General features: G+C 37.4%; 6 protein-coding genes and 3 pseudogenes across 11 annotated transcripts in view; 3 read left to right on the top strand and 6 right to left on the bottom strand.

Annotated features, from left to right (window-relative positions):
- Window positions 1–1,925: 1,925 nt before the first annotated feature.
- On the bottom strand, window positions 1,926–16,943 carry LOC126632905 (helicase and polymerase-containing protein TEBICHI). Of its 2 annotated transcripts, none has more exons than XM_050303436.1 (28): window positions 16,736–16,943; window positions 15,806–16,257; window positions 15,445–15,652; window positions 14,400–15,263; window positions 13,296–13,360; window positions 12,837–12,942; window positions 12,545–12,745; window positions 12,181–12,381; window positions 11,111–11,272; window positions 10,778–11,017; window positions 10,402–10,614; window positions 9,871–10,221; window positions 9,519–9,671; window positions 8,841–9,062; window positions 8,276–8,494; window positions 8,054–8,171; window positions 6,223–7,367; window positions 5,890–6,087; window positions 5,437–5,696; window positions 4,927–5,116; window positions 4,735–4,842; window positions 4,173–4,525; window positions 3,554–3,662; window positions 3,314–3,454; window positions 3,045–3,141; window positions 2,843–2,953; window positions 2,548–2,668; window positions 1,926–2,447 (listed from the first exon to the last, which is right to left on the bottom strand). In XM_050303436.1, exons 1-26 carry the CDS (start codon window positions 16,766–16,768, stop codon window positions 2,853–2,855), a joined length of 6,510 nt encoding a protein of 2,169 aa, XP_050159393.1. In that variant the 5' UTR covers window positions 16,769–16,943; the 3' UTR covers window positions 1,926–2,447; window positions 2,548–2,668; window positions 2,843–2,852. The 2 variants fall into 2 exon arrangements, with proteins under 2 accessions (XP_050159393.1, XP_050159394.1); XM_050303437.1 differs by having other exon boundaries at window positions 2,548–2,708.
- A 7,251-nt stretch (window positions 16,944–24,194) lies between these two features.
- LOC126633243 (protein ANTI-SILENCING 1-like) lies at window positions 24,195–26,332 on the top strand. Of its 4 annotated transcripts, none has more exons than XR_007627005.1 (6): window positions 24,195–24,279; window positions 24,445–24,523; window positions 24,694–24,778; window positions 25,109–25,230; window positions 25,366–25,465; window positions 25,954–26,332. XR_007627005.1 is itself a non-coding variant. In XM_050303814.1 (5 exons), exons 1-4 carry the CDS (start codon window positions 24,202–24,204, stop codon window positions 25,432–25,434), a joined length of 348 nt encoding a protein of 115 aa, XP_050159771.1. In that variant the 5' UTR covers window position 24,201; the 3' UTR covers window positions 25,435–25,465; window positions 25,954–26,332. The 4 variants fall into 4 exon arrangements, 1 of the variants encoding a protein (XP_050159771.1); XR_007627006.1 differs by having other exon boundaries at window positions 25,114–25,230; XR_007627004.1 differs by having other exon boundaries at window positions 24,694–25,230.
- A 1,899-nt stretch (window positions 26,333–28,231) lies between these two features.
- On the top strand, window positions 28,232–32,081 carry LOC126631230 (protein ALTERED PHOSPHATE STARVATION RESPONSE 1-like). The gene is made up of 4 exons (XM_050301401.1): window positions 28,232–29,620; window positions 30,096–30,265; window positions 30,431–30,654; window positions 31,050–32,081. Exons 1-4 carry the CDS (start codon window positions 28,657–28,659, stop codon window positions 31,825–31,827), a joined length of 2,136 nt encoding a protein of 711 aa, XP_050157358.1. The 5' UTR covers window positions 28,232–28,656; the 3' UTR covers window positions 31,828–32,081.
- A 3,602-nt stretch (window positions 32,082–35,683) lies between these two features.
- Window positions 35,684–39,910, bottom strand: LOC126631159 (putative pentatricopeptide repeat-containing protein At3g15130; annotated as a pseudogene).
- A 4,767-nt stretch (window positions 39,911–44,677) lies between these two features.
- On the bottom strand, window positions 44,678–47,607 carry LOC126631158 (putative pentatricopeptide repeat-containing protein At3g15130; annotated as a pseudogene).
- Window positions 47,608–48,607: 1,000 nt separating this feature from the next.
- LOC126633165 (uncharacterized) lies at window positions 48,608–52,728 on the bottom strand (annotated as a pseudogene).
- Window positions 52,729–55,549: 2,821 nt separating this feature from the next.
- LOC126633491 (tRNA (guanine-N(7)-)-methyltransferase-like) lies at window positions 55,550–57,345 on the bottom strand. The gene is made up of 2 exons (XM_050304105.1): window positions 57,186–57,345; window positions 55,550–56,541 (listed from the first exon to the last, which is right to left on the bottom strand). The coding sequence occupies exon 2, from the start codon at window positions 56,523–56,525 to the stop codon at window positions 55,767–55,769; it is 759 nt and encodes a 252-aa protein (XP_050160062.1). The 5' UTR covers window positions 56,526–56,541; window positions 57,186–57,345; the 3' UTR covers window positions 55,550–55,766.
- Window positions 57,346–63,758: 6,413 nt separating this feature from the next.
- Window positions 63,759–67,403, top strand: LOC126631171 (NAC domain-containing protein 100-like). 2 transcript variants are annotated; one of them, XM_050301326.1, is made up of 4 exons: window positions 63,759–63,992; window positions 64,258–64,485; window positions 65,071–65,342; window positions 66,324–67,403. In XM_050301326.1, the coding sequence occupies exons 2-4, from the start codon at window positions 64,320–64,322 to the stop codon at window positions 66,942–66,944; spliced, it is 1,059 nt and encodes a 352-aa protein (XP_050157283.1). In that variant the 5' UTR covers window positions 63,759–63,992; window positions 64,258–64,319; the 3' UTR covers window positions 66,945–67,403. The 2 variants fall into 2 exon arrangements, with proteins under 2 accessions (XP_050157283.1, XP_050157284.1); XM_050301327.1 differs by having other exon boundaries at window positions 63,762–63,992; window positions 66,327–67,403.
- A 1,088-nt stretch (window positions 67,404–68,491) lies between these two features.
- LOC126633339 (uncharacterized) overlaps window positions 68,492–70,263 on the bottom strand; it is a 4,811-nt gene continuing 3,039 nt past the window's right edge. The window contains exons 10-14 of the mRNA XM_050303923.1: window positions 69,973–70,137; window positions 69,722–69,877; window positions 69,234–69,314; window positions 69,066–69,127; window positions 68,492–68,960 (exon numbers count right to left, since the gene is read on the bottom strand). Of these exons, the coding sequence (XP_050159880.1) occupies window positions 68,885–68,960; window positions 69,066–69,127; window positions 69,234–69,314; window positions 69,722–69,877; window positions 69,973–70,137 (540 nt within the window). The 3' untranslated portion in view covers window positions 68,492–68,884. The remainder of the gene's footprint in view (window positions 68,961–69,065; window positions 69,128–69,233; window positions 69,315–69,721; window positions 69,878–69,972; window positions 70,138–70,263) is intronic.

Raw genomic sequence — 70,263 nt, forward strand, 5'->3', positions numbered from 1 at the left:
AGGGCCAAAATATGTTAAAAGAATAGCCTACTTTGATATTGTAATTAATTTTTTCAGTCCAACAAGACTCATATCACCGATATTATTATCCTCAATTAACTACATATTAAACCTTAAAGTATGGGTTTTCATCACGAAAAACAAAAAATCAGTGACTATTAGTGAACATCCCATATGTATAAATTATTTATTGCTTTGTTTTATACATCTCCAATGCAGAACTCCTGTATCTAACAGAAGGTTTTATACATCCCATATATATATATAAGCATGGGTACATTCATCAAATTAATCAAAAAAACTATTGCACCGGTACATTCTTCAAAACCAAAATAATAGACATTGGGTAGCTAGGCTTGTAAGAATCTCACATCACATGTTTATTCACCGTTAGATTTACGTTAGATCATTTCCATCTACTTTGTTAGGAAAAAGGATCCGGCGCGGATCCTTTTCCTAGGGATCTTAGGAATTCTGCAATTATGTCCGTTCATCATATATCATGCGGTCAGAAATCATATAAAATTTAAAATTTAAAATTTAAAATTCAATTATAAATAGTATTTAACGAAAATTGACCGCATGATGTACCACAAACAAACAATCTATAGCATCCCTAGGAAAAAGATCTGGCAAGGACCCTTTTCCCTCTGTTAGATTCTTAATTTTTTCAGTTGCTTTTTAGATTCTTATCTTCCTGCTAGTTGTCTTTTTATGCTTGGTTCGTAAATGTTTAATTTTTTCACTTTATTAAATGTACCTCACTTAATGACACATAACAAAAAATTGTGTCCATATGGTCATTTGTCTAATCAACCATACAAGGGTGTGATGTGAAATCAGATAGGCAAATGACACAATTTGGAAAGAACTGCTCATTGAATATTAGTACATTATAAAATTCATAGGGCACAAATAGCACGCCTATATAGATTGCATGTGCAATTATAGTTGCTACATTATTGCTATTGTTACATAGGCACATTGGTGCCCTTTGGCCTTGTAGGGCACAAATATCTTATTGTGCACAGTGGCCATATTTTTTTGTAGTGTATTGAAAAACAAGAGTTGGTAGTCACCGTTTTCTTGATTGCATGACAATAAAGACTACATACGCATGGGTCAATTTGTGACAGACAATCAGTTTGTTAGCCGGAAAGCTTCTTCACTACATTACAAAAAATATGATCACTGCGCATAATAAGTTATTTGTGCCTTATGAGGCCAAAGGGTACCAACATTTGTGCCAATGTAACAATAGCAACAATTGAGCTATTTGATCCTGGCTTAGCTTGTATACGAAAAATTGAGGAATATATAGCTGCTCAATCTTACAACACTTTGGTGATGAGGCTAGCTGTATGCAGGTTCAAGTGAGAATTAATCGATTTATATATGGAATCGAAAACGTAACAACGGTTTGAAACAGAACTAAGGTTAAAAAGAATTCGTAAACCACACAGATCCATCGATATGCTGACTTCACTCAGAGTGTATTGGTGTGTAAGTTGAGAATGCAAACCGTACGTGCTATAACTGAGACAACTAAAAATCGAATGAAACAAAAGTGATTTGCATGTCAAGAAATATTTAAGCAGCGTCGACAGAGGTGGAAAAAGGAGCGTGGAGTGAAGATGAGCATAATTTCCAGTCATCTTTGAGAAATATTCAGGTGGGCAGGGAAGAGATTCGTCAACACAAGCCAACAAACTGCGGCTCTTCAAAACTGGAACGATCTGAGGAAGCCGTAGGTTGTAGTTATAGGTCAAGATTTGATAGTTATGGCTTGACTTGAGACAGAAGGGAAGACAGTCAGCGGCAGGAGGATTGGTAGAAATGGTTGACAGGGTGAGAGAGAAGCAAGATCGGGAAAGAAAAAAAAACAGACGGTGTGAAAGAGGCGGAGGCAGAGAAGAAGACTGAAGTGAATGGCCTCGACAACTCATCAGAGGCATAAGGTATGTATTAAATAATCATTAATCATGCTGTCCAATGAATACATTTTGAGTTAATGAGACACATCTGTACAATCGAAGACTAAAAACATCTGAATGAATGATGATTCTATCGTTATCAGCTGGCAGGCAACGAAAGCTCGATTACAAGTACGCTGTCTTATCCAGTCATGCACCAGAAAAAATAAGTGCTTATATGGTGTCTTTGTAAAGTGATGACAACATGAACGATAAAGCAGTAGCAGTCTGCCATGTGCAGACACATTGAAATGGAACCCAAAGCACGTTGCCTTCCAATTTCTCAAATTTCAGCCACGAACCTTTGCCATCTTCCATTTTCTTTTCGAGGACACTATTGTCTGGTTTAAGAAATCAGGAGCTTACGATCCTTGAACCCGTCAGTTCTACATGGTCAGTTAGCAGTGCGTTTCTATTCTAGGTGGTTCTTCTGTGATCTCCAACAGTTGCACCCGCTCCCATAAAAAGAATTCCCTGAGAATGCATACTAATGTCTGAGAAGTCCTAATTGAAAAATAGAAAGTAAATAAAAAGAAAACTAACAATTAGAATAGTGACAGAAAGAGGATCTCACAAGTTCATAAACCCCAAAGACAGCTCTGCAAATTTTCTTCAAGAATTTTGAATCACATGCAGTCCAGTCCAGCATCTTTCCAAGGAAAGCATTGCTTAGCCAGAATATATAGTGAATTTCCCTGTGTATTATGTATATCATCGGAACATATTTAAAAACAACTGCAACACAATTAGAAAACATGCCATAGAACATTTCTTTTGACAGCAAGTACATAGATTCGTTGTAAAGCCATCACTCACCACCATCCAATGCATGAATGTTCTACTTTTTCAGATCAACAGCAAGAACATACCTTGGTCAATCTATTGTTCAGGCACAACAGCTTTATCTTTATATTGGTCGGCCTGAAAAGGTTGCAAGGAACCCCACGATCTTCCGACTTTCACTTTGACATCCAATGGAACTGAACAACGAATAATTAAATTAGGTGCAGCAAACAAATGTCCTCAAATTATCCACTATTGAGCAATGTTCCAGAAACTTTAGAAATATACCACGAAGCGAAACAGCATTTTCCATCCTCGTCTGAAGCAGCAAAGCAGCTTCCTTTATCACAACAGGATCAACTTCTAGTACTAATTCATCATGTACCTGGTTAGAAACCACCAACAAGCATTGTTACATGAGTTGCCTTGTAAATGAAGCAAAATTATATTTAAATAGAAAAGCTAAAAAGATGCTAAATATCTTAGCTTATTAATATCTTCCTCTACACTTCAAATTGACCAAAGAACTTAACACAAACAGAATTTCCAAAACCGACCTGTAATAAAATTCGGCAGCGGCCCTTCAGTATGTGTAAGTTTGTTGCAGGATGAGAAGAAGAATCAGGCCTTTCAACACCTTCAACTATCACGGAATATATATTTATCATTGCAATCTTAATTATGTCAGCAGCAGATCCCTGTAAAAGGAAGACATCAAAGAAAAATACTACAATTTAGTGATTAACGTTAAACCCCCACACTCCTTGTCCCCACAGAAGGGAGGGAAAAAGCCGTACCTGACATATAGAATTCACAGCTTGTCTCTGAGCCTTCGACTTTTCTTCACTGTTTCCTAGTTTTATTTTTGACAAAAAGCGCTTTCTTCCCTTAAGGGTTTCGATGTATCTGGGCACAATAATGCAGATAATCAACAGTTGGATATCTTCAAAATTTATGTATACCAGAGTGTATTACATTTTCTTTTTCTGGGAAAGAAAAAGAAGAAGAAAAGAATGCTAAACTTATATCAACATTGACCCCTATTCTTTACGAAGAGATGCTTCTTCCAAAAACTTTATAACCAGCACTAGGAGAAGAACCAGTGAATTTTGAAAACAAGTCAAAACACAAGAAAAAAAATGCATAAACCTTCCCTCTCAGGCCAAAAAATAAATAAAAATAGACTTAATAAATAAGAAACCTCAAACTGATCATATGATAACACAACTATTTAGAAGGAAAAGGCAACGTGATGAAAGAGTTGAGTAATTGGAGGAAGAAAAAAACAGAAAAAAGCCTATTCAATTGTAAGAAATATTAACCAAAATACTACATGGTTTTCAGATATGATAGCAACCTATTCCCAAGTGAGTTCAAAGACTTCTAGCAACCAGGAAAATAGTAAGATGTCCTCACCCTTTCGTGCGGCAATATGCAACTGCTTCATTAAGCCAAGAAGCAACTCCAGGAAAAGAACTTCTAAAGTTCTTTATTTTTTCGGAAGCTTCTTCTGGACTGCAGTCCAGTTGTTCTGCAAGGCTATTAGCACCCATTCCATAAAGAATGCCATACACCAACCTTTTGGTCTGATCTCGTACATGGGAACTAACAGACTCTTCTGAAATCCCAGTCCATCTAGCTGCTATCATGGTGAAGACATCACCATGGGGATTACTAAGGAGTTCAGTGAGTGCAGAGTCTTTAGAGAAATGTGCCATCAGACGCAATTCAATCTGAGAATAATCTGCAGTTAACAGTAACCAGTTGTCCTGCGAAAGAATAGCAACAATAAATCAACTAATGTAAACCATGAAATCATAAACCCCATCCCCTTCTCCTGTCCTCTATCTAAATATATGACATTACTGTATCAACCCTCCCCCGCATCCTCATTTACTCAAGAATTTTGACTTTTATGGTATAAATGTAACAATAACACACAAACGGCCTTCAAGGACATGAACAAGTTGATCATTACCTGAGTAGGAATGAAGTAGTCACGAGCATTGATGTTGAATTGATCAACATCAGTTTTGTTTCCATTTCCATCCTCATTCATTTTAAAGTCAACCATATGTTCAACACACTGCATAAATAAATCACGGTTAAACCTTGTTAACGACTGAAGGAGAGGGAGGAGAGAAAAAATCAACTCATGGGAAACCCAAACCTGGAGATTTGGTTCCTCCATTGAAAGCCGACCAGTTGCTGTTGATGTTTGGAGCCAATGACCATGTAATGTGTACTTTTGTGTCCTCACGGATAGCCTACCCAGTGAACAAATTGATCCCAATGTACAGTTTAAGAGTTTTGCCAATGTACGATGCTCTTTAATGACGGGAATTATAGGATGCTCATCCCTGAAATGAAATCGATTATAGGTTGCTCATCCATTAAATTTAAAACAATGAGAGGCTGATGCCACAAATGACAAAACCAAAAGATTCAAGTGTGCATGCAAGAATACTCAAAAACCATCTCCAAGTGTTCACTATTCCAACAAAACAATCTAAACGGGATGGAAACCTCTATGGAATCAAATAATTAAATAGCAATCCTATTCCCTTGAGTATTAATATTTCAACAGCTAATTCACACATCAGATGGGTGAGGTTACGTAGTACGATAGAAGAAAATAAGTCACAAAGTACAATAGAAGAAAATAAGTCTCTCTTAATACCTTAATAAATCCAAGCAATGCTTGTCCGTACTTGGATGTTGCTTCCCCTTATTGCGCCCCTCTGGTATGGGCAGCTTTAAGTGTCCATACAATACATTAGCAATTTCTGCTGCTGTAGATAACGAAAATTTCATGCCAGCTAGCTTGTAAGCTTCCTTCTCAAGCTGTCCTAGCTTTTTTCCTAACACCTTGCGTGCTTGTAAGCATCCCTCCATGTTAAGACCCACTCCCCATAGCTCCATGTCAGCAAGAATATTAACCTAGCATACAAATAAGCAATAAGCTAGCGTCAAAAGTGGTAGGGTTGGGTACTGGTTCTCAAGCACCTAACTAAACAGTGGTGATGCATTTATACATGCATTTAAATCCAAAACAAACAATAGCAATAATGTAAACCTCAAATAAAATGAAGTTCCTCAGAAAATTAAGTCAGATGCTATGAAAGTAACTTACCAATGGGATTTCAATATTTAGGAGGGCTTCAGTAAGGCCTTCAGCAACAAGTAACTTCCAAAGAACAGAACATAAGGCCCGTATTTGTGCAGCCCGACGGCAGCAACCGTTGTGTGCAGCTCTTCGCATCTGATTCTTCCACCTTCCATTCCGATTAGCAGCTGCCGCAGCTTCACTGGATAACCTTTTCTTAACTTCCTATAAATCATTCTAAAATCTTCAATGCAAATTCAATAACGATGAACATGTAAACAGTGAATGAAACAATTATAGTTAAATACTTTTTCCTTTAACAAATGCTTTGATTGAAATGATGTTCTTTTTTTATTTTACCTTTTCCAGGTTAGGATTAGAGCTTCTCTCCTCATCAGGCCAAAGAACCCAGGCCACGATGCACATGTCAATTCCATCTTTTATATGAACTGGAGGCAACAATAAAAATGAGCTGTCTATGATTTCAAAACAAGCACTTTTCCCTCCGAGATTCTGACAACCAAATCTCTGAGTATGAACTGCAGGACTTTTAAGTGCCTGAATCTGAACTTTCAACTTCCAAGTAATTTTTCTAACACCTCTTTTTCCCATTATTTTACCAATCCTGTTCCATCTACATTCAGCCATCTCCAACAAATCATCAAGAGGTAAGCCATTACTTCTATTGCCGGATCCATTCAAATTCAAGCATTCATTTTTACCGCTGTCTGAGCACAGTAGATCCCTAGGAATATTGACATAGTACACAGGAGAGTTTTCCCAACAGATGGCTATGCCATGTATTTCAAAGGGCGCAACAGAATTGAATTCTGATCTTTTGTTGTAGTGAATATCAAAATAGAACTCTGAGGTGGATTGCCAGAGATCCAAGAAGGAATCAAAACCACCAAGAGTATTAACTGCATGAATTGGGCCTTTCTCACAAGCATTGCCCTTATAGCCAGAGGACAAATTATCCCTTCTGCAGCGTTCCTGTTTTTCAAGATCGTGAGACTCATCAGATGCCCTAGTTCTATCAACTAAGCTTTGTAACTGAACCCGGTCAGGCAAATCAGTATTTTTGTTTTGATCAACCACAACAGTAAGCTCATCTACGGGGGTAGCAGACCCTCGAATATGTACTTTAGAATTTTCAGGACCAGACTTAATTTGCATGACACCAGTTGACCTTACTTCTGCAACCTTTTCAGAATGGACCCTACCTTCCAAAGATGGCTTAGCAGCATACTCTGTGCTGTGCTCTACATTAGGAAAGCTACTAGTGGAGTTATCACCAGAGGAATTTCCTGCTCCTTGCATACTGGGACTTCCACCGCCAGTTAAAAATACCGGTCGAGAAAATTGTGGGACATCTAATCCAAGAGCTTTGAAAGCTGAGAAGGCAGCAACTCTTGCCTCTTCAGCTTTTTCAAGAACTATTTTGTGTGCACCATTCTTGATCTTCTTTGCTACGCCTACTTGGATGCGCCTTTGAGCTGAACCTTCTGCAGTCATATTATCAACTTACCAATATTAGGAAAGAATACAGGAAAAATACACATTAAAATAAAAACAAAACTTTAAGAAATATTAAAATAAGTTAGAAAAGATAAAGGGACAAAAACTCTATCTTCGTAAAATAAAGTACATAAACAATAGAGGTAGAACCATTTACATGAACAAATATTATCACAACCCCGCTGGCACACAAGCACATGAAACAAATGCATCTGAGCAAACTTACATGCATGTAGAAAACTAATTGTTGTACAATACTTGACTGGAAAGAGTACCATTTGTGCAGTTCATTGAAAGACCAGAAAGAGTGTCGCATTCAGAAAAAGGTCTTGACATGAGTTATCACTTATCACATAGTAAAATTTGCCTTCTTAGAAAGAAGTCTTTTCTGTAGTTACTGGTTCGTAATATTACTCAAACTCATTTCCTTTTTTAACGGTCAACGAGAATGCATTCACCTGATAAATGAATGTCTCCAAAGCAAAGAAATGCTAAGAACTAAGCTAAGATTAATTATTTCTTAATAGTCCTGGTAACCATCACAAATCAAACATAGTTTAGAAGAATGTGATCTTATCAGGACATTTAGTTGATATTAAGATATCATTTCCAAGAAACTTATCATAGGAACCAGAGAAGCCATGTACTAAAATTAAAATCTTATATGCATCACCTTGTTCATTCCATGATGAAGATTCAAAAAGAGCTTTGACAATTTCAGGGATGGACGCTTCAGCAATTGCTAAAGAAGTACGCAAGCCAGCTTTATAGAGTGCCCTTGCTCGAGAACCCTACAGATCAACACATACCATTTACATATAATTATATAAAAACCACTGTTGAACATACTTAAGGTATGAAAAGGAGATTACAAATATAATTGTAGTTCACATACCTTGACATATGGAATTGTAGTAAGCTCTACAATCTCGGCTCTCACTCCAAATGAAACACGATTTTGGAACTTGCAAACCAAGCCCTCGAAATCATGCCATCCAAGCCTCTCACAAAACATGGTTACCATAGATGCAAACCTTCCAGCATTCTCTTGTAAGGCCTGCACCATACCTCTGGCCACTTTGAAAGCTTCACAAACCTCAATGATAGCAGCTTCCTTCACCACAGATGGAAGAGTACACATTTAGCAAGACAGAAATCAACAAATATCACAAATTATATACAAGCAATTGCAATTAATATCCCATAAATAAATAAATTTAAACTGATTGGTGCTCGAAAAAAGAAAAAGAACAAAAATTTGAATGACAAGACTAAAGGAACAAAATGCATGTCACCTCCCATGTTCGTGTGTAAAACCAGAGCAAGGGAAGCCATTTAAATAAACGTGAATGCATGCCAGAAACTCAGACAATGCCTCTGAGTATGTGTGCCTATCAATAAATGAGAATCACATGAAGGAAATCCTCAGCTGTCAGGCTGAGAAAGAAGAAAGACGATACCTGAACTAGTCTTGACAGGATGAGAGCAACATAGAACCGTTTACACACTCGAAGTATTTGATCATCCTGAAGTACAGTATCGTTGTTCATTCCAGGTCCACTTTCATATTTTCCATGCAGCGGTTTCAGATTTTCTCTGAACCTGTTTGATGAACGCACAGGTGCACCATGTGCCATGCGCATCAAAAATGGTTCTGTCACTCCAACACGACTGCCAACAGACTGCATTCCATGAAAAGAGAATGAAAAAGAAAAATATAAGAACCATAAATTTTGAAATCCATGAAATCAGTTGGCATGGAGTCATAAAGTCATACAATTTTGACTTAATGCTCACTGCTCAATTCACAGGCAAATATCAATTATTGAAAATATTTCAGTTTTATGTTTGAACATGGATGATGGACTGATATAGATAGGTTTGAAATAGTACAGGAGTTCAAAACCACTCAAAGTGTTTATAAATCCAATCAGGGTGGTGACCTCTCAGCAGATGGGGTCAGCTCTAGATAATCCCATAAATTGCTAGCATAAGACAAATTCATACTTTAAACATGATGTTTTCCATAACGTCTCCAATGAACTTATTTGTTCTCCAATAACATATAAAAAATATATTACATGCACAGGCACAAAATCATTAGCAATTAATTGCTTATTTGCTAAGAGGTAAATTACCTGGTCAAGAGCAGACAATTCCATGAACCGTTCATAATACAGTTCCCAATCAGGCTGAACATCAACATTTATTGGTGTTACTAGGTAAACTAAATGCAAATCAGATGCAAGCACAAACCCTTCTCTTGCTCTTGAAAGATCATCCAGCACAATCTAGAACATCAATAGAGAAAGCATGATCAATGTCGAATGCATTACCTAAATTCAAGTAGTAGGGGTCAGCTAACAGAAAAATATAATCCATCTCACAAGTGAGTTATTGTGCTGACAAGTTTAGGCTCAATGATGTGCAGATAACAAAGATATTTGGGCAATTAATTGGACAATAACAAGAATAAGTTAGAATCTTTACAAGTGATTCTTCAGGGCAGAGGGAACTGCCAAATGCTGCACGTCCAAGAGGTGTGATACTGTATAACTTAGTATCCTCATTCCATTCTAGAAATTTCCTGTGGCACAACCACCTCAAAGATTCCTGTGCTGATTTCACCACATCTTGAAATGGTTTAGTGGAGTTTAGAAGTGTGCACCTAACATATCGATGAATGTCATTAGCAGTTTGAACCATTCCCCCAGCTACAACTTCTAAGATAGCATGGGTCATTCCATTCATATCTTCAGATAGACAAGAACGCAATGGCAGACAGCTTTCAGTAAGAACTCCCATAATTCTTTTGATCTCTTCTGGCTTGCAAATAAGTACCTGGTCAAGTAAAAATATACATATTAATATAAATGAAATCGTTATACCAACTGACAAAGCAAATAAAAAAGAATGAACTAAAAATAAAAAGGAAATTACACAAAGATCACAGCATACACATATAACAAACTGATTATTTAAGAGAATCCTTGAAGAAGAAGAATAGACACTAAAACATACACTTTCTCCTTTTGTATCTATTCCAGTTCGACCAGCCCGACCAGCCATCTGTCTGTACCTTGTCCCATCAATAAAATCACGACCAATCTTGGGCTGACGAAAAATGACCCGCCTAGCTGGTAGATTAACCCCAGCTGCTAAGGTAGATGTAGCAGTTAAGACACGTACCAGGCCTCTACGGTAGCAATTTTCGACAATCTCTCTCTCCTCAACCTAAGAATAGACAAAAGCAGACAGATTCATTCAGGAGAAAAGCTCATCTACTATCTATTTGTGGAAACTAACCATCAAAATAAATAACAAATGGAAAACAGAAAAAATTATAGGGAAAGAATAGTAAAAACTTAGAAGAAGACAACCCAAAGCAAAAGAATACCGTGAGGCCAGCATGGTGATAGGCAACACCAGCAGGAAGAGTTTCTTCTAATACTGGATCCAAACCAGCAGGGCACCTTCGTAAGGCATCAATAGCCAAAGCAACATCATGAAATTCACTGTCATCACTGCGAATGTTAGGTGAAAATTTCTTGAGGAATCTTGAAACATGCCTTGCTGTTGATTCACATCCTTTTCTACTAGAGCAAAATATTAGCACGGAAAGACCCTCTTGAACAACCTGAGATACATTCCCTCAATTCATCATTGATCAACTTTCAAATTAGTGCCTCAAAACAACTTCAGTAAAAGATGGGATGTAAAAAGTCCCTACCTCATTGCACAGCTCCACAACATGATCAGGATCTTTACCACCAAGGTCAGCTGCTTTAGGAAATGTTCTAACAATATCCATTTTCTTGTTATAAAGGGTGTTACCAACTTTAATATATTCTTCTAATGGTACTGGTCGAAATTCTGTCTGGTATAGTGCAGCCTGCATGTATATTTGTGGAAAGTTAGGTATAGAATATGGCCAGCCACACCATGAAGCTGGAAAATTATGGAAAGATGTGTGTGCTAGCTAGTAGGGTACTTTGTACTCCCTCAACACAATATGTGAACAAATTCAAAATAAATTAGTAAAATTTTCAACAGAAAATACTCTTATTCAATTCATATAATATCAAAGGCACCCTTAAGCAATCTTAATCATAGATCAACAAATTAAATTAAGATGGTACTACATGCAACTCACTTCCAACCAATCCACTCTCAACTCGCATACCCCACTTCCTGTTGTAACATCCATCATACATCTTGTGTGTGTGATGCGTTTAGTTCGTAATTTGGGGTAACATAACCAAAAATTCTAACATGAAAGACATGAATAATGAAATGCTTTCTAAAAAGCCAACATTTAACCTGTCGACTGTATAATGCTTCAGGAATAACCAGTTCGTCCAATATCAAGTTGGCCCATAAGAATCTAAAATACGAAATTTTAAAAACATGGTAGTTCTCTTCAGTCACTAAAAAGGTTAAAATTTGTAATCAAGCTAGTTGATTGCCTAATTGGGTGATTGGTCAAAAAACATTCCGCTGGAAGATTCAGAACAAGACTAAACTATTTGATTTTCTTTCCCTCAGAAGATAGAGCTTATGAGAAGGTTTACTTATCATATATAGCAAAGTACTTCAAGAATGGAATTCAATCCCTCTTAGATAAAAATCCTTTAATCCAAGTAAAGATTATATATATCTATAATCTTAAATCAATGTTGAAAGACCCACAGCTACACGTATTATGAGACCTGCAGGTGTTAATGACAACTGCCTACAATGAAACATTTGTTCAAAAAGGATATAGTGGAGGATAATAGTTTGTTTTATAGTTCCACTTACCTGAAGCCAATCAGCAACGGCTGCCACATTTGGCATAGTTGCACTCATCCCAACAATTTGCAGACCATGAGCAGTGTCAGCCTTGCCACTACTCATACCTGAACTTTCTCCACTACTTGATCCAGAATTGCCTTCACCAGCTGCATAACGAAGTTTGGTCAACAGAAGTTCCAGAAGATAACCCCTACTTGGATCTCCAACCTGTTAATGATTTATAAGCATGACAGGCATTTAAATAAGTCCACCCAATAGGCATACACCAAAAGAGATAACCAAATTGAGAAACGAAGGAAGAATAAATATGCATAGAAGAACAGGATGTTGATACATAAGTTAATAACCACAAAGATATGGCTTAAAGTACCATGTGCAATTCATCAATCACAATAATCCCAATTTCTGAAAGACGACCCTCTTCCAGCAGCCTGTTTATCAAAAAGTTTGCCTTTTCTATTGTGCAAACAGCTACAGAAGTATCTTTGGGAAGTGTTCCACCACCTTGGTTTCCGTAATAACTACGAACATGCTTACCAAGTGGTTCAAGAAGTACGTCCAAATGTTCTGCCTGCACCAGAAAGGAATTTGTAATTGATATTACATTTCAAAAGAAACAATAACCCAAACTTGCAAATCTTTGAGGGAAACAACAATATCACCTTTTCTGCACAAATTGATACATAAGGCAGTACAAGTAAAGCCATTGCTCCAGTTGATAAGACCCGCCGCAACATTAGAATTTCTGCAACAAAACTTTTGCCAGCACTGTGGCAGAGGAAGCAAGACTAAGAAACATATAGATGCCTTCCAGTGAAAGGAAAAGAAAAAAAGCATAAACTTTTTCTACAAAACAACTCCATCTTTTCATTGTGATAAAGAACATAAAAGTTAAAAGAGTTAAAATAATAAAATCTTCTGATACATAAGCTGGAAGCACAAATAGAATGATAAAGTAGAGAATTAATAAATGAAAAAAACAACAGTGGCTTAAAACTCTGAAATGTTAAAGGGTTAGTAGATGTTACATACACTGTACAACCCTATCAAATCACTAAGGAAGACTCAAAAGCACAAAAATGACAGAAAAAAACTAAGATAAAAATAAATGGCATAAATACCTTGTTGATGCACAATATACGAGATTCCTTCTCTGCAATACACCATCCACCTGAAGGCAATCAACCTGAAAGATGGAGAATGCATATACATTATGCTTGAAAATTAGTTTTAATACAGATTCACAACAACCCAAGGTCCCAATCATAAATACGTTGAAAGGTACTTTTACCTAAAGCCCTTAAAACAATGAAATCCTAGTCTAACAGTAAAGAGAAGCATATTGTTGGTTCAAGGCCAAACCACGACACTGGATCATTTGTTATAATGAATATATATAATTTCAAAAATAATAATAGACAAAAGCTCAACCTGATAAAAAGTAATAAAGAGAAAGTGGAAGACCAGAGCGAGTGGTTCATGCATATACGTAAAAAAATAAAACTTCGGACACCATAATAAAGTCCTTTCTTAAACAAATTGAAAACCTTAATAAAGATTAGACATTGGGAAATCACAATTTTAACCATTTACTTGTGACAACACCATCAACCATGAGCACCAATTTTCTTGTTGTCCTTTCGTAGGAAGATTATGGGTTTGTCATTGACAATGCTTCCTCAAGGCAAACTTATCCCAATTCTATTTCCAAGTTTTCATCCCCAAATCACACAACAAACCTAACTGCATAGACAGTAGTTCATTTTAAGTGCAATGTAGATTATCATTGTCATTGAAAAAGTATCCTAAATGGAAAATGCTTAAGAACTGAACATCTCCCAACCTTTTTCCCAACTTGTGTGGCACGTGATATAAGCACTACATCATTGCATTCAAGAACACAGCCACATTGTGTAACTCAATGTGATGATGTCATGTAGGTCGGATAAAAATTTGGAAGAAAGTTCAGGTAGTAGCACTGTCCATCATAGTTAAACCAAATAGAAGCATCAAACCCCAACCCAGACCTAGTTCCATTTGACAAACAAGAAAAACCAAAACACACAATAACCTAATCACGTGTCAAAACAAACTAAGTAGATGGAAGATCCACCCAAATATCAAGAGAGCAGACCACCCAATTAACCTGCCCTCCGTCTGTTATCCTCCAGAACTAATGAATTGAGGCTATTGAGCACTGGCTTAACTCAGAATTTGAAAGATACCTGCCAAGGATACAGTTTTGAAATTCCTTTCTTTCTGTATATGCTGCATATTTCTGGTGGAAGCCAACTGTTCAGATCGAGGCGATCTTTGAGAGGCATAGAGCTTGAAGGAGTACTTGCTTCGCTAGATTCATGGTTACCAGTCAACTTCACAACTTCATCAACTGGTGAATAAGATGTCATGCTATCATTATCTTTGCCTGTCAAATCCACTTTCATGTTGGTCACTGCATTAACAGTATCTGTATCTGGTTCTCGAAATATGACTTGATTTTCCTGAGATTTGCTGCAACGGGTCATGATAGTATTTCTCAGACCTCTATGGTCTGCAAGGCTGGATTCAGATTGCTCACCACCTATAAGAGCTGCGCTTTTTAAATTGTATGCATCACAATGATGTGGTACAACTTCACCCAAATTTTTGTCTTCGCAAGAAAAATCAAAATGTTTAACCGGCAGTGGGGACACTTCTTTATCTAAATCCTTTCTATACTTCCCCTTTGGCCCTGAATTAGCACTGTTATCCATGCGCTCACCTTCATTCAGCATTTCCTTTGACTTGCCATCACAGGGTGCATTTCTCAAATTGCATGAACTTTTACTATGATATTGGATGTCTGCAGCACTAATTACTTCTGCTGCTTGTGCACACAGGCCATCAGCAAGTTGAATGGCATCATTCCAAAAAGCTTCTCCAGGTGAAAATGATGAGCTTCCACGTGACTTGGGGGTTTCACTAACAATAGATTTTCTAGTCATCGAACCTGGTGTATAGCATTTAAACATGTCTAAAAATTGTTTTGGTGTATTACTGCATGTTTTCAAGGTTGACTGGAGCTCGAGCAGTTCATTAACGATGGTAACCTGGCCATAGCATTAAAACAATATCATATCAAGTGTGATCCTACAACAACAACAACAACAACAACAAAGCCTTTTCTCACTAAGTGGGGTCGGCATATCAAGTGTGATCCTAATATAAGAAAATTTCTGGGTATAAATTTAACCAAGGTAACACATTTTCAGAAGTCTTGAAATCATATACCCTATTTTCATCAGGACGACCAGACTGCATGGCTTCAGAACTCTTCTCACTGCAGCAACTTGATTCATGTTCCATGTGTGACTGATTGGTAATGAGATGCCTCTTTTTAAATATCTTGTCCTCCCGGTCAAGCTGAGATGGGCTAGCTTGTCTCTTATGGTCATTTACTTTCATCTCTGGCAGAGTACTTTCATTTGGTTGAACATCACTAACACAAAACGAAATAGATTTAGGAGGAAACGAAAAGTATGTTGAATGCAGAATTTGAAATATGAGAGGTTAGGGAAAACAACAGGAGCAAGCTCAGAAATAAAAAAAGTATATATCATGGTGCCCAAATGTTTACAGTCCAGTACAATACCTGCAATACAAAGACAAAAAGTCTGCTGCAAACTCTTTAAGTTCTGCACTTTCCCCACCTTCTGTGAAAGCTAAGTAATCCTTCACCGTATCTCCAACTGCACCATCACCCACCTTGGTTAATCCCTCGAATGTTTCCTTCTGATTTTCTTTGGAGGCATTATTAGCTTGAGAGTGCAGTTGATAAGACAAGGGGAGCTGTTTAAATTCATCTTTCAAGGAACTATCCATCACTGATGTCAAATTCCTTTGAACTTGATCTTGCTGGGCTAATGAATCACAAACTCTGTGCGAAGGCTTTGGGGAGATACTATTGTCCTGTGAACCCAACAAATAATTCTCCAAAGTGCCTTTGGCATCGGGCGAACCCTCTACCATAGTTTTTACATCTTTTTCATTTCTCCCAGACTTCGATGCGGGTGATGAAGGCTTCCTTTTCTTTGAAGAAAAATACTGTACATCCACACAAATGAAAAACTGAGTTATGTAGAACTGTTTATACAAATTACTTCATTTTCATGACTCAAGATATATAGATTCAACTGAGGTTTTTCAGAGAAACCCAGTAAAAGCCAACACTTTTCACCAAGAATCACACCTGATTTCTAGTTCAGTTACTGTAAGAATGTAATACAAAATCTGTCCCTGAACCCCACAAAGAATACGCCTTTCATGCACAATTGGCAACAATAACGAAAACAATGTGTTTCTAAATCCATCAATTTCTACCCAATTATACTCCAATAACATAAACCCCGAAGAAAAAAATGAAATTACAAAACAAAACGTGCGTCAATGCAAAATTCAAACAAACTAATCACCAATTCTTCAAATAAACGCGTCAAGATTCAGAAAGATTTCAAATTTGAATGTGAAATGGCTCCTGTGAGTTCCTAGGGTTTTATTATAAGAATTTATTTGGAAACCAAACCTGATTGACGCGCGACCGAGGAGGCGACGCCATGGCTGAAAGCGGAGAGTTCCACTGCAATCGGAGAAACCCTAGAAACCAGTGGCTTTGCGCTCTGATCGAAATCTTAATTCCGACGCCGGAAAACGGCCGTTTAGCTCTCAGGTGGGTGCCCAGTAGGCATGGTTCAAACTTCCAAATCCGCAGGAAGACTACAGTACAGTGGTGCTCTTAAAATAAGCGGCCTCACCCGGGAATTGAAAATATTGGCTCTTTTTGCAGCTGTGCCCCTTTACTTTGTTCCATTTTTATAAATACCACTTAACCATTCGAAAATACGATCACTCGATAGAAAAAACAAATAAATGTAAAAGGATAAGTCAATAAATTTATACGATAATGGCGTATTTTTTTAGAGTGTTGTTATTCTCATCCAGTGTCTTATCTGTCTACCCATTTTTTAATAAAAATTTAAATTACTGTTTTGCTCTTTTGTAAAATTACTAATAAAAACCTTAAAAGATAGGTTCACAAACAATTTATCTTTCCTTAGACCCTAACTCACCCGATAAAATCCCAATACGACTCAGCTTGAAATCGTTCCAGTTCCACATTATTTTCTATATTTGCTACAAATGAATTCTCATAAAAATCTTGAAAACAAAGACAAACCCAAAAACCAGGCAACCAAAGTTTGTTTCTTCTTTGCTTTCTCCGGCCACTCTCTTGTTCAAATTTAATGTTTTTGTTTTGTTTGGATGCTTCAACAATGGATATCATGAATTGATATGCAATGTGGACTTGCTGCATATGTATAGTGCTGATATTTATATACACAAGTGTGGAAGAAGAACCGGGGAAGAGTAGTCTTTTATAAAGGGTATCGTGTTTGATCAATAGAAAACAAGGTTGCAAGTTTTGTCAGTGAGCGCTATAAAAATATTTCTCCACTGGTGCAATAATTTTAGAGACAAGCTCGGAGTTAAGCGAGAATGCTAATTGGGATATTTTAGGAATAAAAGTGGGTGGAAAAATAACATTTTAATTTTTTTTTTTTTATGGTGGTTGGGATTATAATGTAGATGGAGAAATAGGACAATGTGGTAGGTTTAGTAGCTTTGTTTTTTTAATACAATTCCTCATTTCAATGAAATTGGAATTTTTTTAAAGGTGTGCGAAAGAATAAAAGTTTTATTACTTTACCCATTATATAATTTCTAAAATTTCAAAACAATATACCATTAAAAATTATCAAAAACAAATATATGGTAATAAATAAAACTATTTTTATTGGGGTTTTTTTAAAATTTATTACTTTACCCATTATACCTTCATATAGTTTCTAAAATTTAAAACAATATATCACCAAAAAATTTATCAAACGATCAAAATACTAAGAATCCCATTTCTCAGTTTGATCGTTCAACTGGAAGATGATGTACTATGTTGAGGATGACAATAACCTAGTAAGTGCCTACCTCTAACATTTTCATACTAAGAATCCCCTTTCTTTGTACTCATCATCTTCTATTCTTTCCAGCCTTCTCCAGCATAGAAACTCCATCAAACACCAATTTCCACTTTCAGGGAGCCCATAGTCCCTGAGATTCCTGTGGTTTCAGAGGTGACTAACCCGCAAGCCTCTCGGGCAGCTCCTACTGATGCACCTAAAGCCTCTAAAGTGTCTGCTCCTCAACCTCAGGTTCCCCCTCAGGTACATCATAACTTAGACCTTCTGCTTTTCTTCTTCATAAGTTAATTTTTGACTTTGGTCCCCACTTCTGCTATTTGTAGGCCTCTGTTGAAGGTTTGAGCACTGTCTCTCCTCCCTTAGTAAGCTATGACAATCACCCTCAGCAATCAAAGGAAGTAACTCCCCCTCCACCTGCTTCCAAGGCTCCGAGCTTAAATCAGGTAGATTTACCTTGTCTTCTTTTGACTTGTAAATTTTCCTTTTAACACGTCTGTCTTGGTTGCAACAAGGTTTTGGAGAAGGTTCGGGCAAATCTCCACCGCGCGTAGTGCACAAGAGAGATATTCCTTGTCCCTCTCCTGATTCTGGTATCATAGGAATCTATGTCCCTGAGCTTGTGAGTAAGCAAGCCAAGACTTCTACCACAACTACTTTCATTCCTACCCCTGCAATCCTTCCTACTCCTCTAGCTGAGGCTGCCCCTACTGTTACCGTTGAAGGTGCGAGAGGTGCACTTTTCCACTTCTTTAGCATCATCCTTGCCCGACGTAGTAAAGAAATTTGGGCAAATCAAAACTAAACTGCAGTCACCTCAAGCATCTCTAAATCTTCTTCTTTTCAAAATGCTCGTTAAACTTTCAAGGATTGGATGAAATGGGGCTTCACAACTTCTTTTAGTCTTAAAATTCTCCATGACGTAGAGAATGCCCTTATTGAGCTTTACCAAGCTCAGTTGTTGTCCCAGGCTCAATATAAGTATTTTCTAAATTTTTTCAAGAATTTGCAGGCATTAAGGGATCAGCATTAGAAGGCGGAGCAGGCGTCCAATAGAGTGAAGTGTTTTCAAGAAGAGTACAGCTACGCTCCGGCAATTGGTGGAAGAAGGGTCAGTGGTGGAAGAAAAAATTGCAGTGGTTGATTCTAAAATCCAGTGCTTAGAGGAACATTTGTCTTTACTCAAGGCCAAGAAAGTGACCCTCACCAACCACCTCTCCCAAAAAGTAGAAGAGATGGATAAGATTTCGCAAGAGGTTGAGGATTCCAAAACCCAACTTGTGAATAGCAACATGTATTTAGGAGAACCAGGCCCAATTTTTACCATCATGTAAACTTACTTTTCTAGAATAGTTGCTCTGGCCGAAGATGTAAAGTTGTTAGACTAAGATTTTTGTAATCCCTTCATGAAATGAAATCTTCTTCTATTTCACCTTCTGGATTTTTAATAGTAGAAATCTCTCTCCACACTTATCAACTTGCTTAGACCCCTTTGATAACAATTCTTTATATTTTATGAACTTGGAAAAACTTATCATTTAACTGAACATTTTTTACGGATCTTTCATTCTACTTTTACCTGATCTTGTTAAGAAAAACTTCTAAACATCTTGGACACACCCTTTAGTTGAAAATCCCCTCCCAACCTCTAGAGGACCTTCCCTGAGGTTTCTTTTTCCAGCTGTCCACAAAACACTTATGTAGGCTTCTAGTTCTTCCTTCTTTCTTCTCTTCATCATTTTCTGATTAAAGATGACTCTTGATGTTGGTACTTCTAGCTCATACTTATATTGGCATTAACTGTATAAAACTACCCCTCTATTATGGCTGCTTTGGATTTTTCGAGCCTCTTGAGAGTTTCCTATGTGTATCTTTCATTCTGCTTTTACCTCCCAAATGGCTCTCCCTTTCTCTTTCTTGGCCCATGTTAAGTTGATCATGTTTATTGGGGCTTCTGGGAAGGGATCTGTGTCAATCATCATGTTGGCTTGAGGTTTCTCTAATAGAAACTTCCCTTTAATGATGAGATCTTGCACCCAATCTCTAAACTGGACATAGTTGGTGATAGAGTGGTTAAATGTGTAGTGCAGCTTACAATACTTTTTCCCTCTTAATTCCTCGGGCTTAGGCAACTTTTTGGTGTTATCGGGCACAATTACTCTTGCCCATACCAATTCCTCATAGATTTATGTGGCCTTGGTTAAGTCAAAGGAATAGTTCTGGTATTTTGAGGGTTTTATGGGAACAAATCCTCCATCGTTCATCACCACCTTTTGATCTTGGACTGGTTAGACTAATCCCTTCACTATCAAGGGTTTAAAGGGAGTGGTCATCTTTGTTGCACACATGTCTATCGCTTCTCTCCCATGACCATCTCGTCTTGTCCTTCTAAACCTCATAATGAAGTCTTCGGTAGATTCATGCTCGTATTGTTTTACCTCGACTAGATCATTGATGGTCATTTCTAGCTTCATCTTGTAAAACTGCTCGTGGAAAGCCATCTCCATTTGCCCCCAGTTAGCGATGAAATTTGGGGACAACAGAGAGTACCATTGAGATGTTAAGCCCACCAACGAGTTCCCAAATAACCTCAACTTATAGTTGGGATTGTCTTCAAATGCCACACAATGGTTGGAGAACTTGAAGATGTGATCTTTGGAGGACACATTGTTATCTTATCCGCTGAATGTTGGGAATGCGGGCATCTTGAAGTTAAAAGGAAAGAGATTATACTCATCAATGAACTCTGGGTAAGGCTTTTGATAGGCGATTCTAAACAGCAGGTGAGCTTGTGGCTGGGCATTCCTCACCACCATCCTTCTTAACTCAGCCAACTCATCTCTAAGTTGTTGGTTGGCTGTATTATTAGGCGGGGTATGATGAAGTGGTTCCCACTTCAGGCTACGATTGTTGCCCAAGTTAATCTCATTTTTTGCCTCGGGCTTCCTCCACTTGACCTCTCCTCCTTTAATGGTCATTGGTGGTGGCCTATAAGAAGAATGTTTATCTACTTTGGTAGGCTCTCATTTCCCACTGGTTTCCCCGATCAACTGAGGCATCCCATATTTTGTTCTTTCTTTTCCACTCTGCCCCCTACTGTTTAATGAAACTAGGGGGTCAAGCAACTCTTCTTCCAGGATTTCTTCCAACACTGGCTAACTGGTTCCGGATTCTTCTTTGTTCTTTCCTTTATTCCTCTTTTCTTCAAGCAAATGAAACAAAAGAATAACTAGCTCCTCCACAGGGCTGTCTTCTCTCATCATTTCTCTAACACGGTCATTTCAGGGGTAGAATATTCCAGATCTAGCCTTCTTTGCATATTTCCTGTCAAGGTACATAGTTTGCTTATTTCTTCTTTCGTTTCTAGAGAGTTTTTCTCCATGCTTTTTAAGACAGCTATCATGGTAGCCTGCAAGTCTTTTTTTGTGACTCTCCCTCTTGATTTCTTAGAAGTAGTCGGGCTTTCCATTAAGACAGGCCCTTGCAAGTCTTCGGGGAGATTTGCCAAGCTAGATCTTGGTGTATACTAGGTGGTTTCTACTCTGTTTTCCTCCTAAAAGTTTGTTATTTCCTTCGTCTTCTTGACATACAAGACTTGTGGTCCTACTAGGCATGCCAAAACTATGTTCGAGTAAGAAACTCACGGGGAGGGGTCCCTAGATATAGCACATAGCTCCCTGAGGAGTTGGCACTTTGGTTGATTGTCGAGCTTCGGCTTGCCGATATACTGCAAGAGGAAGACAAAGTTAGTTCTGAAAGGTGCCTTTGTGGGGCCTTAGGTGTAGGTCTTGAGGCTTACAATCAAAACTAACTAAGTGCGAAAGCGTGTCATTGCCATCTCTGTATGGCAGATGTAGAACAAGTGTATTTAAGTCGATTACTTACGCCCCAAGTTATTCTGACTTCTTGTTATCAAATGATTGTCGTAGATGGATTAAGTCTACATTAAATTCTTTTTTATGCCTTGAGATCAATGACTTTTAGTTCATTATCTTGCATGCTTAAAGGGTGGAGGTCCAGATATGATCAAGTCATCAGCTTTAATTCACTTTTAATCTTTTTATGACAATAAAACAACTAAGCGAACCAGATTTGAGAACTAATGGAACTATGGATAATTGAAAGACTGGAAATGACTTGAATATATATTGGGGAATACATTATAACACCAGATCTATTAATTGAAAGACAAAACGAAGAGAGGCAGGCAAGATTTCACTTGTCAGGCAAGGTTAAATGTCTTGTGATCTCTTATATGTTGTAGTTACAAAGGGTTGGGTACTAAAAGAGGGATGAGTGGTAAATGAGTTTACACAAGAGAATCAATACCACAACATTTAGATAAGGTAGCAGAGCTTTTACATAGACAAAAGATGTCTTTCTAAAGGAAGTCTAAGGCTAAAAGGTTGCAAAATATGGACAAAGCATAACTTTCTGGATATTTGCTTGACTAAGAGGCAAGTTGTATGTTTGTTTGTTTGATTGGTTGAGTGTCCTTGTCTCTGAGCCCTTTTCCTCCTTTTATAGGCGAATTAACCTGATTGTACTGTTTCTGCTCTTGCCCGAAAGCAACTAAAGGGTAGTGAGACATCAATCTTTTTACATGTTCTACGATTTAGAAAGTGCTTTTGGGCCAAGAGTAGGTGGATTTCCATCGGTTGTCACTTCTCTTGTAAGCACCTAGCCTTTGGATTAAATGGGAAGCCGTCATATTGTCTCGAGATGGGTATCTGGGCTTGAATATGGTCGTTAGGCAAAATCTCTTTTATTGAGCTCTTTTGGGCTTTCTTCTCTTGAAATCCAAAGTTAAATATTAACCCAAACACATACAACATGAGAGAGAATCTGTTTTGTTAAATTATAACCAAGTTGTGCTCAACCTAGTTTAACAAGATGATGAGTGGAGTTTTACACGAAGAGACACAACAGCTTGTTGCAACACTATACACACCATTCTCACATATATAGATACATATAGATATGCAGTAGCACACCGTCAGTTAATTAATCAATCCCCAATACAACTGTAGAAGGCATTTTATTCTCTTTTTCCTCAAATGAACTGTGTAATCTCTTTTGTTTCACATTATAACACATCTCAATAGAAGTTGGTTTTACCTAACATTTGTAGTGTTTTGGGTGAGGGATTTGGTAGTGAGGTTTAGTGTTAGTTCTTTTGTGTTACTAATGCCTAGTTCTTCCAAAATGATAACATAAAGATCCCAAAAAGGTTAACCTTGGATTTAGTTCTTACAGTTTCTTGTCTTCTTTCTTGCAGGATAGAGGAACATGGTTCAAGAGATTTGTGAGTTGTTCATTTTCACTTCTATTCTTGGGTGCAATTGTTAAATTTGCTTGTGAATCTCAAATTTTTGTTTTATTGTTGAATTTTCTACTGGCTTGCACCTGTAAGACCATCTCCAAATGAGATGTCAAATATGCCAAATATGATTAAAAGACATTTAGGTGTTTTCCAATGGATATGCCATATATGATGTGGCATGTGAGTCATTTGACTCTTTACTTTCTAGCTGCCTTTTTTGACAGCAAACAAAGGAGTCAAATATATTTAATTAAAATTTTTAATACATGGGTCCCATTAACAACCAATAGAAGAAAAACTACAATTAATTTTTATTATGTTTAATAGTTAATGTAACTCTAGGCCCAATAAAATAATAAAATAAATATTTGACACATCCATTGGAAAAGAAGAGAATTTAACACTTGTATTCAATTTGCCACATCAACCATAAAATAAAATTTTGACATATTATATTTGACATCTCCTTTAAAGATGCTCTAAGGCCTAGAAACTGTCTTCCACTCTATTGCCAAGGGGCAGAGAAACAGAACCAGGTGTTCTCAATTTGACCTCAACTGGTAATTACTTTCATAAAAAATTAAAAGAAAAGTGCCTTTAAATGGGCATTTAGTGGATGTTTTAATGTGGGCAGTTGTGAGGGCCATGTTGGACTGATGAATTATCTTTTATCAATGTCAGCCTTGGGAAGATAGAATGCAGACTGCACATGAGCAAGGCACTCTTGTTCTGCTCCAGAATTTGGATCCAGCATACACTTCAGCGCAAGTGGAGGTAATAATCGCATTGGAGCTTTAGTTGCATATGCTGTTGTCACTTGGTGCACAGATTTTGAACTAAATGTACCAATGTAGTGTATTCAACTCTAGGCTGCCACTTATATGTTGGTTTTTCTACTTTACAGCAACATCTAATTTGATCTTATGTATTACATTTCAGGTAATAGTATGGCATGGTATTAAGGAAAGCTGCACGGCTAAGATGATTCAGCGGACCGCAAATTCTAGTCCTCACTATGGTATAGATAACGTATTTAAATGACTTATTTTTATTCTCTTATCTATTTTCTAGGAAAAATTGACTAAATCTTGCTTTCAGATGATATCATTTATTTGTAAATACAACATGGATGAAATTACGCTTACAGAATAATTGTAAATCTTTTGTTTGTTCATGTTGTGGGACAAGCTCTTGTGATTCTCAAAACTAGGGAAGCAGCACAAAAGATTGTTAGAGAATTGGATGAGGGCTGCCTATTGTTGTCAAATGGAAGGTTTGTAGTTGGATGATATTCTAGCACAGGCTCTATAGCGTACATCATTTTGCGATTTACTCTCATATATCTTGTTTTATTTCTCTTTGTTTATCTGTTCCACTCCCCATTAAATAACTTAGAACCCACCTTTTTTTGGTCATTTAACCATCGAGAAACTTCGGCACCAAAATGCACGGGAAATGGCACACACGCACCAACAAGGCAACAAGGCTCCTTACAAGCATTGATACGTATAAGAGAAATACAGGCGCATAAAGTTGTTATTGTTTGTTTCTGTTTAAATTTTCTTCTCATCTACATATTTTTATATTTTATTTTCGTATCCAGAGCAGAAAGAAGCCATATCAACTTCACATTGTTCCCAACCCAACATTATTGAATACGATATGACCATGGAATGGTGTCTACAACAAGAAGGATCAGATCCTTTTTGGAAGAACTTGTATAAGGTCTTTGAGATATTAAATCTCATTTTCAATTTATTGTATTGTGATGGATAATGCTATTAATGTTTCTTCGTGTTGTTTCCTTCGTCTACCTATCTTAAATGATTTTGTTTTTGCTTTTCAAAACTTTGGTTTTAGCAACAAGGAAAGGAGTTGAGACAACTCAAAGCTAAACTTAAACGCAAAGATGCACTTAAGGCGAAATAAGCATTGTGGCTGGGTGAACTTGCTCCCATTGGTAAGTTTTACAACAAAAAAAAAAAAGATCTCTACTTCCTCATTGAGTTACTTAATTCCGTTGCTCCTTGAATTTTTTCGGCCATCAATGATCGTTACGTCAGCTCTATGTACTGTGATTCAAATGAAGCTCTTCTCCTCTTTTGGAGCTTTGTGAAATTGTCAAGAATGATCTAGTTTCATATTTTTTTTTTATAGACTTGTGTGGAAGTGATTCATGAAAGTTCAATGCAAAGGTTTTAAAGGCTATGGGCCAGCATATGATGTGTATCTGTTCCTCTGTACAGTGTTTTGTAAAGTGTGTGCGATCTAGCACATTTAAGTTTCAGTTAAATACTTGCATCGTTCGTAGTCCTTTCCTTGAGTAAGAGAAACTCAAATCATGTATTTGCATGTTCTGTTTAGTCTACTCTCTCTCTCTCTCTCTCTCTCTCTCTCTCTCTCTCTCTCAGTTTAGTCTATTGACACAATCCTTTTTTCTTCCCCCAGTTTTATCATGGAAGAACTTATATGGCTGGGCCGTAATTCAGGGATTGGGCAATTTCATGGTTGCGCGGGTACAAGTATTTTGTTCAGGACTGGTTTCCAGGTGTTGTGAATCTCACCCGAGTCTTTGCCAGTGGGAAATAACTGGATGATATGCTTCATATGAGCTCCATCACCGAAGAAAAATGTAAATTCCGTAGTATCATCTTCAGATAGGTGAATGGCCATTTGTACAGTTATGATTTAGGTAAACAATTGTTTTTTCATCTTAGTCGAAATTAACAGGCCGTGTTCAGTGTGTGTACAGTTATGATTTAGGTTAAACAAGTTTTTTTCATCTCAGTCGAAATTAACAGGCCAAAATTCTCATCGGCTCTTTCTAGTTCACTATTTACCATTGAAAAGTTTCTCTTGGTGGGGTAACTGGTCAAAATCACTCTATGGGAGAAGGAACTTACATATAAGGGAATGACAAATATCTGTACTAAATTAATCACGTTACATCATGTGAGAAAGTTAAAAGACATGATCACGAGATAGGTTTATGCATTGCCATTTTGCCATGCGGTTTTGTTGTTGATTTTGGTATTTATAAAAATTAAATAGGGAATTACAGTGAAGGAATAAATCAAGCCTTGCCTTTTGATTTAATTTATGATACTTTTCTATTGGATTTGACATCCTCCCAGCCAAAGCAACAAGGCGTTGAACAGTTGAAACACGAAAAAAGTTGGTCTACTTTCGCTGTTCCATGGCAAAAATATATTTAAAATTTTAGATTAATAACACCTGAATTTTTTCTACTTTTGCGCAATTCAAAATTTACGATTTTACAATTTAGCACTCTGGTTAGGGCTCGTCCGATAAACGTATATTCTTTATAAAAGCGATAGTGGAAGGGAGAAATTGACTCTGAATATCGAGTGCAACACGACATGTTCTTGACCATTGTGTTGCAAAAGACTTGCAACCAGTGGCGAAGCCACAGCAGGACAAGGAGGTGTGGCTGCACCTGTCGTTGTCGGAAATCCCTATGAAGAGCGAGGAATCTACCCCTTTGGACTTGCACGTTAAGCGAAATGCTTAAATGAACGGAGACGGCGAGTTTGCCGTCAGGGAGCTCGGGAAAGTCAAGCTTCTCCCCGCCGTGAACGGTGATCAAATGGGGCAAGGGTTGGGTGGTTCTTGTTCCGGGGACTAAGATGAGTTGAATGGGGGTGGTTGCCGAGATAGTATTTGCCATAAAATTCACCTAGAAAATCTGCAGAAAACTGGGTCGGTACTCAGGTAACCAAGTCATCGGGTTGGTCTTTCTAGAAATGGTAAGTCTGCTCCAGGTTTGTTGGAGCTCCTATATACTGAACGTCCAATTTGTCCTTATCTTTGCTCATTTATTTCTCATTCGTTACAACTTCGTTTTGCGAGCGGTTTTTACCCACAATTGTAGATTCGAGCTCTATTCGAAAATACTAAGAGTAACCTTGAAAGGTCTACAGATTTTTAATGATTAATTACAAAAAAATTGAACTTTGTAACTTGCCAACTAAAATTCCAAAATTAACGTTAATAATAGTACTTTCCTGAAAATACGAATTTTAATAGTGAAATTTAAGGACGGAATTTCACATTTAACCTTTTAATTTCGCCACTACTTATAGCACACACGTGTTTCCCTTAAAAAGCTTAGCCATTTCTTCCATTTGCTTTTAAACTCGTATGAGTGTGTACCATTTTCGTTAAAAAAATGATGAGGATTCCCTTTAAAAGGGACTTGTGCATTAAGTGGATAGAGGTGCCGAATTGCAAAACTGAAAAACTGAAAACATTTGAACACAATGTATGAGTACAAACTCATTAGGCGCATGACATGAGTACAAACTCAAAAGTTTTTGTTGGAGGAGGCCACGGTAATACCACCTTTTACCTAATTCACCGGTCAACGTTTATTCCATTCACACCAAGTAATTTTTAATTTATTTTTTACATGAAGTAAGTAATTAGGTAGGTAATAATCTGTTTACCACTTAACTCACTTATCAACAAGTATCAACTGCCTCAAAATATGTGACCGTTAGTTTTTAAAATCATAACCAAGGACACCTCGAGTAGACGTTAATGGAGATGGATTGTATACCCTTTTTTTCTCATACTCTTCTTATGTTCTTCTGTTTTGTACGATTACGCTTAAATTATGTTAATATTTTATATTAATTTTTTTATAAAAATAATAAGATAAAAAATAAATATTGATATGGCGCATAAAAAATATGGGAGGGTACGGAGAGGGGAGGTAGACAATTCATCTCCGACGTTAATTCCTCCGTTCCGTCTTCTCTCTCCCTCCTCTCCCTCTCTCTCTGCTCACTCTGTAACAGTTTTGGTAGCACTCACACTCTTTTCATTTCATTTCGTTGCCCTCCTCGTCCATTGAAACACTCTCTCCACTCTCAAAAGTGAAAACCCGAAACAAGCCCGTCTTCGCCTCAAATATCTCTGACCTACCAGAGCTCCCAAAACCCAGCTCCAACAAGCTTCACTCTGCGGTATCCATGGAAGCGGCCCCGTCTTAGCCGTACCCAGAAGCTCCAAACACAAAGCCCACATGTTGTTTCTCGTATTTTTTCCAACCTTGTGCTCTTAAATGTCAAAAAGTCCAGAACTTTGAGGATTTTTTAGTCGTATTTTTCTCAAGACACCCACAAAAGAATGGGGTGCGCCCAATCGAGAATCGACAACGAGGAATCTGTGTCGCGATGTAAGGAACGGAGAAACCTAATGAAAGAGGCGGTGGTGGCCCGGAACGCCTTCGCTTCCGGTCATTCCGGCTATGCCGTGTCCTTGAAGAACGCCGGCGCTGCGTTGAGTGATTATGGCCATGGAGAAACCCAAGTGACCCAAGAGATGGAAATTCTTCACTGCCAACACCGGCCGATGGACCCTGCATCTGAGCCGCCGCCCCATTTGGAGAATTTGAACCTTCCGCCGCCTCCGCCGCCTTTGCCCACTTTTACTCCGAGTCCGATCAAGCGGGCCATCAGCATGCCGGCGATGAGCGCTGAGGCTCGAAAAATGGGGGGGCGGAGAGTTGGGCTGGCCATTGCCGAGGAGGATGAGGAAGAAGAAGAAGACCATGAACATGGTGAGGATGAGAGCCATAAAGGATTTCAGAGGAGATCGAGAAATGTTGCTTCGGAGACGACGTCGTCGCCGCCGCCGAGGACGCCGGAGATGAAGGCGGTGCCGCCAATGCCGGAGTCGAAGGGCATGGCTTGGGACTATTTCTTTATGGTGGATAACATGCCGGGACCTTCTTTGAGTGAGAATGAAGAAGCTGAGGAATTTGGTGAAGATGAGAATATGGGGATTGGTGGCGGCGGCGGCGGCGGTGATGTGGATGATGGGGTTGAGCCTAAGACTCCGGGAAAAGTGGAGGATATTAAGGAGAAGCCGGAGGAGGAGACTCCGGTGAAGGTGGCAATTGAGCATTCGAAGACTGCACCACCGGAGTTCAGTAGGAGAGTAGCTAATGTGATTCCTGGTGTGACCTTGATGGACATATTGAATAAGATTGATGATCATTTCTTGAAGGCCTCCGAGAGTGCTCAGGAGGTTTCCAAGATGCTCGAGGCCACTCGGTTGCATTATCACTCGAATTTCGCAGATAATCGAGGTATACGAGTCTTTGTATTTGCTTTAAGATCAAGTTCTTCGTATGATGTGCTTGTATTGTTCTGTTTCTTAGGTGTGATGCAATGGTTATGTTGCTCTTAAAAGTTTGAAAGAGACCTTTTTTTTTTTTTGCTCAAAAGCTTGGGCTTTAGCATTTAAATATCAAAATAAAAAATCTTTGGTATTCAAACTACCTTTTGGTAATCTGATGTCAACCAAAGATGTTTACACTTTCTGAAAGGTTGATGTCAACCAAAAGCTTTAGTTGTCGGCATTTGTCCTTTTTTGTTTAAAGGTTGATGCTTTGAATCTTCCTGTTCCGGTGCTTGAAAATTGTTGAACTAGCTTATGAGGCCAGAATTTGAATGGCTGTTGTACCAAGAACATCTTTTGGGGTTTTCTTAAAATTCTATTTGTGAGAGAGATCTGCTGAATCATTTGTTGGATGTGGTACTAATTCTCGTGATGTTATGCAGGACACATTGATCACTCTGCAAGGGTCATGCGTGTTATTACATGGAATAGGTCGTTCAGAGGCATACCAAATGGTGACGGGAAGGATGAAAACTCAGAAGAATATGAAACTCATGCCACTGTTTTGGATAAGATGTTGGCATGGGAAAAGAAACTTTATGATGAAGTGAAGGTATACTGCATTAGTTTGTTTCATTTTAATCTTTTGCATCATGTACACTGTTCGTTGTGGCGGTCCTCTTTCTAATTGGATAATTGATAACAGAAAAATGTACGGCTTCCTATATGTTTATTCTCTTACGCTGAAACGTTTTTTTATCTTACTTCATGTTGATAGCAAGGGGAGCTTATGAAGGTTGAGTATCAGAGAAAGGTTGCTCTGCTGAATAAGCAGAAGAAACGCAGCGCTAGTGCTGAAACCTTAGAAAAAACAAAAGCAGCTGTAAGTCATTTGCATACAAGATACATTGTTGACATGCAGTCCATGGATTCTACAGTTTCGGAAGTAAATCAATTACGGGATGAGCAGCTGTACCCTAAGCTTGTTTCTCTAGCTGATGGGTAAGTTTGTGCATTGAGATATCTTGTTGCTTATTTACTTCGTTCTTGTTGCCCCGAGTGTCTTCTTGATTGATCAGATTATCGTTTCTGTCTTAAAATCATTTTGGTTATGCATCAAGAGCGTTTCATCATAAATAGACTAGCAACATTTAATGTTCTACAAAAGTACCATCTCTATTGCGGAAAATTGAACTGATGGATGATTTCCGTTTCTGTAATGTTATGTGTTGAATTTTGCCATCCTCTTTTGTAAGGTTATGTGCTCGCACACAATTATTGTACGTGATTTTTCATCTAAGTTATTTGCTTCCACCTTAATTGATGTGACCATATGCTTGTTGTATTACTGAGAAAAGGTTTCCACTGGAAACATATTAATCACATCTGCTACTCAGTATGGCAAGTATGTGGGAGAACATGTGCACACATCACGACAGCCAGCTGAAGATTGTTACAGACCTAAAGTCCCTCGACATTGGCCATACTCCAATGGAAACAACCAAGCACCACCATGCCCGCACTGTCCAACTTTGGAACGTTCTCCAAGAATGGCATTCTCACTTCGAAAATCTCGTGACTCATCAAAAACAATACATCCAAGCTCTTAATAGCTGGTTGAAGCTTAATCTCATTCCCATTGAAAGCAGCTTAAAAGAGAAAATCTCATCCCCGCCAAGAGTTCAGCATCCGCCAATCCAAGCTCTCCTCCATTCATGGCACGATTTTCTTGAAAAGCTTCCTGATGAACTCGCAAAATCTGCAATATCGTCCTTTTCAGCTGTGGTAAAGACCATAATACTTCATCAGGAGGAGGAGATGAAGCTAAAGGAGAAGTTTGAGGAAACAAGGAAGGAGTATCTGCGTAAAAATCAGGCATTCGAGGACTGGTATCAAAAGTACTCGCAGAGACACGCGGAAATGGATGAGGAGAGAGGTGAAGATGCAGTTCCCAAGGATCCCGTCTCAGAGAAGAAATTTATTGTTGATAGCTTGAAGAAGAGACTGGAAGAGGAATGTGAAGCTCACCAGAGACACTGTATACAGGTGAGGGAGAAGTCACTCGGGAGTCTCAAAACTCGCCTGCCTGAGATCTTCCGCGCCATGACAGACTACGCTCGTGCATGTTCCGAGGCTTATGGAAAACTGAGGTCCATTAGAGAGACACAAGTATGAAGATGGTGATGTCCTAATGCGTATGGTCTGTTTTGCTAGGAAGTAGGAGGATTGTGCACGTTTTTGTATTTGGAAAAATTGTTTCAGTTGGTTGGTGATCTTTATTCCTCTGAAAAAATTGCTCTGAAACATGCAATCATGCATAGGAGACAATGAAGTTGTGATTCTACGGGAAATTTCATTTAACTTATGCATTTTTTTTGCTTGTGGAATTGGTATTAGCAGTTCAAAATAATCGAATTACTCTCTTGCCCTTTTTTTATAAAACAAAAAAAATGTTGATATTTTTAGAGTGTCGATATCAGCTTCATATTTTTAATTACTGCCTTTTTTTTGTTCTTTCTTCTTGTCTTGGTTAATATGAGAGTGAGCTAGAAATTGCAGATGGTTCTCACATGCAGTTGAGATTCTCCTGTGCCACCATGGCACGACGATTATTGGACGGTAATGCTATCGGGATTAAAACTCATTTTCAAAAGTTTTAATCCTGCTAACGTCATCATCATTCAATTAATACTTGTCATCTGTTTTAAAAATACATTATGATTCAAGTAAATGATCATCATATAATAAAAGGAAAACTAATGAAAATGACTTGAAAATTTTGAGTTTTAATGATAAAGACAAAATAAAGGGTAAAATGAATAGTACGAGGATTGACTTTTTAGTGTAAAAATATGATTTTTCGTTAAAGTGAACAATACCGAATGCTTTTCGTTAAAATTCCCTATAATAAATAGGTGACACAATAAAATCTCGTTTTTGTAAGAGATGGCTAGGGCAGCCCCACACACTCGTTGCTTGGTAAAACATGGAATCTATCAAAAACAATGTTAGTGGATGACTGACTGACATTGTCAGGTCAGGTAACGTGCGTGGCCCAATAGAGAGATAAAGGTTATGAGAATATATGACAAAACAATCAAACATGCTAAATTCTCTGACTGACTGAGGATCTGAGGTGCCGAGGTGTAATTAATTAATACGAGAAGTCATGTGATACTTTTGAATGAGGATTTTGAAGAATCTTTTAATAGCGTGCATTTATTGTACATTGTATGATTAGAAATTATTTTAAATTATTTTATTTAAAATTGAACATAAATTGTACTTGATGGAAACTGATCGCATGATATATGATAAACGAACACGATTAAAAGATCCTTTAGATCCTTACAAAGACGAGAAAATGAAGAAAACATATTATTCTTTGTTCGTGATTAGTTTAATAGGAACTTTAACGAAAATCTTCCGGTACTGTTCAGTTTAGTGAAAAACCATATTTTTACATTAAAAAGTCAATCCTGATACTATTCACCATACTCTTTATTTTGTCCTCATCGTTAAAACTCGAAGTTTTCAAGTTTTTTCATTAGTTTTCCTTAGTTTAATCTCAACCTACGATATTCTTGTATTTATGTTTTAGTTTTGTTACACTACCTTTTAAGCAAATGCATATTTGGCAGTCCCATTCGATCACGAACTATGAACATTGCTTTTATCACGGGTGATGCCATAAGAGATTACATCTAATTAAATTATTCTTTTAATAAAAAATATAAATAGGTCTCACCTTTATTACAGAAATAATTTATATCTGGTTTACAATATGTGATTACCCTAACATTTTCTTTCTAACCGTACAGTTGCCATTGCAATTCAACTCTTTCTTGGAGCTTCACGGAGAGCAGAGTTGTTTATAATTAGGTAAGTCTTTCCTTTTCCAACAATTTGGAGTCCGTTTCGACCATATTATATTGACCTCGAAATCACAAGTACTTGTCAACTAGGAAGCTTAAGTAACCTTTCTAAGATCTCTGCCGAAGCACACGAGCCAACCTCAAACAAACGAGTTTTTCATTTCTCCACCATCTTTTGCGTTGACTCAATGTCCACCCGATTTTGTACATCAAGAAATACAATAAATTTTAGAAAAGTACCAAGTGCTTCTTCAAGAAGTATTTGAAAAGCAATAAAATGCGCTTTAAGAATCCATAAAATTGTTGATAAAAAAAAAAAAAAAGCGCCAGAAGCATTTTTAGTTAATTATGCAATGCTGTCATAAGAATTTTTAATTTATGTAAAAGCTCATGAAAAAATTTCAAGGGTGCTATATGATTTTCTTTCAAACACTTCACAACTTCCATATGTTGATAGTCTAATCCGGGTGAGTTAAGCTTTGGAAATTTCAACACAATCTAATCGGAATAATTAACAAATAATCTTTTTTTAATTACTTTTCAAAGGAGGGTAGGCGTGCGGCTATAAAATGATGACTCTTTCGGCGGTCACACTTTTGAAACCTTTAAACAAAGCTGCTTGCTGACACACCTCTCTCTCTTCTAGTAACCTTTGTTATCGTATGGCCTCTTCATCCAAGCTTTTTCAGCTCATGACCATTTCCAACTTTCAAATCTTACCAACTTTACCAAAGTTTCAAGTTTACATTTTTGTTTGTATTCAGAATACAAGTTCGGTGCATTACGTGTCATAATATAAATAAATAAAACAATATATTTTTTACTATCTCTTCATTTATAATTTATATTAGTATACCACCTTGTGTTCTACGGGCTATTGACAAATTGTCAATAACACATGAATTCCACCCAATATTAACAGTTAACATGTAATGAGTTTTTGTTTCCACAGTTTAATTTTGAAGTGTTTTTCACTAACATTATCGTGTAACGATTAGAGGAACTGCACTAGTTAAATATATCTTTCAAATGGGTAAATTATTATTAGGAATACGACTTTAATTTACATTTTTTGTTTCTTGGTGCTAGAAGCCACCTTAACGAGCAGCCGAGTTGAGCCAAGTCAAAAGCTAGTGCCATCTATTTCCAAGAAGAGCCCTTACATTTAAAATATATATACATTATATAATATGTATATATATAATGTCACACTTAGAAAAAATGTCATATCTTTACATGTCTATATATATATACATTGCTTAAGCTAATTGATTATCTAGATTCTACAGAGATTAATTAGGTGCACAAAACTCGGTCTTTGTCTTGGCAATGGGCATCAGAGAGTGGAGAAATTCACGCAGCCAAAGCATAAGGCTGGGACACAACTACGACATGCCAAGCAACTACAACAAGTCTCAAACAGGGTGGCAAAAATTCTGGAAAAGATTCAAGATCGAGAGGAAGAAAAATTTCGGTTCCAGTACTGTCACGCCGCAGGCGCAGACGTCTTATGATCCGGAAACATATTCGAAGAATTTCGATCAAGGGACGGGATGGATGGAGCCGGATAACTTGCCGCGGTCTTTCTCAGCTCGTTTTGCTGATCCTTCTAGGGTTTCGCATGGCAATAGGAATTTACTTGATTGATGCTTTGAATGCTGAAGAAACTTTGTGTATATAGTTCTTGACCTTGGTACGTTGGAATGGTTTTTTTCTGAATTTATTTGCTCTCTCTCTTTCTCTCTCTCTCTCTCCTCTTTCACATTCATCGTTCCATATATACGATAGTTAATTACTTTAAATTTTGTAAGCATCAATATTATTGACCACATAACCTATAGGAAATGATAAAACTCTCCATATGGAAAGAAAATCCATGTAAAATGATTGAGTTTGGCCAAGGTTTAGTCTTTGTACCTTAGCTTAATTTTTTTTATCTCAAACCAAGGATAAAGATCTTTCCTACAAATAGTATATATGTCACTGTTACCGCATTCTAAACAAATCGAACATTGTTATGTATTTTAACCTTTTTACGTAATAATACATAATTGACCTGAGATATCACCGCATGACAATTTGGTGCGTTTAAGTTTCTCTTAAATAGAAGGTAAAAACACAAGCTAAGAACAACAAAATCTTAGTGGTCTCTGGAATAAAAAGACAAGAAGGCAAAAGATAAACATTAGATTGGTCCAACAAATCATGGCCGTTGATGAGATTCCTACGACTGAAAAACTTTGCCAACAAATTAAGCACACCGAAAAAAAAACCCTAGAAAATCAACTCCCAAGTTTCAACTTTCAATCCATCAAATCAGATCAGAAAACCAAACCAAATAATACCAAATAAAAAATACAAGATAATAATTCACACCAATCCACTGCTCTCAAAAATTGAATTTTAAAGCAGATTGCTTGTGACTTGTAGATAAAGTAATGAACAATAAAAAACCCAATATAATCCCAACGCAAAATCCGGTAGCCGGTGACTGAGACGATGGTTGCCGGTGATTCTGTGTTCACCATGAGGTTGAGAATTAAAAATTAAAAGTTTATTCAGGCTGCACGATTGGTGTGAACGATCATGATTGAATGATCCGGAAAAGATTTCCCACAGTGGCGGAACCAGAATTTTACAATAGTGGGGTCATGATTTCTATATAAAAAACAGTTCATTGCACCATTCCACCAAGCATCTAGAGGGCACCTATCAAAATTTACCAACATTCGCCGAAAGCTTGTATGGCATCTATGATAGCTGCTTGTTCTTCTAGCATCTTTCTAGCATCTACATCTGCCAAAGGCTAGTAGGGTGTCAAGACCTGCCTGCCAAGACTTTCTGAGCGAGCATTACATCATCATGTGGTGCGCACAACTGGGTTGCACACAAAAAAAGGAGAAGGAAGACACGAGAAAGAAAGAAGAAACTTGGAGAAGGAAGAAGTAACGCTAGGCTGTAATTCAACGTTATTCACTTTCTTTAGTTGGGATCAAAGGTAAATATAGCAACAAATATACATGGAGATAGTAGTTGTTGGGGTCATAAGCAACGTGAAACTACTTACCGGAAAATGTTCTCAAAGAAATGCTGCCTCCATCGGATTCTGGCTAGCTGCCATGCACGGTTTATATAGTTTGAGAGAGAGAGAGAGAGAGATCACCAATAATCGCCAAAAGAACACGAGTCGTCCTCAAACTTGTGAAACCTATTTGCATCTCTCATAAAAAACACCACCTTCAAAACCTTCAACAAGCCTTTGATAAATGCATGGCAATCCCCACACACTCTCAAGTTCTTGAAAAACCGAATAGTCTTGTTCCCCTTCTCCATCTCACCATGCACCAAAGCCAGCCCAATTGCCAACTTCTCAATGTGAAATCTCAAGCTCTCCTCCTTTAATTCCTCTTCCACATCGTGTAGCGCAAACCTCACCCTTGTGAACATAACCGAGCTCAGATTTTATTCTCTTCTCAATCTCCTTCAACACTTGATGAATCTTTTCTGTAAGCAGATGTGTCTCATGTCCGTTGTAGAAGAAGTAGACCTCCTTATTGATCTCCACCCAACTGCGTCCAACCTCTTTCTTTAACCCTTTCATCTTAAATAGTTTTCTTCTCTCGCACTCTTTCCAGTACCCGGCCTTAGCGTAGATGTTTGACAACATCACATAGTTGATAGGGTTATTGCCGTCCATTCTCAAAAGTGTCTCTCCTACTTGTCTACCTATTTCCAAGTCCCCATGTACTTTACAAGCACTCAGCAGAGTTTGTTGTATTCCAACATTTGGTTTTAAAGGCATGGTGTCTATGAGATTCTTAGCTTCTTTTACGCGCTCGGCTCTTTCAAGGAGATCAACCATGCAAGCATAATGCTCTACATTCTATTTAATTTGGTTTTCGCAGCACAATCTTGAGAAGTATTCTTGTCATTCTTCGACTAGTCCAAAATGGCTATAGGCTAAGAGCACGGCTAAGTAAGTCACTCAATCGGGTTCAATGTCATCCGATAGCATCTGGTTGAAAAGATAAATAGATTTCCTTCCAAGACCATGTTTTCCGTAGCCAGTGATCATAATCATCCAAGAAATTACATTCCTCATCGGAGTTTCAGAAAACAGTCTTTCTGCCTCATCTGTCAATCCACACTTGATATACATATCCAGAATTGAATTAGTCACTAATATGTCTAAACCAGATGGGATTTTAATGGTGAAAGCATGCATTTGCTTACCTTGTTCTATAAGAGCAAAATCAGCAAACACACCCATAAGGCTTGATAGAACAAACTCGTCTACTTGATGGTCGATACTAACCCTAAGCTGCCTAAACAAGTCCATAGCTTGTAGTAGATTGTGTTCTTGAGCATAACCAAGAATCAAGGAACTCCAGGACACTAAATTTTTTTGTTTGATTTGATCGAATACTATCTGAGCTTCAGTTAAGTGCCCGCATTTGACCTACAGATCAACAAAAGCACCGACAACAGTAGTCCGAACTGAACACAGGAATCCTCTTGTTATTAAGGAAGAGTGTATTTGGCTTCCTTGCTGAATTGCTCCAAGGCCACTACAAGCCTTGAGCGTGCTTGTAATCGTATACTCATCGGGCACTTCCCAGAGCCCTTGCATTTTCCTAAACAAACCGAAGCTCTCTCCCCATTTCCTTTAAGTGTGAATCCGGCTTTCATCGCATTCCAACTGATAAGATTCTTAACTGGCATCACATTAAACATATGTGCTGCTTCACAAAAATTTTCACATTTCGCATACATGTCGAGGATAGAATTGCTCACCACTGTCACCCATTCAAAACCAGATTTGATGCAAATATTGTGAATTTGCATTCCATTCTCAGCAATTCCTACAAACCCAGACTCCTTGAGATTGATCAAAAAAGTGAACTCGTTTGGTTTAATCCCCGAAAACCCCATTTTGCTGAAATGAGACAGTGACCCTCTGGCATTGCCATTCTATAAGTAGCCACACATTAAAGCCGTCCACAAAACCACATTTCTCTCATGCATTCTATCAAACAGTTCACAGGCAATCCCCATTCTACCACATTTGCCATACATATCTATAAGATCGTTGTCTAACATCAAATCAAACCCAATTCCCATTCTCATCACCATCCCATGAGCCTGCATTCCCTGATGAAGTAGCAAATTCCTCGAACAGTTTCGAAGGAGATTCGCCAACCTCTGCCGCTCATTCATCCTTCCAAGCAACCCCGTTCTGTGAAGTCCCTAACGAGAATCAGCGCCTTATCTGTCAGAGAATTGGAAAATTCCTTCGTACCCAAGTTACTAAACTGCAAAAACAAAAAAGGGTTACAGAGAATCCACGCTCAGATTGTGAAGCTCTCGTTATCACATAGCACTTTCCTAGTTACAAAAATGGTGGACATGTGTGATATATAGCAAAACTATTTCCGGGTTACAATAAAGGTGTTTGATGGAATGTCTGAACCAGATGTGATTTCTTGGAATAATCTCCTATTTGGGTGTGTTAGATTAGGGTAGTGAGAAGGGCAGGAGCTCCGTTTGAAGAAACTCCTAACAAGGCTATTGTGTCTTGGACAACAATGGTTTCAGGGTATACGAAAATCAGGTGGTACGCAACTGCTGTGGATTTTTTCTGGCGAATGTAAATACTGGGTATTGAAGTCGGATGAGATCAGTATTCTTTCCGTCTTTCCGTCTTGCCGGCATGCATGCATCCTGGAGTCGGCTTGTGTTTGCAATTCCCCGATTGAAATTTATGTGAAATATGGCTGCATTGACCACGCCTGGCAGTTATTTGATCAAATGTTGGAGATGTATGTATTTCTTGGAGTACCATGGTTGCAGGGATGGTGAATTACGGGAAAGCTCGCTGAGAGGTTTAACTGTTCCAAAAGATGCAAAGAGCAAAGGTTGAACCTAATGGCATTACATTTCTAGGTCTTTTATCAGCTGCAACAACGTTCCTAGACACGTGGCAACACTATAACAACGTTCATAGAGTCCCACATCGACTATATACAAGAATGAGGGACTCTGCTCACATATGAAAGGAGACTTCTCTCCCACAATTAAGCTCTTGGATCTTAGAACCACTAGTCCAGGCTTGGTCCTCTACTTATGCTTAAACCATTCTATTATGTAGACAATACATTATTAATGAAAACTCTTATAACTGTAGACGGAGCCACGTAGCCTAACTGTGAGGATTAACTGAGGATGAATCACGTGCATCTCATGTCTACTTCTCTACCCTTATCTCTTTACATATGATATCACTATAACTTAGTGACCAAAGCACCCTTGCAAAAGGTTACTAAACCACTATTTACGTTAACTCAAGGTCGACCGAATTTTGTACATCAACAAAGTCAACAAATTTCAAAAAAAAACAAGAAAAAAAAACTTGAAAGTGCTTCTTCAAGAAGCATAGGAAAAGTACTAAAACGCACTTTAAGAATCCAAAAATTGTTCATAAACAAAGGGGGTGTGATATCCACACGTCATTTTTTACTTCTCCCACACCTTTTTGGTTTTCGGCCGTCGGATCGGATGAATTGAAGAAGATCACCGGACAGAAATTAACAAGGGTGTGTGAGAAGTAAAAAAGGGTGTGTGGTTAGCACACCCCTAAACAAAATCCCAAAGCATTTTTAGTTATTTATATTTGCAATGCTGTCATAAGCATTTTTAATTATACAAAAAGCTCATGACATAAAAAAAAAAATTAATTAAAGGTACTGTCTGATTTGCTTTCAAACACTTGATAACTTCACATGTTTGATAATCTAATCCAGTTTAGTTAAGCTTTGGAAATTTCAATACAATCTAATCTGAATAATTAACAAATAATCTTTCTTTAATTACTTTTCAAAGGAAGGTAGGCAAGCGGCTATAAAATGATGACTCTTTCGGCGTTCACACTTTTGAACCCTTTAAAGGAAAACAAAGCTGCTCGCTGACACACCTCTCTCTACTAGTAACCTTTGTCTCATAATATGGAGTAATATGGAGTAATTTTTAGTTGTGACGGGAACACAAGTGGTACACCACGTGTTTTAATAGAAATTGTGAGAAATTTTATTTTTTAAGTTATTAACTTTTTTAGCACATATATCCCACAATTTGTTTAATGACACGTAATATACCATCTCGTGTACCGATCACACTAAAAAATCTCTCCATAATATAGCTTCTTCATCCAAGCTTCTTCAGCCCAAGACCATTTCCAACTTTCAAATGCTAACCGACTTTACCATAGTACTAAATCTAGATTTTTCTATGTATTTGATGTCATAATAAAAGTGAAAAAAATAATATATCTTTCCGAATTCCTCTATTTGTATTAAGTAGTGTATCATCTTGTATTCCATGGGTTTTTCACAAATCGTCACTAACATAAGAAATATTGTTTTGCACTAATATTAACGTGTAACGGATAGAGGAATTGCACTAGTTAAATATATTTGTCAAATGGGTAAAGGGTAGTTTATATTTTTTGTTGGGTAAATTACATAGTAGCCCTTCAGGTTTGAGCTCTATTGCAATCTCATACAATATCTTTAAAACATTTCACTTTCATACCTCAAGTACTATTTTATTTCAATTTCATACAACCGTTAGATTTTCCATCCATGGATCTGTTAAATGCTGACGTGGCTGCCACATATATGACACGTGGCTGCCAAATGTCTGCCACGTGGCAAATAAAATAATTTTTTAATTTTTAAAAAAAAAAAAACATATCTGCCACTTTTTTTTTCTCTTTCTTCTTTTTCTTCTCTCTTTCTTCTTCTTCTAAAAAAAAAACATATCTGCCACTTTTTTTTTTCTCTTTCTTCTTCTTCTTCTCTCTCTTTCTTCTTCTTCTGGGTTCGGACATTTTTTTTTTTTTTCTTCTTCTTCTTCTTCTTCTTCTCCCTCCTCCTCCTCTTTCTTCTTCTCTTCTTCTTCTTCCTCCTTCTTCTGGGTTCGGTCCCTTTCTTCTTTTTTTTTTTATTTTTTTTTCTCTTTCTTCTTCTTCTTCTTCTTCTTCTTCTTCTCTTTCTCTTTCTTCTTCTTCTGGGTTCGAACCTTTTTTTTTTTTTTTTTCCTTCTTCTTCTTCTTCTTCTTCTTCTCCCTCCTCCTCCTCTTTCTTCTTCTCTTCTTCTTCTTCTAGGTTCGGTCCTTTTTTTTTTTTTTTTTTTTTTCTCTTTCTTCTTCTTCTCTTTCTCTTTCTTCTTCTTCTTCTCTTTCTTCTTCTTCTTCTTCTGGGTTCGGACCTTTTTTTTTTTTTCTTCTTCTTCTTCTTCTTCTCCCTCCTCCTCCTCTTTCTTCTTCTCTTCTTCTTCTTCCTCCTTTTTCTGGGTTCGGTCCCCTTTTTTTTTTCTTTTTTTTTTCTTCTTCTTCTTCTTCCTCCTCCTCCTCCTCCTCCTCTTTCTTCTTCTTCCTCCTTCTTCTGGGTTCGGACCCCTTTCTTTTTTCTTTTTTTTTTCTTCTTCTTCTTCTTCTTTCTCCTCCCTCCTCTTTCTTCTTCTTCTTCTCTTTCTCTTTCTTCTTCTTCTGGGTTCGGACCTTTTTTTTTTCTTCCAATTTCAGGTTTTTTAAAAAAAATTAAAAAATTATTTTATTTGCCACGTGGCAGACATTTGGCAGCCACGTGTCATATATGTGGCAGCCACGTCAGCATTTAACAGATCCATGGATGGAAAATCTAACGGTTGTATGAAATTGAAATAAAATAGTACTTGAGGTATGAAAGTGAAATGTTTTAAAGATGTTGTATGAGATTGCAATAAAGCTCAAACCTGAGGGGCTACTATGTAATTTACCCTTTTTTGTTTTTTGGTGCTAGAAGCCTTTTTTTTTTTTTTTAAAAACAAACGATATTATCTACACCAAAAGCGGAAGTGAGCTAAACTTAGGTTAACAATAATGTACAAGAATACTATTAGACCTAGACGGTAATACTAAGTGGCAGAAGCCACCTTAACCTTAATCCAACTTTAAGAGCATCCAAGTTGAGCCAAGTCAAAACCTAGAGCCATCTATTCCAGGAAAAGCCGTGTGTGTGTATATACATATGTCACACTTAGAAAAAGATGATATATATATATATATATATATACACACACACATATATATGTATACATATGTCACACTTAGAAAAAGATGTCATATCACCTTAACCTTAATCCAACTTTAAGAGCATCCAAGTTGAGCCAAGTCAAAACCTAGAGCCATCTATTCCAGGAAAAGCCGTGTGTGTGTATATACATATGTCACACTTAGAAAAAGATGATATATATATATATATATATACACACATATATATGTATACATATGTCACACTTAGAAAAAGATGTCATATCTTTACATGTATATATATATACACACACACATTGCTTAAGCTAATTGATTATCTAGATTCTACAGAGATTAATTAAGTGCACAAAACTCAGTCTTTGTCTTGACAATGGGCATCAGAGAGTGGAGAAATTCACGCAGCCAAAGCATAAGGCTGGGACACAACTACGACATGCCAAGCAACTACAACAAGTCTCAAACAGGGTGGCAAAAATTCTGGAAAAGATTCAAGATTGAGAGGAAGAAAAATTTCGGTTCAAGTACGGTCACGCCGCAGGCGCAGGCGTCTTATGATCCGGATACATATTCGAAGAATTTCGATCAAGGGACGGGATGGATGGAGCCGGATAACTTGCCGAGGTCTTTCTCAGCTCGTTTCGCTGATCCTTCTAGGGTTTTGCATGGCAATAGGAATTTACTGGATTGATGCTTTGAATGCCAAAGAAACGTTGTGTATGTAGTTCTTGATCTTGGTATATTGGAATGTTTTTTTTTTTTTTTAATTTGCTCTCCCTCTCTCTCTCTCCTCTTTCACGTTCATGGTTCCACATATATGATAATTACTTTAAATTTTGTTTAAGCATCAATATTATCGATCACATAACCTATAGAAAGTGATTAAACTTTCCATATGGAAATAAAATCCATGTAAAATGATTGAATTTGGCCAAGGTTTAGTCTTTGTACCTTTGCTTAATTTTTGATCTCAACCCAAGGATAAAGAACTTTCCTACAAAGAGTGTATATGTCACTGTTACTGCATTCTAAACCAATTTGTTATGTGTTTCAACTTTTTTACGTGGTAGTGCATAATTGACTTGAAATACCGTCACACAGTGACATTTCCATGTATATAAGTTTCTTTCATATGAGGAAAAAACACAAGCCGAAGAACAACAAAATCTAGGTAATCTCTGGAATGAAAAGACAAGAAGGCAAAAGATAAACATTAGATTGGTCCAACAAATCATAGCCGTTGATGAGAATCCTACAACTGAAAAACTTTGCCAACAAATTAAGCACACCAAAAACCCCAGAAAATCAACTTCCAAGTTTCAATTTTCAATCCATCAAATCAGATTAGAAAATCAAACCAATAATACCGAATAAAAAATAAAAGATAATAATTCACACTAATCCACTGCCCTCAAAAAATGAATATTAAAGCAGATTGCCTGTGACTTGTAGATAAAGTAATGAATAATAAAAAAGCCAATATAATCCCAACACGAAATCCGGTGGCCCGTGACTCAGACGACAGTTGCCGATGATTCTGTGTTCACCATGAGGTTGAGAATTAAAAATTTATTCCTGGCCGCACTATTGGTGTGAACGGCCAGGATTGAATGATTAGGAAAAGATCTCTTTCACTGGCGGAACCAGAATTTTACAAATAATAGGGTTATGATTTCTATGATAAAAAAAGGTTCATTGCACCATTCCATCAAGCCTCTGGCGAGCACCTATCAAAATTTACCAACATTCGCTAAAAGCTTGTGATGACATCTATCGATAGCTGCTTGTTCTTCTAGCATCTACATCTGCCAAGCTGCGCCTAGGCTAGCAAACTGTCAAGACCTGCCTGCCAAGACTTTCTGAGCAAGCATTACAACATCATGTGGTGCGCACAACTGGGTTGCACACAAAAAAAGGAGAAGGAAGACTCGGGAAAGAAGGAAGAAACTTGGAGAAGAAAGAAGTAATGCTAGGCTGTAATTTAACGTTTTTCACTCTTTCTCTAATTGGGATCATAGGTAAATATACGAACAAATATACATGGAGTCAGGTAGTTGTTGGGTCATAAGCAACCATTAACCTTGAGCTGATTGCGCTACTGATATCTCTTTTGCTATATATCATATATGTGCTTATGAGACTTGCGTAACTGGAAAGTTTTGATGCTTAGCAAAATGGAGAGTTAAACTACTCATCGGAAAATGTTCTCATAAGAAACTCTGCCTCCACCAAATTCTGGCATGCTGCCATGCACGGCTCATATAGTTTTAGAGAGAGAGAGATCACCAATAATCTCCACAAGAACACAAGCCGTCCTCAAACTTGTGAAACCTATTTGCATCTTTCACCAGAAACACCACCTTCAAAACCTTCGACAAACCTTTGATAAATGCATGGTAATCCCTACACACTCTCAAGTTCTTGAAAATCCTAATCGTCTTGTCCCCTTCTCCGTCTTACCACGCACCAACACCAGTTTGATTGCCAACTTCTCACTGTGAAATCTCAAGCTCTCCTCCTTTGACACCTCTTCCACGTAGTGCAGTGCAAACCTCACCCCGTGAACAGAACCCAGCTCCGATTTTATTATTTTCTCCATCTCTATCAATACTTAATGAATCTTTTTAGTAAGAGGATACGTCTTATCTCTGTTGTAGAAGAAGTAGACCTCCTTATCTATCTCCACCTAACTGTGTCCAGCCTCTTTCCTTAACCCTTTCATTTTAAACAGTTTTCTTATTCTCTCGCACACTTTCCAGTACCCGGCCTCAGCGTAGATGTTTAACAGCATCGCATAATTGATAGGGTTATTGTTGTCCATTCTCAGAAGTGTCTATCCTACTTCTTTACCTATTTCCAAGTCCCCATGTACTCTACAGGAACTAAGCAGAGTTTGCTGTATTCCAACGTTTGGTTTTAAAGGCATGGTGTCGATGAGATTCTTAGCTTCTTTTACGCGTATAGCTCTTCCAAGGAGATCAACCATGCAAGCATAATGCTCTACATTCTGTTTAATACGGTTGTCGCAGCACAATCTTGAGAAGCATTCTTGGCATTCTTCGACTAGTCGAGAATGGCTACAGGCTGAGAGCGCGGCTATGTAAATCACTCCATTGGGTTCAATGTCATCCGATAGCATCTGGTCGAAAAGATAAATAGATTTCTTTCCAAGACCATGCTTTCCGTAGCCAGTGATCATAATCGTCCAAGAAATTACATTCCTCGCTGGAGTTTCATTAAACAGTCATTTTTCCTCGTCTGTCAATCCACACTTGAGATACATATCCAGAATTGAATTAGTCACTAATATGTCTAAACCAGATGGGATTTCAATGGTGAAAGCATGCATTTGCTTACCTTGTTCTATAAGAGCAAAATCAGCAAACACACTCATAAAGCTTGATAGAACAAACCCATCTACTTTATGGTCGACACTAACCCTGAGCTGCCTAAACAAGTCCATAGCTTGTAGTAGATTGCGTTCTTAAGCATAACCAAGAATCAGGGAACTCCAGGACATTAAATTTTTTTTGATCGATTTGATCGAATACTCTTTGAGCTTCTGTTAAGTGCCCGCATTTGACATACAGATCAACAAGAGCACCGGCAACAGTAGTCTAAACTAAACGCAATAATCCTTTTGTGATTAAGAAGGAATGTATTTGGCTTCCTTGCCGAATTGCTCCAAGGCCACTACAAGCCTTGAGCATGCTTGTAATCGTATACTCATCGGGCACTTCCTTGAGCCTTTGCATTTTCCTAAACAAAACCAAAGCTCTCTCCCCATTTCCTTCAAGCATGAATCTGGCTATCATCGCGTTCCAACTGATAAGATTCTTAACTGGCATCACATCAAGCATTTGTGCTGTTTCGCGAAATTTTCCATATTTCGCATACATGTCGAGGATATAATTACTCACCACTGTCACCCATTCAAAACCAGATTTGATGCACATATTGTGAATCTGCATTCCATTCTTAGCAATTCCCACAAATCCAGACGCCTTGAGATTGAGCGAAAAAGTGAACTCGTTTGGTTTAATCCCCAAAACCCCCCATTTTGCAAAAATGAGACAGTGACCTTTTGGCATTGCCGTTCTGTAAGTAGCCACACATTAAAGCCATCCATGAAACCATATTTCTCTCAGGCATTCTATCAAGCAGTTCACAGGCAATCCCCATTCTACCACATTTGCCATACATATCTATAAGATCATTGTTTAACATCAAATCAAACCCAAATCCCATTCTCATCACCATCCCATGAGCCTACATTCCCTGATGAAGTACCAAATTCCTCGAACAGTTTCGAAGGAGATTCGCCAACCTCTGCCACTCATTCATCCTTCTGAGCAACTCCGTTATGCAAAGTCCCCAACGAGAATTAGCGCCTTAATTGGAAAATTCCTTCAAACCCTAGTTACTAAATTGCAAAAGCACAAAGGGTTATAGAGCATCCACGCTCAGATTGTGAAGCTCTCGTTATCACAGAGTAATTTCCTGGTTACCAAAATGGTGGACGTGTGTGACTACATTGGGAATTTGCTCTACGCTGGTTCGTTATTCAAGCAAGTAACGGAGTCGAACTTGGTTCTATTCAACAAGATTAGAGCTTATACGCATAATCACATATATGATTTAGCAATCAATTTGTATAAGTAAATGCTCCTCAGAGAAGCAGAGAACCAATTTTTCCTGACAAATTCACGTTCTCGTTTGTCATAAAATCTTGTGCCGCGATTTTATATGAAGTTTTGGGGAGGCTGGTTCATGCCCAAGTGTGAATTTTGGCTTAAGTCGCATTTGCTGATAGAGATGCGTTGATGGATTGGTAAACGAAATGATAATTTAGAAGATGCACATAAGGTGTTTGATAGAATGTCTAAACGGGATATGATGTCTTGGAATAGTATCATTTTCTGGGTATGTTAGATTGGGGCAAATGACAATGGAAATATGGTGCCTTGGACAGATGGTTTCAGGGCATACAAGAATTGGGTGCTACCTGGATGCTTTGGATATTTTCTGACGAATGCAAATACTGGGTATTGAAACCGGATGAGATCAGTATTCTTTCCGTTTTGCCGGCATGCGCGCAGCTTGGAGCTATGGAGGTTGGGAAATGGATTCACATGTACTCGGATAAGAAGTGGCCATTGCAGTTAGGGTTTGTGTTTGCAATGCCCTATTTGAAATGTATGTGAAATGCGGCTGCATTGACCAGGCTTAGCAGTTAGTTGATAGCAGGGCTGGCGAATAATGTGTTCAAGAGATGCAAAGAGCAAAGGTTGAACCTAATGCATTACATTTTAGGTCTTTTATCAGCCTGCTCACACGCTGGTTTATGGAATGAGGTAGTCAAATATTTTTATTCTATGGGAGATAATCATAATATAGAGCCAGAAATCGAGCTTTATGGTTGTTTAGTTGATCTTCTGGGACGTGCACCTTGATCAGGCTCTTGACAGAAAAAAGAAGATGCCGATGAATCTAGGCTCAAAAGTTTAGGTTCGTTGTTAAGTTCCTGCACGACTCACTGCAACCTCGAGATTGCCATTACCGCGAGAGAGCACATTTCGGAGCTTGAACCAGAGGATGCAGGGAACTATGTGTTGCTTTCCAATATCCACGCATACCTAAGGAAGTGGGAGGATGTGTCGAGGATAAGGAAACTCATAAGAAGCAGGCGCACAAAGAGAACCCTGGGTTACAGTTCAATCGAGGTTAACAATATGGTTATGGAATTTGTAGCAGGTGACGATTTAAAACCATTTGCAAAAGACATTTTCCATGCTAGAGCTGCTCGTTTCTGAGCATAACATACAAGATGATAAGTTAGAACCTATACAAAATGACATGATAATAAAAATATCGGAAATTCGAAAGCAAATTTGATCAATTTGACTGATATAAACTAAATTTCCAAAGAAAAACATACAAGATGATAAGTTAGAACCTATACAAAATGACATGACAATAAAAATATCGCAAATTCGAAAGCAAAGTTGATCAATTTGACTGATATAAACTAAATTTCCAAAGAAAAACATACAAATCCTAATCCTAGTTGAAATGTTATGCAAAAGAAAGGCCACATACAACAATTATTGCATACACAGCATAATCCATAAACAGAGCATCAAGTACCTTCTTCCCCTTCAAGCCTATCCCCAAAGCCATGCCTAACCGCTCAGCCCACTCATATTCGGTGCCACTAAGATTTTGACAATCACCGAATCGGGCAGGCACTCTGGAGAGTCTTTGTGGACCAATGTCGAAAATCCATGCCAGCACAAGTGTGACATTGGTCACCAAAACCAGGTACACAGGCCTAAAACCCAGAAGGGTTTTAACCATTTTACTTCCAAGTAAAGGAAAACCAAAATGGGCAAAAACCACCAAGAGTGCAACCGCCATGGAAATGTAAATTCGGGTCCCTTCTGATGCTTCAATGGCGCTACTTATTCTATTTGCAGTGAAAAGTCTAGGCTTTTCAAACGACAATGATGACGGTGGTAATTCATTATGAACCATTGATGGTGATGATTCATTCTAAACCGTTGATGATGATGATCGTATTTTCTCAATCTCAGAAGTGAAAACTGCAATCCACAACTGCCATTAGCAAACACAACAACAACAACAACAACAACAACAACAACAACTAAAGATAGAGACTTTTGGATATAGAGTGAAATAGGGTACTTGGGATTTAATCAGGGACGTGGGTTCTAGTTTGGGACGTCGGTGATTCATTCTGAACTGTTGATGATGATGACCGCTTTTCCTCAATCTCAGGAGTGAAAACTACAGACCGACACGCCATTAGCAACTAAAGATTAAGGCTTTTGGAGATAGAAAGAAAAAGGGTACCTAGGATATGATCAAGGACGTGGGTTTTGGGAATCTGATCAGGGGAAATCGATAGCTGGGATGGCGGGTCTGTATCTTCACTGTGAGTTGTTGGGTGTGGCGGTGTTGAACAAGAAGAAGAAAAGGGTAGGGTTTGGATCCGACCCGTGATTAGGGCAAGGCAGTCGACCCCTCGCTCCATAATCTTCCTCTGTTAGGCTTCTCTGCTTTTTGTGACCATATTTTTCAATCAATCGATAACCGCTTTGTATTTTGCTTGTGGGCAAAAGCAGTTCATACTTCTTACGAGTCTGATATCAGTTCTGGTTCTGGGTCGGTTGGTTTTGGATACCGCCTTTGATTTGGATCTGAGTTCGATAGTTGTGAAATTCCCAACTTGACCTCATATATTAACTAGCCTTTTTTATTTTTTATTTTTTTTCAAAAATATATTTCGTGAGATTTGAACTCGAGACCAGTTTCAACAAAGTGGAGACTGAGTTTTAATGAGAACGGTTACCAGCTATTAATTATATCTAGGGATGGTATTGGTACCATTACCGTACAAAAACCCATGTACCAATTACCATACCAAACTTTTGGTATGATAAAATCTATTACCATTACTGTGCCAAACTTTCGGTATATGGAATTTTAGCATGCCAAATAGTTCGGTTGGTATGATATGGTAATGATAATTACCACTTTGTTTTGGACCATTCTTTTGGGCCAAAATTTGAATTTTTTTTTCAACCCAATTCAAGGCCCAAACGTGTTTTGGCCAATCTCTTTGGGTTTCTAATACAATTTCCTTCATTTTCTCATCATGATCCACAAGGAATTGCAAGAGCTCTAAATAATTCCCCCTATTATTCGAAGTGTCACTCTCATCGTGGCCACGAAAAGGAAGGCAACAAGAACTTAGTGCAATCTATTGATGCATTCAAGCAAAGACGATATTTCATACACTCTTCTTCTGACTGTTTGATCACAACTGCTTCAATATGTGTCTTTTGGTTCATTAGATAACTAGCCACTTCTCTAGCTTTATTGTGGAAACTACCAATAGGACCAACATGTTTGTCAAAACATTCTCTTGCATTCCTCCATTTCTTAAAGCCTACCCCAGTGAAGGCATCACTTCCTAATTGTGAAAAGTTGATTTTAAAGAGATACCAATGAAGATAAAATGCCGCATCTTTAGATATATTATACTCCAACCAATCATATTCTTCAAACCACAAAACAACAAATCGTCGCTTTTTTCTTTGCATGCAAAGTGTATGGGAAGTCATACTTTGTAGGCCTATAAGGTCCCATTTGCAAATATGTTATTCGGATCTCATCTTGAATATTAGAAGGATAGTCCTTCATTCGAATTCTTTTTCCCGGGTCTCTCTCAAGATTATTAAAATCAATGTCACACTCATTTTGTCTTGAGCTCGAACTACCTGAACAAATAGATGGTGCTATTGGCTTTGGCTTGAAAAATCTTTCGATATTTCTTATTTCCAAACTACACATTTAACCAAAAACACAAAACATATACCAATCAACCAATAAAAAAAAATTCCATCTAAATTTCAATGATAAAATGAGTATACAAATATAAAACATATCAACAATCATATCAATAATAGACTAAAAATCTCCACCAATATCTAATATAATTTAATTGAGATTAGATTAGAACACCAAATAGTGGTGGCTTGGAGAATTGAAACAAGTGGAGGTATGATATTGGAGTAATGTAATTATAATATGGGATTGGGTGGGATTAGAAATTTAGGGTTTTGCGGGAATATAAGAAAGATGGGGATTAGGGGGAAAAGTAGAGGTGCGGGGAAAGGAAAGGGGACTCTCGAGAAAGATGTGGCCCATGTGGGGCTAGGCTTTAAAAGAATATGGAACATCATGGATAAATGGCAACGTTTGTCTTTTTTGTTTTTTTGTTTTGTTTTTTTAAATTAAAACAATTGGCCAAAACACTGCCGTTTTTGACCAATTGTTAAAAAGGCCCTATTTTCTTTAGTCTCCCCTGTTGTCTTCTTATCCATTGCACCTGCAACCTACAGCATATACCTCGTGTTTGAGTACAAGGGGTCCCTCAAAAAATTTCAAGCAGCAATTTAGGATCGCCAAAGGGTCCTGGGACCTCCCAAGTCCCTCTGTAGATCCGCTACTAGACATCAGTGATTCATTCTGAACCGTTGATGATGATGACCGCTTTTCCTCAATCTCAGGAGTGAAAACTGCATACCAACACGCCATTAGTGTCACATCCAGGGCTCGACTCCGTCGTAGCACGATATTGTCTGCTTTAGGCCTCGACCACGCCCACACAGTTTTGTTTCTGGGAACTCACATGAGAACTTCCCAGTGTGTCACCCATCATGGGATTGCACTTGCGCGAACTCGTTAAACTTCAGAGTTCTGATTAAACCCGAAGCCAGTGAGCTCCCAAAATGCCTCATGCTAGGAAAAAATGGGAATATACATATAAGGCTTAGATGATCCACTCCCCTGGGCGATGTGAGATGTCACAATCCATCCCTTCTTAGGGACCCGAAGTCCTTGTCGGCACACTTCCGGCCAGGGACTGACTCTGATACCAAATTGTCATATCCCGGCCCAGGCCCTCACCACATTTCGGGCTCAACTCTGTCGTAACATGATATTGTCCGCTTTGGGCCTCGACCACGCCTTCATGGTCTTGTTTCTGGGAACTCACACGAGAACTTCCCAGTGGGTCACCCATCTTGAGATTGCACTCGTGCGAACTCACTTAACTTCGAAGTTCAAATGCAACCCGAAGCCAGTGAGCTCTCAAAAGACCTCGTGCTAGGAAGAGATGGGAATATACATATAATGCTTAGAGGATCCACTTCCCTGGGCGATGTGGGATGTCACAATTAGCAATTACACCAACAACAGTAACTAAATATTAAGGCCTTTGGAGATAGAGAGAAAAATGGCACCTATGATATGATTAAGGACGTGGGTTTTGGGAATCTGATCAGGGGAAATCGACAGCTGGGATGGCGGGTCTGTATCTTCACTATGAGTTGCTGGGTGTGGCGGTGCTGAACAAGAAGAAGAAGAGGGTAGGTTTTGGATCCGACCCTTGATTAGGGCAAGGCGGTCGACCCCTCGCTCCATGATCTTCCTTCGTCATGTTTCTCTGCTATTTGTGACCATATTTTTCAATCAATCGATAACCTTTTCATATTTTGCTTTTGGGCAAAAGCAGTTCATACTTCTTACGAGTCTATCAGATATTAGTTCTGGTTCTGGGTTGATTGGTTTTGGATACCGCTTTTGATTCGGATCCGAGTCCGATAGTTGTGAAATTTCCAACTTGACCTCATACATTAACTAGCCTTTTTTAATATTTTTTTTTTCAAAAATATATTTCGTGAGATTTGAACTCGAAACTAGTTTCAACAAAGTGGAGACTGAGTTTCAATGAGAACGGTTACCAGCTATTAGTTATATCTAGGGGTGGTATTGGTACAATTACCGTACAAAAACTCATGTACCAATTACCATACCAAACTTTTGGTATGACAAAATCTATTACCATTATTGTGCTAAACTTTCGGTATATGGAATTTCAGCATGCCAAATAGTTCGTTTGGTATGGTATGGTAATGGTAATTACCACTTTGTTTTGGGCCAAAAATTAATTAATTTTTCAACCCAATTCAAGGCCCAAACATGTTTTGGCCACCCTCTTTGGGTTTCTAAAACTTTTTTATTTAATTATGAGAATTTTATAGAAATTCATTTAAGAAACAAGAAGTAAATAGATGGAAGAATTGCTGAAAGAACCCAACATCCCTAAAAACCATAGTACAAAGATTCCTAAATTCCATCTCTACATTCTTTAAAATTGTACAAAAATTAATTTGATAGATGAAGCCAGGGAGAAAGACATCCCAATTTGATGAAGAAGAAGATGAGATGGACTGCGAAGAGAGAGAGAGTTGCCGGAATGGGAGCAATATAGATGAAGCCAAAGGCTAGATGAGTGAAAAGATGAAGAGTCGTAGCGCAAGAAGGCTTAAATTTTTTTATTAGGAAAGCAGAGGTTAGAGGGTGAGATGATTGGATAAATGACTAGGAAAAAAAATATAAAGTGCATATATAATGATAATAATACCAAAGTATATATATAAACGAATAAATAAATGATATAATATTAATAGTAGTGGTACGGTACGGTATACCATTGGTAATGGTTTCAAATACTATTACCGTACCAAAAATGTATGGTACAATACAAATACCGTACCATTACCAATGGTACAAATTTTTTGGCACAACTTTGGTATAGTACGGTTGGTAATTTAGTTGGTATGGTAATTTGGCAAAAAATTACACCCCTTCAATTTCTATTTTGTGGTTCAATTATTTAATCAAAATCATTCATTGAAAGTGAGAAGCATGTATTTTGGCAAATTTTAAAAGACTTTTTGGCAAATTTATATGATTTTAAAAGACTTTTTAATAAGTGACAGATTTTAAAGAATTTTAATGGATTCTATAACTCTATATGGATTTTGGCAAATTTAGATGGATTTTTGTAATAGATTTCTATGGATTTGTATGAACTTCTTTTATGAATTACGTAGGATTTTAAAGGATTTTATAACACTAGAAGAACGTATAACAGTGGATATCATACTAGTTCGGATTTCAACAACTCAACTCTCTCTAGCAAGTCTGAGATATGATGCTTCAATGTCTTGGAAAGATGGGAAATATATTAGAAATGAAATAATAGCCATGCCTGTCTTATTGTCAATAGATTCCTAGGCCTTAATGGAACAGGGCATTGATAGTTCTTCCCACGCTAGAAACTAGATTGGTTAAGTAAAGCTGGTTATTATGACAGGCAAGGGAATTCACATGAAATCGAAGCTAAGGCTAGTAAAACAATTAGGAAGTTAATGTCAAAAGGCATGAACCCAAATTAGGCAGATTGGATTACACTTTGACTTGAACTTCTATAACCTATATAAAGAACAATTTGGCATGAACCCAAATTAGGGTTCCTCCTTAAGTAATTAAGCTTGGATTGACTAAACAATCATCACAAAGTCGTAAAGTCACAAAATCTGCGATTCGGCCTAAACAATTATCACAAATAAACCAGCAGTCATTACTTACACACCAACAACAATAACATCAATATGTGAAATAATAAAAATAAACCATACAAGAATTTGGAAGAGAAGCAATACGTTAAGGGATGAGGGAATCGGGAATAAAAAATCAGAGAAAATAAAACCAACAATCATTACTCTTCTATATCTAAGAGAAGAGGACTGCTCTTATTCTAGAGCATGAAAAGAAATCAGAAATCAGAGGAGGAGGGTTGGATTCTTGATGGCATTTGGTATTTATACCATCATCCTCAAATCCATCAAAATCCTTCACTTATTAAAATCCTAGAAAATCACTAGTATTTTGACTACACCTAGACATTTGTGAACGTTTTTAAAATCCTAATCGACTACCGGTGGATTTGGATGTATTCTTTAAATTCTTCTTAAATCCTAATTTAACTACACCATTTTAAAAATCCTCTTTAAAAAATCTTAATGGACTACACTTGGATTTTAGAATGTATTAAGATCCTATTAAATCCCAATTTGACGACACTCCTTTAAAATCATCTGAAATCCAAATTGACTACACCCTTAAAAAAATGTTGACTGACTTTCTTTAACAACAATTATCCACTATTAATCCTGAATCAACGATAAATTTTTGGTTCAATTATTTAATCATAATCATTTATTCAAATTGTGAGAATAAGCGTGTAATACCAGACAAACTAATCATTGGTTATTAACCAGTTATTGATGACAAATGATCGATCAATAACCTATTCACCGTTTACAAAGAAGGGTGAGATATGGGCAATTTTTAGAAGTACAAGTACAACTAGTGCAATTTTCCTTGCCAATTACCAACTTTGATAAGTAGTAACTATTAACTAATAACTATGACTATAATACGATAATACATATTAATATGGCTATACAAATGGCAAATATTGATACTGAATCATGCATGGTTATAAGCAAAATTAATAATCTCAAATATAAGTGATGGGGTGAGAAATAGCGTAACGTAAAAATCATGCATAGTTCAACAAAATTAGTAAATCAAAGATTTCAAAGACCAGATGATCTTCTCAAGAGTACTTAGAAAACTCAGCCAAAGGAAAGAATAATCCACTGCAATTTTTAAGTTAATCAACCCGTTTGTCGACTAAGATAAAACACCCGAAGTCATAGAGATGGTGCACTTCGTCTGTAAACCGCTCGGAAAGTCTGTCCTCCATTCCTGTCAACCTTCTGTCCTTCCTCGGTTGCAGAACTCAAGAGCTTCGTGACTGGATCTGCTTTGAGCTCTTCGTCTGTGAGAGCTTCAAACATGGGGTGATTCTCCAAGCAAGTCTTCATCCAGTCTCCAAGCTCCTCAACATCCGTAATTGTGTATATGATCCCACCAACTTCTAGAACGTAAGCATACTCATCCAGCAAGAATGGACTGATCACTCTACGACGATGATTTTTCTCTTTGAAGTGAGGATCCGGAAAGAGAAAAAACATCTTCGAAAGCTGTCCTTTCTCAAAGTAATTTGGAATGTATTTCATGGAATTAGTCCGAACCACTGAGATATTTTGGTATTGACCAGGATTTGTCACCCTTAAAGCCAAGATCCTTTCTTTGACATACTCTGTCACTTTGTCCCTAAGCTCCATCCCGATCATCAAAGTCTCGGGGAAAAGGGTTGACAGACTTATCAGAAGCCCCCCAAAACCACAACCGATATCTGCAAACTGGATCTTCTTACAGCTATCAACTTGATCGGACGAGGGGAAGTATTGTGGGTAATGAACAGAATAATCTACATGACGTGGGGAGACAGGCACTGGAAAGTGGGAGTCACTCAGAGGGTTGCTGTGTGCTCTTGCTCTGTAGAAACGCTTCCGAGGCAGGCCAGTTGACTTGCTAAACGTCGGGTTTGTTTCCTTTCCCGACATGACTTTTTTCAGCTAACTGCAGAATAGTAACAAGCAGGAATTTCAGGACATGATGCTAAATTATGAAGGGAATCATAAAATGCAAACTAAGTAAAAATTTCCCTCTTGTTGCTTAGGTAACTTAAACCCTCAACAAAGTGAGGTGTGCAGCGAAAGGCCCAACTCCACGACTGTCGATATACACTGCCGGTAAGGACCGAGTAAATTTCACTACGTGTCTTGTACAAAAGATATCAGGGAAAGCAAAATGCAATCACCATTGTAAATCTTAGAAAAGTATACCAATTGCAAACATTGCCTAACCCATTAACGAAATCCCTATTCATTGGATTCTAGCTAGACAAACCAAATCGTAAGAAAAGGGTTTTCCTTCGGATATTTAAATTCACACTCGTGTAACTCCCGAAAATAACTTCAAAGAGGCATTATCACAAACAGGTGGTGGGCATATCTAACATATATCAGTTTCAACAAACAGCAGTAGATGAACATTTACGACGTAAAAATTTAGCAAAGCTAAACAAATTAAATCCCATAAATTGTTCGAATGAAGCTGTAGAGCATTAATGGGCGTCGTTCAGAAGAAGCCTCAGATGGCCGTAAAACCACAAAAACAATGGAAAACCAGAGAGAGAAGGTTTAAAGAGAAGGAACACAGACCTGGGTATCTAATTGGAGGTGAAACCCAACAAAATTTTGAAGCTTTTTCGAAGATGGAGAAGCTCTACTACCAAGTCTCGGAGGCCGGTAGGGAAAGTGCCGAGCGACTGGAATTTATTTTACAGAGCCAGACGCAGTCTGAAGGGTCGGAACGAAACGAAAGAAGAGATTAAAGTTGGGCTCTCCTTCAGGTTTGGGCTCTGGTGTATTTCGAATTCACTCAAAGCCTAGCCCAATTTGTTTAGGGTTATATGATCCGGCCCATCTTGCTACAAGGAAAAAAAGTGCCATAAGGCCCACGGGCCACAACTTATCGACAATGACGGCGTTATTTTCAAGCCACGCTCTTTTGACACACGAAATTTGCACATTTGTTGGCACATTCTATAATATATGTGAGTCTCACATATAGGTGTGTTAATTTTGCGTTTAAGAGCTCATTTGTTATGAGAGGGCCAGAATCACTAATGGAAGAAGCACATGAGAAATGTTTTTCCATAAAATCACTAAGAAATTCGTTTCTTAATAAATCTCAAAAGTAATTTTCCAAGTGATTTTATTGTTATTTTAGTACAAGCTAATATGGGGTGTGCAGGAATCGAACACATGACAGGTGTGTGAGAATGTGAAGGTAAAAAGAATCCTACATCGGTGAAAGGAGGCACCTTGTAAAGGGCTTGTAAGTGTTTGGGCTACTTTTCATTTTGCCAATGATTTTACGGTAGAACCTCAACTTTCTTAATGGTATTAAAGCAAGTTGATCCACGTGTGAAGCTCAACAGCCACACATAATCCACATCATCCAATTTGTGTTGTCCACGTGTTTGGTTTAAAAATTCGACACACTTGAGGGGGCGCGTGAAGATGTGAAGATAAAGTGAAGCTCAATGGTCACACATGCTCCACGTCACCCAATTTGTGTTGTTCATGTGTTTAGCTTGAAAATTCGATACACTTAGGAAGCGTGTGAGGATGTGAAGGTAAAAGACTCTCACATCAGTGGAGGAAAAAATAAAAAATAAAACTTGCAAGGGCATATAAGAGGTTGAACTACTCTTCATATTGCCAATTAATTTTCTAGCATATAAGAGGTTGTGCTATTCTTGATATTGTCGACTAATTTTATGATGGAACATTAAATTTCTTCAAGGTGCAAGGGGTCAAACAAAGCATCACGGATGTAGAAGTATTGCACTTTAATCACTTAGCTGCAAACCCCACGTTAAAATTTTTAAAAAAAAAAATTAAACAAAAATTCAAGCCCCAAACTCCCAGCACTAAAACTGCCAAAATCCACCTAGTGCTCCTAAAATTGAAACTTCAAAATATGCTGTTGTGCTAAACAAACTACATATTACAATCCAATCCAATCCAATCCAAAAATAGTATAATCTAATACGTCGCGTGCTGAGACTTTAGTATATAAGTTATTACATAATGACAATACGTCTAATAATGATCAAATCATGTCTTGAACATACTCTGATCTGAGTTTTCTTTTTTCTTCTGTTCTGAATTAGACATCTACATACATAGTAGGAACCTACATGTATATATGCAGGCAGAAGCAATTAACTTCTCGTCCCTCTCACACACACATTAATGGAAAAGATGACCCAAAAATTCATGCGACGATAACAACATTCCAACGTATGTGTGCTTCTCAGAATTATATACATGTTAATATACTAGGATATATTTAAATTTAGTAAAACCTAATCTCAGTACTCAACAGAAATCCGGCAAAACGTGTCCTTTAATTGGTTTGAGTTTCTCTCCATGGTTTGCTAGTTGTGGAAGTACAAAGTGATTTGCAGGCATGCATGGCTCTAGCTTCTAATTAAGTTCTAATTAAGGTCTAATTTCTCACCTAACTTAACTAATAAGCATCCTGTGTTGATATGGTTTGGACAAGAAATTCCAATAAATCAACTACTATATATAAATTACGTACATATATACGGACATAGTCAGTTTATCAAGCACTGATTAAGTTTAGTACTAGTATTGCTCCACAAAACTATCTATTAACTCCAACAAGGACCAGATTTTTATAGACTTAATCTGCATATACAACATTGGCTAGGTGGCTTCATGAAATCTTTACATACAACTACTCTTTTGAAAATTTGCATCCCTTTTGGGAACAATATTATCTCAACCTCATGCTGCCTTCGTGATCTTTCTTGCACCCTTTCCATCCCCAACAACTTAAATATATACCTAATAGTTAATTTAAAATTTTGCTTGATTATTTTGTGTAGTGCAGGAAGGATGCAAACACATGCATGTGAGATTAACAGCAGCCTGGTATTTTATTGTGAAGTGTTTGACAAGTAGCATGTCTGACGAACATTGTGAGACTGGTTTAGGGGTTAGGGTTCTTCAATCATTCTAGAGAGTCTTCTTTGATATAAACCTATCAACTACTACTTCAAATGTTACGAAAGTCGACAAAGTCGTCCCAATTTTCAAAAGTGAATCGTTGAGCGTTAGAGAATGTGATCAAACACGTCTCCTTTCTAGTCATGTATCCTGAGTCACTCGATTTATAATTTTCTTTACGTTGTTTGTAGATGCACGCTAACTTAAATAAATTTTATAATTTTGTACATATAAAATACGATAAATTGGTTAAATAACTAGATGACTTGTTCCATGAATATATATCTATGTGAGTAACAGATTAACTCAGTCATAACAAACGCATAATCATTCATTCACATCCCAATTTATTGAATGAAACTGTGATATTAATCATGTTTGTGAAAGCTTCTCTGACAAGTAGCTTAATTAATGTAGTCAACCAAAACCCTAGCAAGCTAATATATACATAATCAATATATCTTTCAATTTTAATCTTTGAGAGGCAGATAAATTTGTTTGGATAAATATTGTTGTTACTGGAGGCTTAAATAATTAAATGTTAAACAAAATTACACACTTTAAAACATTTTTATAATCTTGAAAGGAGGATGACAGATGGTAATCGTTTCTGCTAATCAATTTGTCTCCTACTATAAATATTGATAGTTACACAGACAAACGTCTAACAACTACTTTGATCATCATCCTGGCTAATCTTCTTTGACACAGATTATGATAATTTGGTCCCAAAAATTGGACTTGGTTGAAAGTGCCCAAGTCCTTAATTGTTTTCCTTTGCAATGTGGAAAGTGTCCTAATCGTTTGAAGCATTTCACAATTGCAACTTTAACTCCTGTATTTTAGTGATGAGGTTAGTTATGATTATGGAAAGATTGAGAGGTTTAGAACAGAATTATTGAGCATTTCGGCCCACAGCTTTACGAGAATTTAATTAATTAAGCACAGTATGTATGTAGAAGTAATCCATCACAATCTCTCTCTAGATTACTTGATAGACACTTCAAATATGAAATTGGTATAGGGGTCTTGATCAAACTCACCCGTTCTTCATGACCATCCAATGCTCATAACTTGCTAATATTTCATAACGAAACTACGAGGATTATGCGCGATTGACCGAAATTTTGGGTCATTGGAAAGGGAAATCAAATAAATTTAAGTATTTGTTATATAGGATTGATTAAAAGGTGATAGTACACAGATTCATTTTCATGTATATACCACTGCAGAAGCATTTCTCTTGTTTTCTTCTCTTTCCTTTCTGCCAAAGACCTTCATCGGGCCACTCCACAAGCATATTGATTTGATGCATTAAGCACTTGAAGGACATGAAGGATATGTGTGTGTGTGTCTAGGGTTTTTTATAATGTGTGTATATATCTATATATATATATATATATTTATGTATGTATGTATAGCGTATAAAAGAATATCATATATACTCCTATCTTGGTGTTGAACAAATATATTAGTTGCTCTCTCTACGACTTCTCGTCTACAAGCAACCGCAAAACGGACCCTTCACTATTGTCAAACAAGAAAGTACCACCCTTGATAAATTGTCGAGCAAGAAGCCAAAACATAGAAAGAAACGGATCGAAGTTGTAATTATTACTGTTGGGTTTTCTGTAATGATAATACATATACATTCTAACGATCACTCTTGAGATCAATAATTATAGGGTAAATGTCAATTTTAGAAGAATTGTAATAGTCATCAATTCATATATTTCTGCATTGCAGAATGCATCATGGGAGTATTTACCTTGGTTCAGGCATTAACATCTGAACTACTTATGTGCAGATATGATTGTACATATTTGGTTGAGGATATTGAGCTTAATTAATATATATCATTCGGACGTATCCATTAATATATTTTGGACATAATCTATAGCTAGGCTTCTATCCCTAGGAATAAATATAAAGATTTCAGCTCGTCCAACCAATTTGCTATTAGACAAAATAAGGATGAGAACTTTTGGGGGTGGTGCCATGAAACTAGGGTTCCTGTTCTCCAAGATGACATATATATATGGATTAACACTAATTTCCTACTGAAGAATAAGCATAATGTATCAGTACTAATTATGGATATATATTAACATAAAAGAGCCAAAACACAAGGGAACCAACTACCAAGGGCAAGGGAATCCAGGGGGTTGTGTTTGGTTTGTGCCCTAAACTTTATTCCTCTCCTATTTTTCAGTACTCTTCAAGCATGTGACTCTCTCCGAGGCCTGCCAGTAGACGCCTTTGTTATTGTTTATGCTAATGGTAGGTGGACCAAAATTTTAAATTAAATTTGTAAACTAAATGATGTGTTATTAATAAAAAATAAGCATGTTATATCAACACTTAAGTAATAATTCAATCATCAACAACCACATCATTTGGTTTACAAAATTTGGTATAAAAATTTGGTCTCTCTAGCATTACCCTATGGTTTATACGTACATGTTAGCATCTTATATATGAGAAACAAATTAATGAGATAAAAGTTAATCTGAGAATTGAATAAATCATCGAATATAACATTAGTCTCAGCGTTTGATCAACAAAATTTAGCAAGTACATCTGAAGTCATATTTAGTCGTCGCTCTTGTAACATCCTACATTGTCCAGGGGAGTGGATCATGTAAGCCCTATATGTATATTCTCATCTCTACCTAGCACAAGGCATTTTGGGAGCTCACTGGATTCGGGTTCTATGGAAACTCCGAAGTTAAGCGAGTTCGCGCGAAAGCAAAACCGTGATGGCGTGGTCGGAATCTAAAGCGAACAATATCATGTTACGGTATAATCGAGTTCGGGATGTGGTGGGGGCCTGGGCCGGGATGTGATAATTTGGTATCAGAGCCAATCCTTGGCCGGAAGTGTGCCAACGAGGATTTAGGGCCCCTAAGGGGGGTTAAGGGGGGTGGATTGTAACATCCCACATCGCCCAGATGAGTGGATCATGTAAGTCTTATATGTATATTCTCATCTCTACCTAACACAAGGCATTTTGGGAGCTCACTGGATTCGGGTTCTATGGAAACTCCGAAGTTAAGCGAGTTCGCGCGAGAGCAAAACAGTGATGGCGTGGTCGGAATCTAAAGCGAACAATATCATGCTACGGTATAATCGAGTTCGGGATGTGGTGGGGGCCTGGGCCGGGATGTGACAGCACTGAATCACAGTTAGTCGTCGCGGGCCGATGTAATGACACATGTCATGCACTAATTGGTGAAACCATATTATGTCCAAGTATGACCTAGCTAGCACGCTGGCTGTTTCTATTTGACCTAGCTAGCACGTTGGCTGCTTCTATTTGAAGAAATTTTTAGTTATGACGGGAATATGGATGGTACATCACGTGTTTTTATGTAAGTGGTGAGAAATTTTATTTTTTAAGTTGTTAACTTTTTAACACACATATCTTACCATTTATATAACGACACATGATGTATCACTTCGTATGACGATTACACTAAAAAATCTCTCTTCTATCTTAATGTGAACGCGGTTTACGTGAAGCAGTGGATATATATACAGTGGTCGTCTGCACGTGATTTGTCTTATTTGAATGTAGCTAGTCTCTGTAACTAAGAATTATAATTTAATCTGTTATCATTTGCTTCTTTCAGCAGTACTTGTCTGAGCTTCCAGTCACAATTACAAAAATAACCCTTCAACCTTCACTAGCATTATAGCATATATAGTACATGTACGTACGTATTCGTGATATCACACTTTGAATTAATTTTTATTCCAAAAATATCTAAGAATATAGTTGTAAAATCAAATTCAAACTTCTCATATGTAAGTGGTCATTTACCATAGTGGTATAAAAGTATTATCATTGTATGACGGTATAGATTCAAATCTCATCTGTAACTAATCTAATATATAACTTATTAACGTTATCGTTTAAAACAAAAAAATCAAACTTCTCATATGTATATCCAAAGAGGAAGATCCCAGCTTCATTAACTGTAGGATATATCCTTGAAAACAAAATTGAATGTGTGCGTGGGCCTTATCAATTACAAAGGTAATTTCTGTCAATTCATACTTCATGAGTGCAGGTAGAAAATCATGCAATAATCCCAAAACAAGGATTTCGTCCATGATCTTTGATAATATTAAAACACTAAACCTGGCACCCTTGTATCTCAAGACCCATAGTAGGTGAGAACTTCACCATCACACACAGAGGCCCCCATTTACTTTTCTTCACACCAGCTACTAGAAAGTTTAAATTCCAAATGTTTTGTGCATGCTGAGCAAGAAAAGCCCTAGCTAGCCTCACCCTCTCTCTCTCCCTCTCTTGCACCTTCATTATTCATCCGTTGTACCGCTCGTGCATCGGATCTCTTGATATTTTATGCCCAAAACAAAAAGGTTTTGAAAAGTGTCAAGAAACCTAATCAACATGTATGTACAGATATAGCTTTCTCCATGCAAGGAAGATACCTAGTTGCTTTTTAATTTATTTTTTCCGTTTGGTTTTTAGCTACTTAATTACTAGCTCCTACAAGTCTCCAGTACCCACATAGGGTTTATGTTGTTGAGTATTTTTAGGACATGAAGAAAAATTAGATAGTTTTTTTTTTTCCACCTTAGCAAGTTTCAAAGTGAGCAATTCTCGGTAGTATTCTTGATCATCGATCTCATATAATTATCTTTGTGATATATGCAGAAGCCAAACAATCCGGCCGGAAGGGGAAAACCCTAAAAGGAAATTTGATTTATCTTCACATCATGACAGCAGAACCAAAGGAGGAATTGCCACCAGGATTCAGATTTCATCCTTCAGATGAAGAGCTTATCACCTTCTATCTCATGAACAAGATAAATGATGCCACTTTTACTGGAAGGGCGATTGCCGATGTTGATCTCAACAAATGCGAACCCTGGGAACTTCCTGGTACATATATATAGTTGTTCTAATCTAACCCTTGTTTTCAATTCATGCATCACATGCACAAATTTGATCTATTTCTATATATCCGAAGTTTTGAAGTTTTTGCTGCAGTCAGCTCTTTCTTAGTTTTGTACGTATATGTGATCTGAGGGGTCAGGAAGGGGGGATTCGGATTTGTGAAGAGAAATAGCAATAGAGCAGTAGCTAAATCTTGCTTACTTTTATCAGTTCTTTGTTGGATTTAATTTCTTTTACTTATTGATATTATTTATTAATTTTTAATTGGGACCAAATTTTTTATGAAACGTATTTAACTCGCGTGAACTTTGCATATGAACATTACATATTTCATAGTATGTACTCTTCTTCGATCAAAAGTTTACATTCTTTAAATTAGGTGTACTCACGAGATATTGTTGTGAAAACATTTCTTGTAACATTGATAATGGAAAACAATTAAACATTTTCCCATAAATATAATGGGTATTATATTTCTATCTTCTCACCAGCTTGCATAGACAAATTAGCTTCTTGTCCGATTTAGTAAAGTGATGATGAACTTGTAATTTCTTGGATCAACTATTGTAGCAAAAGCGAAAATGGGAGAAAAGGAGTGGTACTTCTTCAGCCTACGAGATCGGAAGTACCCAACAGGAGTGAGAACAAACCGAGCAACAAGTACAGGTTACTGGAAGACCACAGGGAAAGACAAAGAGATTTTCAACAGTGTCACATCTGAGCTGTTTGGGATGAAAAAGACCCTTGTTTTCTACAGAGGCCGAGCTCCTCGTGGTGAAAAATCCAACTGGGTCATGCATGAATATCGCATTCATTCTAAATCTGGCTTTAGAACATCAAAGGTACCTAATTAAATTGATTAATACCATTCAAGTATAAGTTGAATTAAGGATCTAAAACAACAAGTTTTAAGTTCCATTTTAACTAGTCTTATAATTAGTTGAAATCATCTTTGACATCAATAGAACTAGGGCTGATGAACTTGTGAAACTGAAATTCCAACCTCTCTCTAGCTCTCTCTCTCTCTCTCTCTCTCTCTCTCTCTCTATAGATGGAGCTATGGAGATAAACTTGTGAATACATGCACACATTGAGTTAAGCACAAGTTACATATTTATATATAGCATGATTCCATGCAAGATTTGTGAAACGTTGTTGATAGACGACAGTCCATATATATTCCACGTATATATAATACCTATATAATATCGGGTTTTACAACTAGCTAGTACTTGTACCTTGAACATAATAATATTCCGACCAACTTAGAAGACTAATACAGTAGGCAAGTCGACCCATTGCATGAAGTTAACGATAGAGTATAGTACATGAACCTTAAAACTATTATGTTTCAAGTTATAGTATCATGTTCATTACCGATATTTTGTTGATATTTTAAATAGATCAATCAAATTAATGTCAATAAGATATTCACAAAAACCTAAAGCATACCAAATTAACAAAATATCATACAATATAAAATTAGGGTTAGCTATCCACACATATCTTTTTATCTTTTACACACTCCTTCCAATTTTATTGTTGGATGGAATAAATTGGAGAAGATCAAAAGATAAAAATTAAATGTTTGTGGTAACCACCACCCTAAAATTATGAATTGCTAATAAATGATATCCAAAAATATAGCGAAGAACAAAAAAAAAAAGAACAATAAATCATCTATATGAAAAGTAAAAGAACATAGATATGCATGCCCCCGTGATTTATGTCTTCCACTCCATATTATTCCTTACAACTAGATTTGATATTATGGATCAATTAATGATTAATTAACTGATCTGACTAGATTAATGTTGTATTAGCAGGATGAATGGGTGGTTTGCCGAGTCTTCCAGAAGAGCGCAGGCATAAAAAAGTACCCAACAAACCAATCAAGAGCGGCCAATCCCTACAACCTAGAAATAGGACCAAGTATGGTACCATCACCCCTAATGCAGCTAGGTGATCCAAACCACCATCAGTTCCCCTATGGCAGAAACTACATGACAAGTGCTGAGATGGCCGAGCTTTCAAGAGTCTTCAGAGGTGGCGGTGGTGGCGGTGGTGGATCATCAAGTAGCAATATCAACCTACCAATCCAACACCAATTCAATTACCCAATTGGTGGAGGAGGAGGTGGCGGTGGTGTTGGAGGAGGAGCAGGAGGGTTTACAATGTCTGGGTTGAACTTGAATCTTGGTGGGCCAGCATCACAGCCTATGTTGAGGACAATGCCACCACCACAGATGCATCATCATGGCCCTCCATCTATGAATCATCATCATCAAGTGCAAGATGTTACTATGATGAACGGTCCAGATCATCAAGCTGGATACGGAACAATAGACATGAACAACAGCAACAACGCAAACGGTGGGAGTGGAAACAGGTTTATGAACATGGATACTTGTGTTGATCTTGAGAACTACTGGCCTCCCTACTAGGGTACTTAAGAGTATCCACCAATTAATTCCCAAGGCCAATTAAGTTAGGGGTGTGCTATCCACACACCTCATTTTACTTCTCACACACCTTTTTAATTTTCAACCGTTGGATTGGATGAATTAAAGAAGATCAACGGACAGAAATTATTAAGAGGTGTGTGAGAAGTAAAATGGGGTGTGTGGATAGCACACCCCTTAAGTTAGAGACGAGCTTTCTTATTATTACTTACTGTTATGCTTTAGGTATAAAATCGATTTACTTTTCCTCCCCAGTTAGGGTAATCAAGAACTAAGAACCCAGCAACTAAGGTCAGATATATTATATATAGTCCTATGAATTAGAGTCAAGTGACTACTCTCGTTCAGGAACGTTACATCTATGGTTATTCAATTTACTTCCATCATCTTAATGTCTTTCAACAATTATTAAGCTTATTTATAAAGTTGGTTTTGCCTTAACGCACATTTGCCATCCCTTTTGCATTTTTTTAGTTGCTTATTATTACATTTCAACATGATTCAAAATATCCAAACCGATGCTACGATTATCCACGTAGAAGGAGAAGTTGTGGCTATTGGGTCGTGGCCATGCTATACTGAAATAATGTAAAGTGGTGTAACCAGTATTTAAAATATTCACGAAATTGTAGAATATTTCCGTTGAAATATTCGAAAAATCAAGAATCAATATGGAAATGCAAACTTCACCCTATATCGGCGAGATATAGAAAAATTATTGATTCACTATAAAAAAATTTGCCAAAACTTATTGCAGATTTCAAACTTTTGATTTATTTTTTATTTTTAGAAACTTTTCTTTAATTCTCTGAAAGAGTTGATAAACTTATCCCATTGCAAATTTCTATAATTTCCTTCGAAAACAACCGATATTGAAAATACATATCGATGTTTTAAACAGTGGCTGTAACCAATCTATATATAATATTATATGGGAATACAATTAGTTTTGCTCTGGGGAATAGTTTGATGGACATGCTAGAACATACGATGTATTGTACTATGCATGTGTCCATATTACACAATATCTTGTATCTAATATATAAATCGCCTAATATGTATAGTTTAAGCACTCCACCTTTGTTACACCACCTCCAATCATTGGTCTAAAGACATGCATTGGGAAGTTTTTGTTGGCTAAAAATTCAAATTTTAAGACAAACTGCCAACTAGCGTGCGGAGGGAGGGATAACTCTTACGCTTGTACAAGGAATATCGACGGGTCAAAGAAAGAAAAATGGCAATATCGGCAAAGCGTTGAGGGCAGTTGGTCACAAACCAGCACCAGTTTCCCAAGAAATGCAGCCCAGCAAACCAAACGGGCTTAATGAGGCCTAACGATTTAAAACAGTCTTCCATTTTATGCAAAGTTCAATTCGTGCAGCAACATCACCATTTCGATTATTAGTCTCCGTCACAACCAATGCACGCATCGGCCATCCTGTAAGGCTAGCCGACCCGTGCCATAGGTGTTGAAAGGAGTACCGGTAAAGAAACCATTAACCACCATCACGTATGCTAAAAGGAGCTCACACAAATTAACCACCATCATTAACATTCCAAAGCTTTGATAACCACATAAATCGGTCTTCACTAAAATATTGATTCTCCAGAGTGCTTCAAAGTTCGAAAGAAAAAACGAAGCGCGATATGAAGAAAAAGAAAAGAAAAAAAGAGGAAGAACAAATGTTAGTTTAAAAAACAAGAAAGAGTAGGCACGACAATCCTTTCGGCTGTGACTTTGTAAGAATAAAGACGAAACTAAAATACACCTTTCAACAACATGAGTAAAAACTGCCCACTCTACACACCAACTCCTAGACTTATCTAAACATCAAACTTGCGTATCACAGTTTCTAAAATTTTACGCAGGCGATTCAACCTCCATGAAGAAAGGACATGTAAACAAAGCCAGTAGTCGCTTACTTCTCTGGATGGCCCCTTTTAGCCTTACGTCGTGTATGGTTGGTACCTCGAACGGGTTTTTTAGTCTTTGTGCTGCATAATGACGCACAAAGTCGTAATGAGCAAACAGAAATATGTTAGGATTACTTTTCATTAGAGAATGCGGTGTTCATGCATAAGCACGTATAAGTAACTAACCCGAAAAGTGAGGAGAAAATTCTGAACAGAATTATGATGGGCAGGGCCAACAATGCCGATGCCTGCAACATTTTAATTGTGATTAAATAAGGTGATCAAACCTAAATTTCAAAGAAAGAAAACAGAACAAAGAAAGAAATGCAAGAAGATTGATTTCATTATACGTACCGCAAACCACTCCAACTCCTTTGTAGCAAGAGGTCTTGTCAGTTCATGCCTCTTCAGCAAATCTTTTACTGTCCCTTGAACCTTGAAGAATATTGATCACAAAATTAAATAACACCATAGCTGGTTCAGTGAATGGCTTAGGCTACGGGTGTATCCACCACGGCAAGAACATCCAAAGAAATAAAATAACACACAATTCATTCACAACATGCAGTCAGTCTTCAACAGAATATAACATATGAACTGAAGACCGTTCAACGCGGTCACTATAAGATAGTAGACAAAACATATATGTCATCTTATGTCATGATGAAGTGATTGGTCAAAGCAGTTGATAATTATATGTTAATTATCGTCATCAAATGGAAAAGAAAAAGAAAATAGAAAAACAAGGAATAATAAATGAACTTGCAATCAGCCTTTAAATAATTTGTATCTAACTAACAGTAGCATATTGAATGGAGGTTATTTCGAATTGATGTTGATACCTGATGATGGTATGTTGTTGCAGATTTGAGAAACTTCTCGTAGGCAATAACTGCCTTCTTTGTATAAGGCTTCAATACCACTCGAACCTTATCAACATGAGGTTTTGCCACAGTGGCCACCTGATCAACATACGGCTTGCTGAACCTTTTTGCTTCCTGTCACCCAAAAATACAGCTGTAGGATGCATGTAGGCAACATGAATGGACCAAATTCTTTGTCTAAAGAAATGTATATGTGAAAATATAGATACCTGAAAATAAGGATCAACAACTTCCTGCGCTTTTAGAACATGCGGAGCTAGTGTAGTCTTTGAAACTTCATAAACTTCAATAGTTTTTGCACTTAACGATTTCACATGAGGTTCAACAGTATCCTTCACCACCACCCATTGTTCCTTGATTGCCGGGACCCATTTCTTTAATAGGACAGACATGAAAAGGGGAGAAAATAAAGTTTAGTGAGAAAGGCAAACCATTTCATATAATCAAGGCATAAACCACAACTGAATAGGAGAACATACTAGCATTCATACATGCATACA

The sequence above is a fragment of the Malus sylvestris genome, chromosome 8 (assembly GCF_916048215.2).
Source record: "Malus sylvestris chromosome 8, drMalSylv7.2, whole genome shotgun sequence".
NCBI classification, from domain to species: domain Eukaryota; kingdom Viridiplantae; phylum Streptophyta; class Magnoliopsida; order Rosales; family Rosaceae; genus Malus; species Malus sylvestris.

What these genes read in the sequence shown, in the direction of transcription:
- LOC126632905 (XM_050303436.1), bottom strand. Translation starts at nt 16,768, where the DNA reads ATGGCGTCGCCTCCTCGGTCGCGCGTCAATCAG. An exon ending in GTCGTCCTGATGAAAATAGG is followed by an intron (nt 15,264 to 15,444) that starts GTATATGATTTC and finishes TGCTATGGCCAG; the next exon opens with GTTACCATCGTTAATGAACT. An exon ending in CAAAACTGTATCCTTGGCAG is followed by an intron (nt 13,361 to 14,399) that starts GTATCTTTCAAA and finishes TCCATCTTTCAG; the next exon opens with GTTGATTGCCTTCAGGTGGA.
- LOC126633243 (XM_050303814.1), top strand. Translation starts at nt 24,202, where the DNA reads ATGCAGACTGCACATGAGCAAGGCACTCTTGTTCTGCTCCAGAATTTG. An exon ending in AAATTCTAGTCCTCACTATG is followed by an intron (nt 24,524 to 25,108) that starts GTATAGATAACG and finishes TTTCGTATCCAG; the next exon opens with AGCAGAAAGAAGCCATATCA. An exon ending in TTTGGAAGAACTTGTATAAG is followed by an intron (nt 25,231 to 25,365) that starts GTCTTTGAGATA and finishes CTTTGGTTTTAG; the next exon opens with CAACAAGGAAAGGAGTTGAG.
- LOC126631230 (XM_050301401.1), top strand. Translation starts at nt 28,657, where the DNA reads ATGGGGTGCGCCCAATCGAGAATCGACAACGAGGAATCTGTGTCGCGA. An exon ending in GAATTTCGCAGATAATCGAG is followed by an intron (nt 29,621 to 30,095) that starts GTATACGAGTCT and finishes GATGTTATGCAG; the next exon opens with GACACATTGATCACTCTGCA. An exon ending in CTTGTTTCTCTAGCTGATGG is followed by an intron (nt 30,655 to 31,049) that starts GTAAGTTTGTGC and finishes TCTGCTACTCAG; the next exon opens with TATGGCAAGTATGTGGGAGA.
- LOC126633491 (XM_050304105.1), bottom strand. Translation starts at nt 56,525, where the DNA reads ATGTCGGGAAAGGAAACAAACCCGACGTTTAGCAAGTCAACTGGCCTG.
- LOC126631171 (XM_050301326.1), top strand. Translation starts at nt 64,320, where the DNA reads ATGACAGCAGAACCAAAGGAGGAATTGCCACCAGGATTCAGATTTCAT. An exon ending in CGAACCCTGGGAACTTCCTG is followed by an intron (nt 64,486 to 65,070) that starts GTACATATATAT and finishes CAACTATTGTAG; the next exon opens with CAAAAGCGAAAATGGGAGAA. An exon ending in CTGGCTTTAGAACATCAAAG is followed by an intron (nt 65,343 to 66,323) that starts GTACCTAATTAA and finishes ATGTTGTATTAG; the next exon opens with CAGGATGAATGGGTGGTTTG.